We start from the raw sequence: 57935 nt of genomic DNA, 5'->3' as shown, positions 1-57935 counted from the left end.
CCTGCATTTGTCAGTGTTTCTGTGGCAGCAGTGTGGATCTGTTTTTGTTTCCTTAGCTCATTATGAGTTAGTAATGTAGGAGTGGAATGAGACTTTTTTCCTGCCAGTTTGGTGATTTATCTTTATGGCACTTGAAATAATACAGGGGACACTGAGGATGTTTTAGCCAGCCAAAGCACTGTTCTGACCAGTGGAGGAGGAGCTGCTGTCACAGGGATCATCTTCTTTAAAATGTAATAATAAAAATAGTTTTTAATAGTGGATTGTCAGACCATTTGAGTTGAAGGTGTTGGTCCTGTATACAGCACATTTCTGAGCTTCTGTGCAGGCACAGAGTTGTTTGAGCAAAAACAGAAGTGATGTAGACATTTAGGAAAAGAGTAAATACAAAACTTTAAGAAGGAGAAAACTGTAAAATACTGTAAAAATAGTATTAACAAGTATAAATACAGATAACTACACCTGGCATGTTTTTACTGTGTAATTCATAAAGCACTTGAATGTAGCCCAGCGTTCAATGAATTAAGCGTTCAATGCATTGAAGCTGAGGCTTCTAGTCAAATCTATCTATCATCTATCTATCATTTGTAAGTATCTTTGAATTGAAGACAAGGCAAAAAACAATACAATACACACTGGTCATACTAATGGTTAAGATTATTGTATTTATTTGTATATCCATTCTACTGCATAAAAACAATGTACAAATGTTCATTTATTGTTTATCCATGGTGATTAAAGACACTGGTCACAGTCACATCATGCAGGCTGGTTCCCTGTTCATGTAATTTCTGCTATATTTGCTTTCTGGCTCAGTTATTGGTTGTGTCGAACGTTGTTGGTACTGTAACTATTAGTGATTTGTCGAATCAAACTGTATGTCCAGTTATTTTCTGGGATAGATTTAGGACTGGACATCTTGTTTTAATAAACAACGGTTGGACAAAATAACACTAGAATTAGAACGCACAATTATGGTTAAACGTGTATTAACAATTTAAAGCCTCGAAAATAGTGGAAATTCTTATTTTTTTATTTTAGATACTTTAATAATCGCAGAGGGAAATGTTTCTTATGTGATTCTTATAGTAATATTAAAGAGAATACTGACATGTAGAATGCCTTGCTCATGATATAATGTGTGAACATCATACATTACTTACTCCATTATGGTCCTGTTTTCTTTGCATGGGAAATGGGTCAACAGTAAATGTCCATTGTTTGATTGTATTTTGCATTAAATGCTATAGCTGTTCCTTTAGTTTAAGGGCATTATGGATCCACGTGCCATCTGCTGGGGTGGGGGTGGACACACAGCGAACCACAGAACTGTCCCAGATTTTCTTTCTTTCTTCTCTTTTTTCATGTTTTGCATTTTAAGCATGTGGTCTGTGGTTTTAATGTCCTGAAAAACAAGTTTGGTACAAAGGTTCCCTGGTAAACAGCCTTCTGCTGTGACCTGGCTCACAACAAACAACTCCTGCTGTTTTAAATCACTAAGCAGGGGTGCCACATAAGCTGTCTCTGAGGTTTAAATCCACTCATGTGACACTCTGACATGTATGTTTGTGCTGTGCACGTTAATAGTGTGAACACACACACACACACACACACACACACTTAACATACGTTACTGTGTCAGTGTGTCAAATGAGAGGATTAAAACCTCATGTCAGAGACAGCTTGTGTGTAAACCATGCTTGGTGATAATAAAATGAAGCAGCAAAGCTTTGTTATCTGTTGTGAGCGGGCCGGGCCGTGCCGTGCCGTGCCGGGCCGGGCCGTGCCGGGCCGTGCCGTGCCGTGCCGGGCCGGGCCGTGCCGTGCCGTGCCGTGAGATTGATTTAGTCACGATGTGGAGCAAAAAGGAGGTACTGATGAGGAGGAAAGGGGCGGGGCACAGGGCCGTACATGCAAAAGAATAGGATTGCAACTTGATTGACAGCCATGTCGTCCAATCAGCGTTATTTTTATTGCGACAGCTCTGCTGTGGGATCCTGGCATCAGAGGTTTGTAGTACTGGCAAATATGTCGGCCTCTGGGAATGTCTTGGCCAGACATAGTATGGATATGTGAGGAGAGCACACACTTGTTTCAGGATTATATTCAGGTCATCTTTTACCTCCGCGTTGGACAAGGGACTTGCAGGCAGATGATAGCTGTTTAGGTATAAGTGAACCAGGCAGCTGTTACCCTTAGCTAACAGTTAGTTGAGCTAGCTGCCTGTGCTGTCGTCAAGCGGTAGCTAGCTACATCTATCAGTGAATTACCTCGGCACTGAGGGAGCTAGCCTCCACCCGGGCTTTCTCACATTTGAATGACTGTCGTTTGGATAATGATGGATGTAACGTCTGGAGCGTGGTGATTATGACCCCAACAGGAAACAGCACGACCAAAGCAGGCACATCTCATTCACCGTGTGTGGACCTGGAGCCACGGGTGAGGTAAACTGTTAGCCTGCGGCTAGCTGGGCCAGCCAGTGCAGAGCCCAGCTCACAGCTAGCCAGCAGTTACACTATTTATAGCCCGAGCTGAGATAATGTTATGTGTAATACATCGTCTTAGAGCCAGTAGTTCACCATAGTAGTAAACAGGGTGTTTTCCATTGTAGCTGCTGCTGACACGTTATCTCCACCCTACTTTCGTTTCATCATCATGGGCTCGCTACAGCAGAGACAGGCTAATAATAACTACACTGGCATCGGTAGTCATTTTATCCATCATAGATTCAAACTGTGGCCATCACCCCGGGTTTTTAACGCCCTGCATCCGCATCCTGCCTGCATTATAGCCTGCTGCCCAGTGTGGGCTAAATATGACGTTAATACCCGGGATACCCGTGTGTAATATCTGTATTAGCAGCATCTGTCCGGGGACCGCAGGTTTTAGCTCTTAACAGACACCACGCCCATTTTAGACAGTGCTCCCAAAGGTTTGTGAAGGGTTGGTGGAGATATCACGTACATTCGTGTGTCACACTACCCCCACGCTGAATTATCTGTCCTCTTTACACGAGAAGCCTCACCGGGCCGGGTCGTGTTCACTGAACTGTCAAAGCTAGCTTTGCTGGCCCGTTTCACTGAATCCGTTAGGGCTGGCGTGTCGCCTGCCTCAGCTGCATCCTTCAGCCGTCGCCCGGCTCATAGGGGACACATGTCATCTATTCACGCCGTTCAGAAGACGTGACTGGTCTGAAGTGAATTCGATTGGTAAATACTAGTTTTCTGTAGGTGCCGCTGCCATGACTGTACCGGCTACACACACCCAATATGTATATGTAGGTAGGGGCTAGTAAAGCTCTAGGAACCCTCATGTATAAGGTATAAAGTGTGTGTTGAGGTTTTTGTAGCAATTTACTGTTAATGGAAGAGATTGTGCATAAAGGAGTAAAGATGCACAGTGCTGTGAAGTGATGGATGGCTCGATGACTGCCAAATTAGGAAAACACTAATTACAAGAAGGTTAATGGATATGAAGCTCTTAGTAATACAGAGAAAGCTGAAATAAAGTAACCTAATCTTTCTTGTATTTGTTAGGCTATGAGTTATAGGAGGAGCCTTCTTGTTACATGTTACTTAATATTGGCCTTGACATGTCATTACTTGTCTGTGTTCACATTGGATAATACACTATGGTGCTACATTGTGTACCTGGATCTGTTAATTAACAGTAGATATTTAACAAGGCACACACTAATTGCAGCAGCCTTTTTGCAGGATGTTCGGAGTTATTGGTTCTCTTGGAAGCTGCAGTTGATTTGTTCCAAATAGATAAGGGTTCATTGAGCTAATTAGTTTGATTAAATTACAACTTTGACAAACACATACACATTTTTAACTGCAACTCAAGTTAGAGACTGTTGCAATGCCACATGCTTTACTTTACCCATCTGAATCTCCTTCCTTCTTTACAGCATATATTACAGTTCTTTTCCAGATTTTTTGCAAGTCAGGAGTAATCAAGTGTGGGAAAGTCAGAAATCTTCACACACACACATTTTGGTTTTTGGTGTTTAGATGTTAAACGATGATAAGTGAGGTTTTCTTAAACTTGTGGCTGAAGCACTGGGAAAGTTCGAGCCAGTTTTATGATATTGTGTATACTTTTGTACTTCAGGTGTCAGGGCTCTAGAAAAATATCTGAGGTTGCACCAGTTGCTACAGGGAAAAATTCTCTGCGACTGAGAATTCTCCCTGTAGTTCAACAACAGAAACACATCAGGCCCGTATTGTGGTCTAAACCAATCACAGATAGTGTGGGCCGGTTTGAAAAATGCGTCTGCTGCAGTCAGACCGAGACCCGAAATTTATAAGAGGAAGAAGAAGAAGAACAAGGATGTTCCGTGCAAAGAGCTGGATGCTGTGTGCTAAAGCTTGTTCCATACATCACGAGAACAGAGAAATCTGTTGCTTCGACCCAGACTTTTCATACTTCACAAGAAAAGTGTGTGCAGAACTCCTCATACAGCCCCCCCACTGCAGCGTGCACACACACGCACAAGTTTTGGTGCTACCATGCAGGTTTTGCTAGTTGACCTGAAAGCGTGATGATAACGAGCCTGTAATGTTCAGGCAGGTGGGAGTGTACATGCTCGTAGCATTATGATAGCCTGAACAATATGTCTGACTGACCTGTGTGGTTGCATCTATGAAGGCTGATTAACTCTGACTGACAGCAGTCAGCTAGTTTTAAGGACTTGGTTGGAGTACATGGTTAAATGATAAACCTCCATTTAAAAAGTATTGTTATTATCCTGCTATAGCAAAGCATTGTCTGCCAGTGTGATATCTGCATACAGCTGAAAGTGTCTTTCCTCCTGAAACCTGAAAAGGTTCTGTAGAAATAGACGAGACACAGGAGAAACTGAGGAAGAGAATACTGTAGAAATGTGTTGAAGAAAACAAAATATATCTCATTCACAAATATTAAATAAAGGTATATAACTTAAAACAAATTAATTAAATGAACTGGCAAATGAAGAATGCTGTATTAACTTCAAATCTTCATTATGGATTTCTGACATGCAGAGATACTGAGATGTTATGCTCTCACACACACTACTGAAATGCAAATGATACACACATTGTTATGCACTGTTTATGACCACGAAAGCCTTAAAACATCTATAATACAGGGTTCCTACGGGTGCTTGAAATCCTTGGAAATGGTTAAATTTTTAATATTGTGTAATCAAGGTTTGAAAACTGCTTGAATTTTGCACAAAGTGCTTGAAAATGCTTGAAAGTGGAATAGTATTAGTCTTATAACAACCGAAATGAACCCGTTCTGTGGGTCTTTGCGTGGCTGACATCGGCCATGTGTGGCCTCCACTGAAAACACCGCCCTGAGTGTACCCACATGGATGCTTCTGTTTTAATAAGTGTTGGCTAGCAATTACTAATACAATACAAATTAAACTATATATCAAACACGGACTAAATCCCCGAAAAACATCCTTCAAAGTCTGTTGAAAAGAGCTGCTGCAGCTGTCCACAAAAAGACAATCTGCACTCTGCAGTTAGGTGAAAGGCAGGCAAGTAGTTGAAAATTACACAAATCGGTTGAGTACCTGGTTGGTATTATTTGGCTGATGATCTGTTGTTTGCCATATCTGCGATGGACATAAGGAGAAGGCTTACTGATTCAAGAATCGGAAAATAAGTGTTTACTTCTGTATGTAAAATCCACCAGAATGGCCTCTAGTAAATGAAAAATTGACTAGACCCCCACCTCTCCTATAATAATAATATAATAATATAATAATAACAACCAGGAAGACCAGCAGCACCATAACGCCATTTGTTAGGTCTAATCTGATGCTTAAAGCAGGAATATGCTGGACAGCCAAAATTGTAACCCACCAGTCTCACTACAAATCATGTGAGAACGTAGGGGACCCTTTTCAGGACCATGTTTCCTGACAGTGTCGTTGCAAAGCAGTTGTTTATGGCATTATACCATCTTTTAATCCAAATAAAAAAGCCACAAATCATTTTGAGTGTGTAATGTACCATTGCTACTAGGTGCAGGAAATCCTAGAAAAAGGGTCCTTGAAAGTACTTGAATTTTATTTTTGTAAAATTACAATTACTATCAGAACCCTGATAGTAATTGTAAAAAATAAAGCTACTTCGCAGATTTCGCCCAATTGCAGGTTACTTTTAGAACGTAACTCCCACGATTAATGAGGGACCACTGTACTACTGAAATGCTCTCACACGCACTACTGAAGCGCATACATACTTCTGAATATTATCGTATTGCACTGGTGTGGGGGTGGGGAAGTGGTAGAAACACAACTGCAGCCCCAGCAGCCTTTGTAGCTCAGTGGACAGAACATGTTGTATAACCATAACTCCAAAAAAGTTGTGACACTCAGTAAAATGTAAATAAAAACAGAATGCAATGATTTGCAAATGTTAACCCATATTTAATTCCTAATAGAACGTAAAGGACAAATCAAACACAGAGGAACATTTCACCATGTGCAACAATGTGCATCCAAAAATTATGGAAAGATTTCAGAAAACATAAAAAATGGAAAACCTCTGTGGTCACATGAATCAAAATTTAAAATTCTATTTGGAAACCATACATGCCATGTCCTGTATAAAACAGAGGAGAGGGGCCATCCAGCTCGTCATCGGACAGTTCATAAACCTGCATCTCTGATGGTATGGGGCTGAGTTAGTGCCTGTGGCATGGGCAGCTTACCCATCTGAAAAAGGCACCATCAATGCTGAACAGTACATAGAGGTTTTAGAGCCTTGTATATTTTAGCAAGATTTTAGCAAATGTTAAACCACACACTGCATCCAACAGTGCTGAACTGGCCTTTATTCATAGTAAACATTTGGCACATCATTAAGCATAAAATCTGGCATTGAAGGTCCAGGACTTTTAAGAGGAGATGCTACACAATGGTAAACATCACCTTGTACCCACTTTTATGAGGGTGTTGCTGCCATCAAATTGAAATTCAGCTAATATTTTCCATTTATTAGGGCCCGAGCACCGAATGGTGCAAGAGCCCTATTGAAACCCTTAGGATTATTATTTTTTTTCCTTCCCCCCCTTAGATCGCATTTTTGGGGGCCTTAACATGCCCAAAAACTCACCAAACTTGGTAGAAAAATTCATTCGTCCGAAAAATTTTGAAATTTGCTGACGTTTGAAACGCACATAGAAAAATGGCTCTATAGCGCCCCCAACGCGTAGCCCCTCTGGCCGGTTTGACACAGGATTATGAAAATTGGCACACATATGTATCACCTCAAGACGCACAAAAAAGTCTCTTGGACCCCCCCTCCAAACCCAACAGGAAGTCCGCCATTTGAAGGTTTGTGGCCATTTTTGGCGATGTGTGACCCTGCTGCCAAACTTTTCACGCCTCGCATACTTCAACGGATTGAGCTGAAATTCGCCGTGTCCACTCAGGACACCATAGGGAATAGACGCATTCCAAAACTCTTACAAAAGTCTGACGGTGTGGCCGGGGCGTGGCCTCAAAGTTTGACCATTTCTGAGGACACAGAAAGTCTCTATAACTTCTTCGTTTTCTGTCCGATCTGTACGAAATGTCACATGTATGATCAGAGTCTGACCCTAAACACATCTATACAACAATATTGAGGCTTTGACAGAGCGCCACCTACTGGCTACACAAAATGTTGTGTTTTCATAGGTTTTTCTGCCTGCCCCTGTGGCCTGTTTTGAGTAGGGTCACGAAAATTGGCACACATGTGTATCACCCCAAGATGCACAAAAAAGTCTCTTGGACCCCCCCTCCAAACCCAACAGGAAGTCCGCCATTTTGAAATTTCTGTTAATTTTTGGCGATTTGTGACCCTGCTGCAAAAGTTTTCACGCCTCGCATACTTCATCCAAATGAGCTAAAACTCACTGTGTCCACTCAGGACACCATAGGGAATAGACGCATTCCAAAACTCTTACAAAAGTCTGACGGTGTGGCGGGGGCGTGGCCTCAAAGTTGACCATTCGCCATTACAAAGGAACTCACTGTATTTATTGCCCTAATGCGTAGCCCCGCTGGCCAGTTTGACACAGGATCACAATAATTAGCACACATGTGTATCACCCCAAGACGCACAAAAAAGTCTCTTGGACCCCCCCTCCAAACCCAACAGGAAGTCCACCATTTTGACTTTTTTTTTGTAATTTTTACCGTTTTCTGACCCTGCTATAAAACTTTTCGTGCCTCGCATACTTCATGCAATTCAGCTGAAATTCACTGTGTCCACTCAGGACACCATAGGGAATAGACGCATTCCAAAACTCTTTCAAAAGTATTACCGTGTGGCGGGGGAGTGGCCTCAAAGTTGACCATTCGCCATTACAAAGGAACTCGCTGTGTTTTATGCAGTACTACCCATATACTTTATGCAATGTGGACAAAATCTTACAGTTCTGCCATGGAGCCGAGTCTAAACAGATATATATGCTAATAGGATGATACGGTCATAGCGCCACCTACTGGTAGCAGGAAAGTTTGGTTGTAAACATGTGTTTGTTGTATATCTGTGGAAATGAGAGGAGGAGAGCATAGCACAGGAGAGTATAGGAGACGAGAGCATAGGAGAGAAGACTGCGATGACCCCGCGGATCGCAAGGTGCGCGAGGGCCCGCAATGCTGCTTGCAGCTTTAATTGATAACGTTTCTGTTTCAACATCTGATGCGTGCTTTAGGTCCTATCAGGATTACAATATGTGTTTATGAGATTTGTAAATCATTGTATTCTGTTTTTTATTTATGCTTTACACAGCGATGTAACTTTCTTGGAATTGGGGTTGTAAAAAATATATCTATTGTACCATGAGTGTTTTGCATTGTATCATGTATGGATTGTGTGATATTTACACTCTCTCCTTTCCATTATGACTGTAGGTGCAGCATCCTGGCTAACCATCAGACTGGGTTTTGTGAACAAGGATGACCAGTAAAGTTCTGCCTTTCCTGTGTCTCATCTCTTTGCACAGTTTTCCAGAGATCACTGATTGGCACTATTAAGGGGAATGCCTGCCTGCTCATTTTAAGTGCAGTGAAAAACATAAACCTAAAAACATCAAGATAACTGTCCTTTCCCAATTTTCCCCACATAAAAGCCACTATTTTTACACTTTTCGAGACATTTTTAGGGTGGTGCTCTGGGAGGATACGGCCTCTACAGGGATTGTTGGAGGATGGTCTTATCCATGCTCAACCCTGTGGAAGGAAGCTGAAGGAAGTCCCTGGAGCCAAGGTCAAGGGCCATTGTGGGGAACTTTGTGCATATGGATACTCATGGATGTTCTACTGGAGTACTCTACACATATTTTGGAAATTATCACACCATCACTGCCAACTTTTTGTCTTCCAATCACATTTGTGGTGCAGCTGGCAGGTGAGGTGGAAACAGCCACCAGCAGGGTTTAGGGATGCCCCGACACAGGAAGACAAGGCTGCTCCATTGGCCCGCTTACAGACTGTTGTTTCTAATACTAGCCCTGGACTGAAAGTCAGTTTTCTTCTTCTCTACAAGGGGGTAACTTTTTATTTGCAAGATTTTTTTCATACAGCTACAGCTGCCCTGAAACTTTACACTTGAACATTGAACATTTTGCTAGTGCAGCCTTTGTGACATGTGAAGAAAGCTACAGAAGGAGACCGAAAGCCAAGTCAGAATACCATACACAGCACTTTTCTTTTTGCCTCAGTTTATTTCTTGCTATTGCTTCGTACAGGCCCATCTCTTACCAAAACAGGTCTACCTCTCCCATTTCTTGTACCTCATCATCTCATTTGAAGACCAATCAGACTGGACTTGTTTACATTCACTCAGTTTTCTGTTCATTAGGATTCTATTGGATATTTAACAGCACCACCTAAGGGCTTAGATGGCTTCAACAGCAGGGTGTGCTTTTTATAATTAAAAACCAGCCATGATTTACATTTGCACCAAGTCATTTGCACCAGGACCTTTATTATTCCTTTGTTCACCTTCATATACAACAAGCTGATTGTGCTAATGTAGAAAGGGACCCTCATAAATGATGACTTTGTCTTGGCTTTTATTTATGATTGATTGACAGGTTGGGTTGACTAGAGTGGAACTACTGGGGTACATGCCTGAAACTGTGTAACACTTAGTTCCTCTTTATAATCAGTGGCTTATTTGTTGACCTCGGCTACTCACCTGTTTTTTTGGCTGGCAGCAAAACAAGGCTTTTACAGCAGAGAGACTTATAAGCTTCATTTAATCTCTCACCCACAGTAGATCAGGGTTAACCTAAGAACCCATGAAAAACGAGCCTTCACTCTGCCACATATAGAAGAAGTCCTCCATCCCGTATTCACCTTTCCTTTTTTGTCAGTCTTCACGCTCAATACAGTGCATTTGACTCTGAATGACACATTCCTTGTCCTAGCAGTTTGTGAAGAAATAGACACAACGCCCTACAAAGGACGTGATGCCAGGTAGCAGTAGTAAGAGTGGAGGGCGGGGTCCATCCTCGTCCCCCCTTCCTCATGCCGTGGTGCCACCAAGCAGACCGCTGCGGCCCTCCCGCTATGTCCCTGTGTCTGCGGCCACTTTCTTTCTTGTTGGGTCGACTACGCTTTTCTTCTGCTTCACGTAAGTATCAAGAGGGCATTGTCTCTCATACACACAAAGCATGCTTATGAGCTATGAAGAAGTGAATCTGATGAACTACTCAACCAGTCAGCGTTGGGCTACTGTCTTTGGCTGTTTTGCTGGTGTTGGTGTTTGATTATCTGCAACTAGCTAGTAAACATAATAACAGAAGGAACATATTAATATTGTTACAGCTTGATCTATGGCCAAGAAAAAATGTGTGAAAACAGGCTCATGAGCGCTCGTCCACATAAATTCAGGGTCGTCCTCGAAGTAAATGTTCCTAATTGCTGTCAGACTCAGGAAACCAGGAAAAAAGCACAAAGATGTTAAACATACACATGTCTAGCTAAATGTATGCTTCCATTTTTTAGTCTAACCCAGGGCCATGGGGAATCATCCAAGATCAGATTAACCAATGCTCAGATATATTATATAGATAATAGTAATAAACAATAGCCTGGAAGAAGGAGCAGCATGTGTCTGTACAGTGTGGATGCAGAACCTTAACTGACTGAAAGCCATTGTGTTACAGAATGTTTGTGTGTTTAGGGTGTGAGAAGAAAATGTTGCTGAAATGTGAGAAAGTTGGCTTGATGTGTGTGTGTTAGTGTGTGTATGTGATCAATCTAATCAGTGTGTGGTGTGGTCATTATGGTGGGCGGGCAGCTTTGCGCTTCAGATTAGTGAGGAGAAAATAGGCCAACATCTGTCACTGACAAAAGCCCATCATCCAGTCTCTCACTCTTTCTGTTAACGTTTCTCCAGTCACTGTGAAGCCCCTTTAATTTCCTCACTAGTAAATGAATACACAGGCTGTCAAGAATGATGGAACTGGGAGAATAAACCCACTTATAATCCTACACTATCACTGGTGCTGGTCTACAGACTAGTTGTTAATGATATTGATATTTTAAACTAACCCTAAATCTAGACACATGAGAAATGGTCAAAACTAAAAGAAAAACAAGTCATCAAGAATACTTCAGCAGTGAGTTTAGACTTTAGAGACTAGAATCTTGGTGTTTGATGATGAATGATGTTCCAGGTGTCCATGGCTGTCGGAGCGTTTCTCTGTAGCTGTACCAATCTACAATGGAGTCATCTTCCTGTTTGTATTGGCTAACTTCTGTATGGCCACATTCATGGACCCTGGAATCTTCCCAAGGGGTGAGTATATGGAATGTTATTGTATTAGAGATATAGGCCTATGTTGTGTCTGTTGCTACAAAGTGTAAACTACAGAGTTAACCATACATTTGTTGTGATCAGAGCTTACAGCAGTCACATTAATACAGCAGTGGTACGGAGGACGCATGCTCCAGGCCCCAACAAGACACAGTAAACTCACGTGTTTGGCCGTTTGTGTATTATCCATACAGCTGAAGAGGATGAAGATAAGGAGGATGATTTTCGTGCTCCCCTATACAAGACAGTAGAGATAAGGGGGATCCAGGTCAGGATGAAGTGGTGTTCGACCTGCCGCTTCTACAGGCCACCACGGTGCTCCCACTGCTCTGTTTGTGATAACTGTGTGGAGGTAAGTTCAGACATAGACCATCATTTAGTATATTGTTATTTAGATGTCCATCCACACTCTAAGAATCCCTTCAGAGATTGTGCAGATTTACCTGCAAATAAAATGGAAACAGGTAAAAGCATGTGAAACCCAAACTGGACAGAGGAGCCGTGCTTACAGCAGAGTTATTATGGTACAATCCAAGAGACAGACATGAGAAGGCAGAGTGCAGCAGATCCACACTTCTTCCTCCTGGTGTAATTGAGGAGTAAGAAAAGCGATGGTCTTCAGTCTAAAATGAAGTTGGAGGTTGCTGTGCTGCTCATACAGGCGATGGCCGTATGCACATGTTTTGAAAAAACTAGCCTAATGAATTATTTTCAGGAGGTAGGGGGAACCCCATAAACAGCTGTCCTGAGTGGCAGTTTTTAATGTCCTTGAGCAATCTGAATTATGTATATGCAGTCTGAAGGGAGGGATCGACACTTCAATGAGTCAGCAGATCCAAATCATATAAATAACAAATAACTAAAAAAGTAACAATTCTCAAAAGTCTCTCTAACGGTTTTTCACCTTAAGACCACCTTTAAACATCTTTAAGATGTTTTGTAATTCTGAGCATTTTCTCAGAATTTCACCACTTAGCAAACTGGTGTGAGGTTACTGAAAACCAATCTACCCCCTGAGCCACAGCCACCCTGTAAGAAAGTCTGAATTCATTCTGAGTGCATTGTAGTAGTAAAGTGTATAGTGAGGTCCCCACTGCTTCTTACCTCTGTTTTATAATCCTCATGATGTAGGACTTCGACCACCACTGTCCATGGGTGAACAACTGCATCGGCAGGAGAAACTACCGCTACTTCTTCCTCTTCCTGCTGTCTCTGACTGCTCACATCATGGCTGTGTTCGGCTTTGGCCTGCTCTTCATCCTGTACCATAGGCAGAACATTGACCGCCTGCATGCCATTGTCACGTATCCTTAAATATTATCATGGCTTAGACCGTATAGTACTGATGTGTTAGACAATTTCATTCAATATTTGTCAAAGGTAACAGATAACATTAGTTTTGATTAACACAGTTTTTCTCCTAGAATAGATGTGTAGCAGCGGGCGTAAGTTATGTGTGATTTTTGTATTTGCTTGTGTAATGTTCTGAGGACTTTCCCTATGGCCGTGAACTATTTATAAAACATGATGTAATATATTCCTTGACCCCTTGTGCTCCCAGGCTGGCTGTTATGTGTGTTGCAGGCCTGTTTTTTATCCCTGTTGCTGGCCTCACCGGCTTCCATATTGTGCTTGTGGCCAGAGGCAGAACAACCAATGAACAGGTAGAAAAATACTGGATGTATTTCGGTGTGTGTGCATTAGTGATGGTAGTCAACCCTAAAAATCATTGCTACATATTTTATCTTTTGATTATACAGTATTCTTTTTATGTTTAGTTCCAGATATGTAGAGGCAGTGCCCGTGTTATCACCATAAAAACAAAGTATGGCCTCTTTGAATCCGATGATTAGGTCTCTGGATATAAGAGAAAAACAGATGTTTTTTTAATTGAATGTGTATCCTTGACACATAAAACTGTAGAGTGTACAGAGTGTGTCTTCTTTGTACTTCACTGACTATGTATCTGTCCCTTCTCCAGGTTACAGGGAAGTTCAGAGGGGGTGTAAACCCGTTCACAAATGGCTGTTGGAAGAATGTCTCCCATGTGCTCTGCAGCTCACAGGCACCCAGGTGTGTTTTCATGAAGCCTTTTTAAGGATTCTTTCTTTGATTCCCTTCAGTCAACTGTCTATTTAACCATTATTTAGGATGGCATTCTTTACATTTCTCAGTGCTCACTCAGGATTTGGTTTAGTTTTTTTCATTTGCAGTTTAGCCTGTAGTAGCTGTGGCTCTTACATGTCCCAACAGTAAAATATCGGCTATAGCTAATTAATGTGAAGTATATAACAGTTACATTGAAATATTATGTTCTGTCTACAATAAGATGACTGTTTCCCATGAACTGATGCTGGATGACTGATTAATCAAAGTGACTAAAATCACTTTGTAATGTTACTCATGGAGTGAGGAGTACCAGCTTTATACCTGTACACTGTCAGTCTCTTCTGCACTCTGTAGGTGTGTCAAAACCAATTATCCATAAATGCTCCAACTCCTTTCCTTTCAGAGGGGCAGATCTGTCTTGATCTGTGGCTCCTCAAAAGAACGGTTATGTTTGCTGCTCATGGATGCAACCAGTATCTGACTAGCTTGAGTGTAGTTGATATTTTAGCACTTCTTTAGCAATCAGTAGTGCACATTACTTATTGTATTACTGCAATGGAAACACAGTTTATAGTAGTAGTGTGTTTATTTTGTGAATGCTTTCTGTAGGTATCTGGGCAGGAAGAAGTGTGTGCAGAGTGTGTGTGTGCAGCCCCCTTTTCTGCGGCCACAGCTTACAGAGGCTCAGCTGGCAGCAAAAATCCTGGACAATGGCATACAGGGTGACCTGCACCGGGTAAGAACATCCACATCTGGAAACAGTACAAGTAGTGATCGCTGTGGCTCTTATTGTCTTATACAGTGCATGTACTATTCTTTGTTAATGGCTACTGGCCAAGCTTTCTACTGTAGGTGTGCTGAGGAGAATAGCTTTTAACATTTTACTACTCTAAGACATGACTATACTCAAACAGGGTTGCCTTGTAACCCTGGTTACCTAACTTTTTGTATTTCTGCACAAAACCAGCCAAACATGAACAGATTTTCCTGAAGGTAGATAAAGAGAACCAAATTAATGAGAGTGAACCAGAGAGGTGTCAGTGAGTTGTCTATTTTACTCTAACAGTGATCTATCAACATTTTATCTTCACAACACACATTTCCGAAGCCCTCAGAGAACCAGCTGTTGTTGCTCATTAGGCTAGCAATGGTTACAAAACCATCTTTAAAGAGCTGGTTGCTTAACCAACAAAATAATTTAAGACACAAGCCATATGATAGGCCACAAGGTCACAAATGACCTGGGACAGGGTAACTTCTAGGCAGAACCTCCAGCTGTGGAGCCTCTAGTGGCATACCAGCATATGGCCCCACCAATGGTCTCTTCTCAGGAAGCATGAGGGAGCCTTCGACCTCTGCTTACCACGAAAACTCCAGCCCACCCATCCAAGGACGCTATTCGGCAGGACAGCCAACGAACCAATTCCTAAGTACAAGTAGCTGCAGTAGTCTAGGCGAGAAGTAATAAAAGCATGGATTACTTTTTCTGGGTCAGCCTGCCTCAGATACGGTGTCACTTTGGCTATTAGTCTAAGCTGAAAGAAGCTATACCTAACCACAGCGCTCACCTGTTTGTCCAATTTAAAAGCATCAACAATCACTCCAGGATTCCTAGCATGGGATCCTATGTGAGGTGCTAGTAGACCAAGGGAGCTGGCAAGAACCTAAACTCTGGCCCTTTCAAAGCACCCTGGTTTTTTGATAACAGAGTGTCAGCAACACTCTCTCCTTGCAGGGATTATGCCAGTAACCCTACGAGAAAAGAAACTGCTTTTCCTCCAATATGTATCCCATCTCTGGAACATGGTGTTGGTAGGGAGGTGGTTGGGGCCTGTTTTGCTGCATCTAAGCCAGAACAACTTGCCATTCTTATCGGAACAATGAATTCTAAATTACACCAGCAAACTTTAAAAGGAAGTGTCAAGACATGTCTGCGTGAGCTGACAACAGCAGAAAGTGGGTCATGCAGCAACAACCTCAAGCACACAAGTCAGTCTACAAAGAATGGATAAAGAATGGCCCAGCTGAAAGAGATTCTTTGACTTTCTGTTTCTTCTTTTCAGTCCAAGTCTAGTTTGGAGATGATGGAGAGCCAGTCATGTGATGCTGAGCCTCCCCCTCCTCCAAAACCGGAGCTCCGTTTCCCTGGAATCAACAGAGTAAACACAGAGGGTATGACATAACTTCTGCTGGCGCTCTAACATTCAGACAATGGTTCTGTGCATGAGACATGATGATTACATGTAAGGCTGATTTCTTCCTGCAGAGTGCAGTCTGCTGAATAAAGCCCCTCCCACACCCACCATGTACAAATACAGGCCCACCTACAGCCCTGGCAAGAATCACACAGCACTCACACATGCCTATGCCAACCAGGTAATGCACTCAAACATGCTGCTCATATACAAGAAGTCAAGGACAGTAACATAACAGCAAAGTACAGTTGTTCAGTCAGTCTCTTTGACAGAATAGTTGTGTATAGCTAGATGTGAATTTGTGCTTTTTGACCAGAGACGTTTTTCTTCCATTTGTCTTTGCTTGTGCATCTTTCATCAGTTTGATTTCAAACTAATGCATCTCCATTTTTGTTTTTCCTTTTGATTTCCTGTCGGCCATCTTGGCTTGGTTTCTCAGTGGCTTTCTGTTGATCAGTATCAGTAAGTGATTCTGAAAGCATTTTTCTTTCTTGTCTTCACTTTTAGTTTGGTTTCTTATCCCTCTGTGTTTGTTTTGAGCATTGGTGGAATGTTATGGTTTACAGAAAAATAGGAGGAGGGTTTGTTTCTTGATTAAATCTGGATGGATTACAGATAACTTCGTTGTGGTCCATGTTTAATTCCTCCTAAAGTTAAAAAGCTCCAAGAACTTTACCTAATATTGATTTTGATACCTTCAAATATCAGCAAATAGTACCAGTAACAGCAAATGTTAGTGGTTAAAGTGCACTTTCCAACATGTGTTCCATTCCTTGTTTAACTCACTATGTTCTTTGAAGTTGTCTACATAGTGCAATCTGTCATAGTATCTAGTGGTTGTCAGTGGTGTAAATGTCAATAACAGCTAGCAGAATAACAGCAAAATGAGCTCAGATCAGCGACTCCCTGACAGTAATGCCTGCATTTACAGGCAGGGTCAGATTTTCATTTTTGGTTATCAGTATGAAAACAACTGTTTTCCAGTTCCATTTCCATATTAGTTTCTTTCTGATTACACATGCAGCAGTTCACCTGTGGTCCAGATACAGTATAAACAACTCAGTTGTCATCATCCTTGGATAATTTCCTGTTCCTTTATATATTAAATTCATTTAAAAAATAGTAGTTTAGTAATAATTATAATCTGTTCTAGGTATTGTAGGTATTTGTTGTGTTAATAATATTTTTCTTTTAACAATAATAATGCTCAAGCACAGCAACGTCACTGTAATGTGGTCAGTATTCATCCCCCACCAAGGTGTGAAAACCCTACTTGAATATTAATAACATCTAGACACAGCAAAAAGCAGGGATGTTTTACCAGGATGTCAACACTAGAGGGAGCCTTAGTGCAACAATTAGTTTACCTATATTGCTCTGTTCTTATAGCTCAGCTTCTTGATTTTTTCCCTTCCTCTCTCTTTCACTTCCCTCCTCTTTCTCTTCCTCCTCCAGTTGAGCCGAGGGGAGAGTGTTGGCAGTGCCAGGGACTCCTCCTCCTCCACCTCATCCCTCCTCCAAGCCAGCCAGCAGCCTGGTTTCCGCTCGCAGCCCAGCCTGGACCACAGGGATGCTTCATCTGACAGAGTGGGGGAGGGAGGAGGTGGGGAGAGGAGGGAGGGAGGAAGAGAGGTGGGAGGTGGGGGAATTCCTGGTTACTCACTTGGTGGGCGCTCATACCCTTCCTTCTCAGACACCACTGTCCTGTCAGGAGTGGCATCACGATCCTCCAGCTCCACACATACCTCAGCAGGTGCCACCCATGTCTCTGAGGCGACCACCACAGCCAGCTTCAAAAGTTTGGCCAATCAGACACCCCCGCCTCATCAAACTTCTCGCAATGGAAGCCTCTCCTATGACAACTTATTGGCAGGAGGTGATGATTTTGACAAAGGGGTGGTGGTGGCTTCAAAAGCCCCTGAAATTTCCACTGGGAGGCCCTGCACGCCAGCAACAGGTGGCTACAGCTCACCTTTCCTGTCATCACAACAGAGAGATGCTGAGAGACACTCTGAGTCGCCCCATCATCTCCACCACTCATCCCACCACCACCACCACCCCTTCCTCCATCGCTCCTCCTCCTCAACATCCTCCTCCCCACCACCCCCGGAGAGAGAGCGCCTCCTGGGCGAAACTCACCCCGGACCTCATGCGCCCTCTGCCAATCAAACCTCTGGTGGCTCCTCCTCCTCAGCTCCTCCTCCCTCACACCATCATCATCACCATCACCACCACCACCACCACTCCCATCTTCACCACCATCACTCCTCCTCCTCCTCAACTTCCCGTCCTCCGCGCTTTGCTGGCCCTCATGCACCACCCCACCACGCCTACCCATACCGCACCCGCTCCACTGACACCCCTCTGGGCTCCACCTCCACAACCCATCCTCTCCGGGCTCCACACCCTCCACCACTTGGGAAGTCACTCTCTTACTCAAGTGCTGCCGCTGCCGAAATGCAGTACCGGCTCGTCCGAAAGGCGTCCGCATCAGCTGGAGCAAATGCAGCAGGGGTAGGAGGAGGAGGTGGAGGGATGGGTGGAGGAGGAGGAATACAAGCACCAAAGTGAGTATGAATTTAACTTTTTGTCAGGACAATTGGTTTGCTGGTAACACTGAAAAAACACCTGCCTGCCTGAAAACCTGACCACCTGATTGACTGCTCCTCCTGCTCCTCCTCTTCCCTTCTCTCTTCCTCCTGCCAGATTTCCTGTGAGTTCCTCCTTCTTCTCCCTTTGCTTGTCTTTAATATTGTTTGTGAGGTTTCATGCCGTGTTGTATGTGATGGTCCTGTCTGCTTGGTGTCTGCTTTATGAGTGTTTTTGCAACATTACAAGAATCAAGAATCTTTATTGTCATTATGCAAGGCACAACGACATTTTGTTCAGCAGCTCTTGGCTTAAGACACATGGAATGAAAAAAGGAATGCTCAAAATATATCGAAATAAAAAAATAACAGTGCAAATCAACTTTTTAAAGTGACCAGTATGAATATATTGCAGCCTATTCATGTTTTAAAGTGCAGTCTGAGTGTCTGTCTGCAGAGGTTTGATGCTCAGTCTTGGGTGGGTATGTGGGAAACGGGGTAATGGATTTCACAGCTCTTTGTTTCGGTCTGTTGGTATGAGTTTTGATGCTCCTGTACATCTTTCCAAAGGGAAGAGGTACAAACAGTTTGTGTCCTGGGTGGATGTGTACATGTCTACTAGTGCCATTAATCCTACAGATAGACATGACTCTATACACTCTTAACTGTAAAGGTTTCATGTCATGTTATCAATACCAAACGGCTATCAGGAGCTGTTCTCCTCCATGGCTGATCTAGCTGTTAAACTGGCTTGGTAGATATTTACAAATTACTTATCAGTCAATGTTAGCGTGTGTAGGGCATCAGTTTACCCTATCACAAAGGGCCTAAGCTATCGTTGCTGCTCCGATGTTGTATGTTGTTTCACACAAGTTCTCCAGCAGAGCATTTTTCTGAACAACTCCACAAGGAGTCATTAGGTGTCAATTCAGCATTAGATCAGTGGGAGGTTGTGGTGTGAACGCATGTGCACACCAGTACTAATAAGAACAGTGTCCAAGGTGTAGTGGGAGGACAGATGTTTTCCCAAGTTAAGGTCTGTGTCACTTTTCTCAGGCAAACATAGAAGTGAACTCCAATGTGTAAAGATCAGCACCATCTATGATGTCCAGGCCCTAACTGACTGACCTGTCTGTTTTTTTGTTTTTCTGAAATCAGGGATGAAGTGATCCAGATGAAACCTCTGAGTCGGACCAATGGCAGCCAGCCCTTTCCCTCCTCCTGCTCCGCCCCTTCTTCTCCCTCTCACCCAGTCAGCATATCCACCCGGCCCAGTGTGGCCTATCCCAGTGGAGCATTGACGCCAAGTCCTGCCCACAAGCAACAGGGCAGCGGGGTGAAGAAGGTGACGGGCGTTGGGGGCACCACCTATGAGATTTCTGTGTGAAGGGCAGCAAATCTTCAGTGCCAGGACCAATGAGAGACAGCACAGATGCTGCTGTCTCCTGCTGCCTCTGAGGGAGGGGTTTTCATTTTACCAGCCTACTGCTGACAAAGACATCTGTGGTAACCGGACCTGACGTCTTACTGGCACTTAGTCTGTCGAGCTAAACTGTGCTGGACTCTCCTGCCTGTACCCTAATGATATGTATGATAACGGGATGACTGGAACTGGTGTATAAAAGACTTAGGCATTAGCAAGGTCAGGTCTGGGTGTATCCCGAGCCATTACTACTGCCAGGGTTAGGGGCTGGATTCCCACTGGGGCCACCACAATCTCTGGAAAAGGGATTAGGACTGTTTGTGTACAAAGGTTTATATGGACGGAAGCTGCATTTAAAATGTCACATTGTCATGTTTCAGCCTCACTTTGAGATCATGGATCAGTCCATGACAATGACGGTAATAACACATAATCTGCGGAGCAGAATTCATTCCAAGGTAAGGGCTTCCCATTCACACCATTTCAGTGGAAACTGTGTGAGGTCCGTCTGACTGAAGTCATATCAAGCAGAGTTTTTAATCCAGGCCCAGGTATTAGTCAGACCCTTCTTTAATTACAACCACCACTTGGAGCACGTTGTTGCTTTAGACCAAGATCCACGGGTGTGTTTGTGTGAGGCAGGAACCTGGAACCTGCTGTTGCTCCCCTTATGTGTAAATGCACAACGTGGTCCGGGCGGGGCTCCATCATCAGGCAGTTAGCTGTTCTGGACTCGTGACAATCTGCCAGTGGCCAAAAACAGGACCCACCTGTGAACTTTTTCCAGCGATGTTGCTGCATGAATTTTGACAGACGGTAGAAAAATGCTGACTGCATTTTTCATGGATTCATTTCTTGATTTATTCATAGCTGTGAATATGATTCCATGTTTGTACAGGATGATGTGATTTTAAATGTGGATATCTTTTTTTTAAGTGGCGTTCATACTGAACTGCAGCATGCCCCACTACAAGCCACTATAGGCCACTGTGTCATCCGTGTGAACAGGAAGTGAGGAAACTAAAATGATTTGGAAACCAGGTTTTGGCCTTTTGTTGTTAATGGGCTCAAAAAACCAGGCAGACTTTTCTAGAAAATGAATTCCATTAGCAAATGCCTTCATGTGATGTTTTTTTAATTTCATTTATTTAATTTGACATGGGTTTTTTATGAATTTATGAAATATAGCTATTGAAATGAAGAGTTTTTAATATTGCTTTGAAAGATGGGTTGTGTTTACTATTGTGCAAAAAAAGATTAAAGTAGCCCTGATGATTGGTTTCTATTGTTCCTGTTAAAAAGGTTGCCCTGTCCTACATGTAGTCTAGTCTCTCAGACGGACTGCGTATTCATGTATAGACCTACAGCTGAGCACCTCAGTGCTGTTTCCAAACTGGCTGTAGGGCTGAGTCTCACTCCGACCTGTCAGATGCAGGAAATAACTGCAATGAGCTATAAAACTGTATTTATCTAAATTCTACAATACATTGCAAAAAAAGAGCTTTGAAGGGGAAAAAGAGAATCATTACTTCAGTGGTGCTTGAAACCCTTTAGAATGAAGTCCTAACAATAGACAACAGGGAGTCCAATCAAACAAATCAAACATTACTTAAAAACCACACACTTATTTATTCAGGTATGTGACCCAACATTACATATCTTTCCAGAACTATCACTTCCTAATGAGGAATGTTGTCCCCTTCAACTGCAGGTCTCCAATGTTGACTGGTCTTAATCAGTGGAAATAGTGTGATCATGTACAGTGAACAATAGGCGACATGTTCTCTGAAAGAAAGGCACAGACTGAGGTAGTTGATGAAAGCAGCGAGGTGGGCCTGTGTGGTCTGCACACTCTTCTTCACATGATGGTGAGGACAGGTGTGGAAAACAATTACAGATGTGTGGTGTACAGCTAGGTGTGTATGAGTATGTTTTTTAAAGGATTGATTTATTGCCATGTAATAAATGCTTTTACTACATGTGTATCAGTTTAGAAGGCCCTTTCACCCAAACTACACTGATAATAATTTAGCTCAGTGATTCAGGCTCAGCTCACTAAACGGTCACTGTTCAGGACCACACGGAATTTTCGGTATAAATCGGTACCAGAATGTTTTTTTATGAACATTTTGGATGGGTACCAGCATTAGCAAAGTCTAATTCACAAACTTTAATATATTTTTCTATCCTACAAATTGTTGTATTTGTACACAGTAAAATTAACCACGGCCTTTCTAAACATATCTATCCTATTGAAATTAAAATGCATTTGCCATTAGGATAATAATGCACTTTGATGCTTGTATGGAGAGTTTCAACAAGTGTCAATACTCCTGTCCTTTACTCTGTAACATGAATACAGACACTGATCTTTCATCATGTGCACATTGTTTAATTGCATTAACAACAAAACCAGGTCCTCCACTTACATACATGTGCAGAAGTACACACAAATCAGCAAGAAGGAAATGTAACATGACAATGAAAAAAATCTATTAAAAACAGCACAGTATAAACAAGGCAAAATGCAAATGGTTAGAACAAAAGGAATCAGGAATAAACAGTGTTTTAAAAAACACAAAATTAGTAATTATATGAAGGTAGCTCATTAAAACAAAGGTGTATGAAAGTCTAATTTCCTGGAAGCATGCTCTCAGTTCATCATCATACTAAACAGAGGTTACAGGCTCGGTTCAGTGTTCTTCAGGACACAGCTCATCTTATCCGACTGGCTGCTATGGCTACAGGCGAAAAAGCAGAGCTGCGGTGACTTGATGTCAGTTAGATGGTGTGTTAATGTGACAACTGTTCACACTGCAACAAACATTCATCATGAGAAAGGAGTCCACAGCACCAGGGCTACAATACAAGCTAATGTTAGCATGCTTAATCACAACCTAACCAGCTGGACTGACTGACTGCTGCTGGCCAATGGGTCAGCCATCTGCACTCCACAGGTGTCTCAAATGGATTCACATACTGCAGGAAGTGAGTTAGGTGTGTAATGAGACTGTCCTGCATGTAACAGCTTTTATGCAGAGCTCAGACCATACAGTTTCTGCACTGCACCATCACAGCATTCCACTGCAGAATGGTTGAACGTCTTTACCCAAAAACAAACCTAAACTAGCTGTGCTCACTACACAGGCGTTGTCTCCGGAAACTCCGGCATTTTTGCAGAGCATTGTGGTTAAGAGCTACTAAAAGAATGCCGTCTCCCATACCATGACATTGACAGCTACTTTTATGATGCTCCATCTGAACTAGATATATATTAGGCGCCACACTAAATTATGTTAAGTAATTAGTTAAGTACTTGGCATGTGCAGCAATGAGATCTTAAAAGTTTGAAGATTAAATAATGTCACATGTTGAACATGTATAAGGGTCTGTGATCCCTGTGATGATTTTAACGGCAGGTGGAATGGGCTTCAGCAGCCATGACCCCCTTGGATAAATGAGACAGAATAAATGCAGTGAAAAGTTCTCTGAGGAAAAGACTCCTGTCTTAACTGGTCACATTCTAGTTGCTGGGATATGGGAAAGGGCTGAACAGAGGCATAACATGGAATGTTTCTGAAAACAGGTTAAAACAAGTTAATCATAAATGACATGAAGGTGGGAATGTTGGAAGCATTACATGTTAAACAGGAATAGACACCAAAGAAAGGACAGTATCATGATCACTGATAGAACGCTGCAGCAAAGCTGGAGTCTGTCCATGCCTTATTCAGTCTGACGTGTGATCAACACTGACACAGCTCACGTCCACCGCCTGCTTTGTGCGTACCACTTGATTATAACTTAGTTCACAGGATTATGTACAGTTAATATAATGATTTAAAAAAATCTACTCTAAATTTATATATTATGATAAAAATCTAATTCCAAAGAAAACAGCAGCCTGACATTCACTGCTCCCCCACTGTTGATTAGTAAGACCTCTGAACGAGCAGCTTCAGGCTGTGGAAGTGTGCTGTGTAGAGTCTACACAACACACCTTCAGGCCCGATGCACTAGACCAGGTCAGTCATCAGCACCCCCATTCAAAAGCTGGCAGACTGTCTCCTCCACTAAAGTGTGTTTCTTCTATCTTTAAGGGCAAGTCAGGTGAGTGCACTGAGTTCTGACTCATCGCAGTGCTGTGGCACTGTCACTCTGGTGGCAGCCCAGGCACACAACATGAAGCCTGGACGGTGTTTATGCCACACCACTGAATATTCTTTTGGTGGTTTTGGAGCTGAACACTTTATAGGAGTGTGACAATGAGGTGGAAGAGGACTTGGCTGACCTGGACCTACAAGTTCCATCCACAAGTCCCAGCTGTTACCAACAGTCTTATTTGTTCTTCTTGGACTCAGACTCCTCCCCCTGGGAATCCGCTCCTTGCTGCTCTGTTTCCTCCTCCTCAGGGACCGGGGGGAACTGGGACTGGCTGATCTTGTCTCCTTTGGTCTTGCTGAGCTTCTTGGATTTCTGGTAGAGTTCATTTAGGTTGAACTCTCGGATGATGTTCTCCTGGTGTCGAAAGAGAGATGATGCATTAATGGAAGTTTATTTCTATTGAGCTGCTGCACAGGAAACATTGATGGTCGCACTGCAGCTGTTTGTTTCCATCTAATGCATGTTTGAACATGTTTTCTATAATGCTTGCTGATTTGTTTTTGTCACTGGACTAAATTTCAGTTTGGTTTATTTTGTCCAGTACATTGTGCACTGACCTACCACAGCAATTCAGTACTTCCTACATTAAACGGAGAGTCATCCCTCCTGGGTGACATTTGTTCTGTTCAACTTTTACTGTGACCACCAGACATGGCAGTGAGGGCAGGGTTTTGGACCTGGAGGTGCTGGGGTTGGAATGGTGACACCAGATACAGCTGCTGAGTATTAAAAAAGGTGCCAGCAACAAAAACTGGCACGGTTACATCCACTGAAGGGGAGTGTGCAGGACTTCATGATGCTACAGCTTCAGTCAGAGCTCCATTGGTATGATATATGTGGCTCACCATGCAAAGCTGCACCAAGAATTAAGTTAAAAATCTGCTTGATGTGTGGTATCTGACCTCAGTGAAGCTCCAGGACACAGCTCTGCCCTTCTTGTCTACCTGGGGGCGCCGCATCACCTCCTTTCCTCCCTGAAACAAGACCAAGGATGGAAGCTGCTTGGACAGTGGAGACGCTGACACCTTGTACCTGCAAAGCAGAAGAAGTTCAACCCATAAAACCTCCCAGTCCATGTGACCACATAAAGGTCAATATTTAGGTCTCTGGGACAAAAGAGATATAAACATGTCTTACTTCTTAGAAACCTCTCCATAACGTCCTATGTCAATTTTGCCGAACTTGAGGCCAGCACAGTTATACCTGTGGTACAAGAACACAATCTCTGAGCTCATGGCTTACACACTGAGCTACTGCTACTTTTTCCTAGTGGTAGGTTGGAGCGTTACTTGAGGGAGAGGTCAGCGTAGACAGAAGCAAAGGACTGGCACTCTGGAGACCAGTTGGCAAAGAATTCAACAATCCACGTCACACGGCTGTCCCTCTCCAGCTCATCCTGGACACGGACACACAAACGCACACACATACTGTTACGCTTGATTCTTGATTAAAATGTACAGAAACACATGGGTTGAAAAACGTACACTACTTATTTTACAGTTACTCACATCAATGGTCTTGTCACTGAAGTATTTGATGTACTCTGGTCCCATGTAAAGAGGAGGCTTACAGGTCATTAAAAACACTGAAACACAGCAAAAAACACAACATGTGTGTACAAAGATGAGCCATCGCACACAACATTTTTTAATTCAAGTCATTTAGAAAAAACATTTCACATTTCAACCAAGGCTGTTCAGTGGAGGAGGAGGAGATGTTGCTACTATTTGGGATTTCTCGGTTTGGCTTGTTTTCCTAAATATCTCCTCTTCAAGTGTTCACCTTAGCTGCTGCTTCTGCCACTGGGCAGCAGAGAAATGTCTTCAAACCCTGTGTGTGTGATATGAGCTGTGCCTGCAGTGGGACAGCCGTGTGAGGCCCAATCAAAAATATCCTTATGGAGGGACAGGTAGAGCCTCTGATATCTGCCCTTCTCTGTGTTTCTGAAGTGGATTGTGTCATTCCACCAAGTTGCCGTACGGCCTTCCAGCAAGCGTGGCTTGAACTGAAGAGATGGACAATAAAGGTATACTGAAACACATGTGTGTGTGATTACAGGAGTTAACAGGAGTTAACATTTGAAGAGAGCCCAAAAATCTGCAACTATAAATTTCTGAAATGTTTGGATGGTCATGGGGTTTCAACGGAGACTGGTGAAATGACATGATGCCCTGTGCAGATAACTAGTGTGCATCTTATTTAACAAACATCTGTTTCTAACAATATCGATGAAATTTCGTCTTTTCACGATAAGTGACTAAATATTTCCTACATTACTATGTCCTTAGTCTCATAAATGTGTGTTCCGATACTACACCTGTCTTTCAGCAAAGCACACATTGAACTATTCTAACAGAAAACTAAAAAAACAAAAGAACAATCTCTGGTAGAAACTGCTGTTAATTCTGTGCAGCACAGTAACAGCTGACAAAGGTTGGACTGACCTATGCAGAGCGTCAGATAGAGCAGTCCCATCCTGATGTCCAGTCTGAAGAACAGGATCACATTGGCCACTTTGCTGAACAAGATGATGTTCCCCACGTGTTGCTCCACAGTTACTGAAGACAAATAATAACCAGGAGTTATTTTAAGGCTCCATGTTCTCAGTGCAGGATCACAGGTGTTTGCAAACTGAAGTCAGTATAGTCAGAATCCATAAATGGACAATTTGGAAGAGGTAAATACAAAAATATACAAATGCTCACTTGCTCGTCGGTTCTTCATCATAACAATGGCACTGAGGAACATGAGGATCTCCACCTCTCTCTGAGAACACAAACCACATCAACCACCATCAGCATGTTCTGACCATTCATTCAATAAGTGTGGTCACTGCAGTGGAACCACAGGTTACATGGTGGCAGGTCAAATGTGTGTTAACATTAGACTGTGTGTGTCATGGAGGCAACAGAAGCTGCACACACTGTTTTTACATGTTGTGCATCCTGAGCTCTGTCACAGCATCGGCTCATCGATAAACATTCTGAGTCTGAGGTCTGTCTTCTGTGAGCTTCACCTCAGCAGATGCTCTTTGTGTGAATAACAAAGGTTTGAGTGCTTGTTAGGCCAGAGTATCTCTGCCCTCGTCTCTACTCTGTATTGATAAAAACATGAACAGTGTGGTGGTAGACACAGCACGTCGTGTCTGTTCTTGTAACTTGGATCACACTTGATGTAGAGAACGCCTTCATCCCACAGGGTCCGTGGAGCGTTCCTTGAAGCTGTGCACCGATCAACAAACGAATGTGTTCTAAAAGCCCTGACTCACGCTGCTGCAGCCTGCTGTCTGTTAGCTGTGGCTAGCTGCACATTCATTCACAGCTGCATCTGCCACCGAGCTGAACGACACACTTCAGTACTGTGACCTCTGCTTAGCGGCTAATGTCCTCTGACCGCCAGCTGAACGGCCGCCGCTAAACACTGGAAGCCTTCAGGCTGTGACCTCTCTACTGACCCAGTCGAAGTCGCAGGAGTTGCCGTCTTCTCGTTGTGTCGCCAGATGGTCGCAGATGCCGGGCGTTTTGCGGACAGCTAGAAATGCTACAGACATGAAGAGAGACGCCACATAGTAGGGCTTCAGCAGCCACTTGTACACCTGCGGCAGGTGGTACAGGAAGGCGAGTAACGGCGTCAACAAAGCCATCTTTGATTTACCACCGGACCACAGCACAGGCTCATACACTAGAAAAGGCCGAGACGGCCAGTGATGCAGCTGCTAGCTTGATATCGACGGCTCCACTAGCTCTGTCTGATAAATGGAGGCTCAGCGCCACAGACCGGCGACGGATTATGACGTGTCGAAGGGCGGGGCCTATCTGTCGGCTGTAAAACGCGTCACCCACACGGTCAGTGTATGGTCAGTGTCCTTTGTGTCAAACTTACAAAGTGCACACAAGACTGCTCAGCTCCCTTAAATCAGGCCTGGTGGTACAGCACTCAGGGTGCAGAGAATGTTTCCACTGGTGAATAATCTTTCTCTGTAGAACGTTGAACTCCAAATGGTTTGAATGGTTAAAGTCTTTCAGGTTGATGCTGCTCTAACACCATGGTCTGTGTCTTTCTCTCTTTTCCTTGTGTGAACACACAGCTGGATGCTCCAGAGCAGCAAACTGTCAGACTGATTTATCTGTACAGTATACAGAGGTATTCAGCCTTTGGACTTTGAACCTATCCTCTGTCTCTTGTGTTGGAGTTTTCACAGAGTTCTGGTTCTAGTGGGAGTTTTGCTTTTAAAGAATGCTTATGTTTAATGGAGTCAGAGGTCCTGCAGCAATCAGCCAGTGGCTGCATGAAAACCAGTCACTGCAGTTAATGAGCCTGTTGTTGCTCACACCGTTTCATTTGGTCTGTGCACTGTACTTTCATTCTGTCCCATTTGGAAACTTTGTTACTCATCACTTAAGAGTGAAGCCTCTGGAGAATTGAAGCTGTATCAGCTTTTATTTGTTTCCTGGAGTCAGTAAGTCTCAGTGAGCATCTGATGATCAGATGCTCACTGAGACCCGCGGCGTCAGTGATGTCGGCCATGCAGGGTGTAAATGTGTTTTTAGCCATGCAGGCAGCATGGGTGGATTCCATGAGAGCATCCCAGAGGTAAAGTGTATCTTCCAGAGGTTTTCAGGCTGACGCCAGATGAACTGTAATCAAGTCGGTGAACACATTTGATTTCTAGGCCATTATCAGATCAAATACATTTGTCTGGGTTTTTATTTCTGAACTAGAAGCCACAACCCTGGCTGCTAGCCCACCAGTACTGTGCTGAACTTCCTAACTGTGCTCCGCTGTCCACGTTCCTTCATCAACCAGGCTTCTAATTACGAGTCGAGCAAACAAGCTCTCCTCAGCAGCGACCGAAACCAGGGCTTCCTCTCCACCTTCATAAGGCCTAGACTCTATGGCTGCTGCAGACGTGGAAGACAGCCTGGTCCCCCTTCGACAGCGCTTCTCAGCGTGCTTGCCATGAGACGTCCTGGCCCATTAGCCTGTGTCAGTTCCTTCCCTTGCTTCTCTTCCTGATGCATGCTTATGCTAAGTACAGCGGTGCTGTATGTCCTGTCAGTACTGCAGCTGTCAGTGTGTTCATGCATTTCAGCTTTTCGGTTCTTGAATCAGTTATTACATCATACTCATCCAAATACAGATTTGTTCATGCTTGACATTAGCATCAAAACCCACACTGTCCAGTTTGACCTAACCTCTCATTAAATGTGTCTCCGTCTTTGCCCTGCAGTTATGGGGTTTAAATATTGAGGACTGACTCTCTGGCCTTGGTTTCCCCATTTTCCCTTCTTCATTCTGGTTCTCGGCTGTCTGCGGTCTACTGTATATATCAAATGTGGGCTTGTGAAAACTGTGTTCTTCTGTGTTGTGTATCTATTGGGATTTGACATGAATCTGATCTGATTATGTTAAGTTGCATCTGTTTACAGCTCTGACAGTGAAACACACTGCAGCCTCACACATCTTTGATCATCCATGATGCAAATAACACAGGAAAAGCTTTAGGCGATAGGTGACAGATGCTAAGAATGAGGCAAAATGATAATATAAATATGAATAAATCTTGTTTTTAAATCACGAGACTGTAATAACTTAAAGAATCAAAAAACACATGTTTTCATTGCAACAACAAAAACAATTGATCTACTGCTAACCGCTCACTGCTGATGTCAAAGAATCCCAGCACCTTGTTTAGTTTCATTTTATTCGTCGATCTGTTTCAAGTTAGCTCATGTCCAGTCACTAACAAGGTCCTTTTCCAACCGTTCCTTGACGGATAATCAGCGCTGCAGGTCACATGATATAAACATGATGGGGCAGTTGGCTGCAGGGAGAAAGAGACAGGAAACGGCCCTGGAAGCTGCCAGCTCCTCTCATGGTTTAACTGATCAGTGGTGTTAGCTGTATTACACTTGTGTTGAACATCATTTTTCCACATCCCTGGTCTGATCAATGTGTCGTGTGTGTGTGTGAGCAGCTTTAGGAAAGACTTCCTGTGGTGTGTCACAGCCCTGTCCTGATGTCCATCTGCCTTCTGCTGTGATGACTGCTGACACACACACATATCCCCATGTGCCCAGATCAGCACATTTAAGAGAATACAAATCACAAATAACATTTAGTATGTTAAATATTAGTCTGCTCTGTTGTCCATCCTTAAATGATTCCAAATACAGTGACATTGTACGTATGGATATAGGCCTAAAAACGTTTAGTTCTCTGCCACCAAGTCACCATAAATTCAGACACAAGCTGAGACATTAAACTGACTTCAAGTGATAAAAATGACCATATAACCATATATACATATCTTAACCATATAAAAAACAAGCGATATGAAACATTTACATTTTCTATACATTTGGGGATATGGTCATTTATGATAAACATCAGATACAGTATTATTCCATTCTATATAATATGTCTTAGGTTTTATTAACATGAACAGTTAACACAATGAAATCTGTAATGTGATGAGCGCCCCTCATGTTCCCCTGCAGCTCCGTGTTGACCCTGCAGGAGGTGCTGTGCCTCCAGAAAGTGTCCTCGGAGTCTGATGCTTTCAGTAAAAACACAGTTGCCTCTTTTCACCTGGCAGATGGCTCCGCTTCAGTTCAGCTGTGATTTACCCTGGGTCTATATGTGCTGTGCAGACTGGAGCAGGTGCACACATACTCTAAAACCATTCAATGATCAAACCCTCCAGCTTTAAGAGCGCTGTTCTTTAACGTTAAACAGCTACATTCTGTGTGTTAAATGACACATGGGACGTATTAAATGAATTAAAATGACCTTTGCCCAACACACACACACGTACACACTTTCAGTTGTATAAACATCAGCCTTTAATGGTGATGGGCTGTTTAATTCATCACCCTTCTCTCTCTGGAGATGACCTCAGGTACCTCCTGAAGCCATTTCATATTTCGGTCTGCGACTGCATATTTTTACACTGGAAAGTGTAGTTTCTCAAAAACAGACAAAACTGTAAATCCTGTGTGTTTAAAAACAGAAGAAGTAACAAATAAATGAAAACACAATCAAAGAAGGTGAATAATGTGTCTTCTGGTCCCTGAGTTTTGTGACATTACTGTTTCCTGTTTTATTTTGATACTCAGCTCTGGTTTCAGGTGTCCTGACTTCCCCTGCTCTCCTGTGTCTCCACCTCTTGTGTATAACCTGCTCCATCCTGTTGTATTTCTCATTTGATCCTGCCCCCACCTCCAGCTCCAGAACACCACGTTTGGCTGATAAGTTCATTCACAAATGACATGAGATGACATGGCTACAGCAGCTGCACCTCCATCGAGCTGTTTTTAAGTGTCATTTCATATGATCCTCTGTGAGACCCTGTGAAAGAATATCACTCACGTAAGAAACAAACCTTTTCCTCTCTGTGTATTTCCTGTTTACATGGCTAAAAAGAAAGAGAGAGAAAAACTGTGATGACACAACTGAAGCGTTGTAACCCTTTCAGTAAGGCTGAGACTCACACCCAGTCTTTGCTTGCTGTGCTTTCAGCAGCATCACATGAGTGTGTTCACTCAGGGGTCACATACAGTCATTATTTTAATCAAAAGCTGTTCCCATTGAATTATATATATATATATATATATATATATTTTTATTTGTCTGCAGACTGTTTTCAGGCTATAAAATCCCAAAGAAAATGGCATCTGTGCTATGATCTGTGCATCAGTGCAGGAGGATTCCTGCACTGCTTTTCTTCAATGACGCAATTATTTAGGCAAACTACTGATCACGGTCAAATAATTAGGTAGGCATTACATACATTACATTGAAATCTTCAAAAGGGAGGCCACTGCTCATGTAAGAACAATGAAAATGTGTGTGTCACAATAACAATAAAAAAAAATGTCTCTGTGACCACTTTCATGTAAACAGAGAAATGTCAGAATCAATGACCTTGCATCTTTTCAAAACAAATGTGGGCCCCACCACAACAAAAGCAGTGAATAAAATAATAAATAATAAAATAAATAAATCAATAAAAATATAGCATGTTATACAGCATGTGATTGTGTCCAGTCTGGAACAGTGTAGAGGTTTACCCACCTCTTGGTCTTCACTGACGGATATAGCAGCGAGCACACTCCCCAGCTCTGGAGAAAAGAGTTGATGGTGGCGGCAGGTCTGAGCCGTAAAGTTTTTTAACAGCGTTTTGGCAGTGGAAAAGACAAACTAAAGCAGTGAGCGTCAGCTGAGGTAGCTAAACATTTGCTATACAGAACATTCATAGTGCTAATGAATGCTAATGAATGCCACACACATGTGGAATCAGTGCCATTACAGAATCTCTGGTGCAGATTATTGACATATTTGGTGGTCTATTCCTTAAATCTCCTCAAGTCAAGTACACAACGAGCTATTTCCTGCTCATGACCTTCACAATAAAATATTGACCCCATGCATTGTACCTCCATATTGATTAACATATTTTAATTCATTTAAATACAACTATTTTCGTTTTATTTGCCTTTTAATGCTGTTTTTACTTTTATGGCTTTGAAGCACGTTTTGATTTTATCTGTGAAATGTGCTGTAAAAATAAACTTTACTTACTTAAACTTCTCTTAAAACCATTTTTGGCTCCACTCACTCACCACCAGAGTCCGATTCTGCCAAGAGCTTCAGATCCGCCTCAGGACACTTTGGACAGAGTCTTGCAGAGTTCTCTTTTTATTTTATATACTTATGCAGATGATACAGAGTCAGCATTCAATTTGTCAATATTTGCCAACAGGAAATTACTCATGCATGGGTTACAAGTGTAGAGAAACATAATGACACAGATAAGTAGCTGCCTGCTGTGCTAGCTGGAGGAATGTGCTAGTTATTTAGAATGTTTTGTAGCAGTACACTGATATCTCGACGTCCTTGCAGGCTCAGCCCTCATAATGATCACCTTTGCCATGAAAGAAACTAATCAGCACAATCATGTGGGACAGGAGGTTTTGGTTGTGGAGTTCTGAGGCAGTCTCTGCAGTGAGTCACTGCTGGGTTAGCCACATTCGCCTGTTGGCAAACAAACAACATAATCTGATCAGGCAACATTACAGTGCTTCCTCTGAAAGTGCTGTCCACAGCTATATTTAGTTAAGATCACACAGACATGCAGAGGATTTCTTTACATTAGGGTGACTGCAGCATCTGGAGACAGCTCGAAGTGAAAACCTGCCCTCTTTCCTCCACCTGCCGCTTCACTTTCACACACAGCAATGCTCATCCATTAGCATTCAGACACACACAGCATTAGCATTCAAACACACACATACACACAATTTGATCATTGTGTAGTTCTCAGCCACTAAAAGAGAGCACTGTTCCAATTCCAGGCACGTTGTGCTGTGTGGCAGCTGAATGGTTGGAATTGTTGAAGAGAGCTGCAGGAGAGGGATAATGAAGCAATTTGATCTGTGTGTATCTTTGTGCGTGTGAGAATATAAACGTTAAGATGTTAAAACAGGTCTTTTTGCCTTTTCATCAGGAGGAAGCATGAGCTCTGTTTAACTCACACAGACTGCCAGTGCTGTGGAAGAGTGTGTATGAGAAAGAGAGGGAAAGTGTGTGTAGCCACGCATGAGTGAGTGGACGTGTTTGTGACTTGCATGTGATTACAGTTTGCGTGTGCACGACTGTGTGTTATTCTTGTATCTCTGTTGAGGTGTAATGGCTCATTGTGCAACATGGTGATACATGTGTGAAGCTTGCTCTCTCTTTCTCAGCCAATGTGGAGCATGCAATTGTTCAGAAATGATTTTTAATAATATACAATATTCTGGTAAAAACCTAACAGGTGAGTGTGTGTATGGTGGATCATGTGTGAGAGGACATCTCTTTGGCTTGCACAGCCACTGTCTCATTGAAGTGCAAGTGCATGTCCCGCTCTACAGCTCAGACTGCATTAAATACACCCTTTCCATCCCCCACAGACACACACACACATCCTCTCTCCTCTGGGAGTCGTGTCAGGAATAGCTCTGCAGCTACGTGTTGTTCTCAGACTCTGAGGACCGCCTGCCTCTCGCTGCGATGATGAGGATGATGATGATGTAACACTAGTCATCAGCTCAGTTGCTTTAATTTGTCCCTCTTTGTTTTGTCAATGGGTGTGTGTACCGCCACACCATGCAAAATACACACTTACTGTGCCAGTAGGGAGGAAACAGTTACAGTAGTGTGTGACGTCTTGTGTTTTTCCTGCCCAACTCTGACCTACTTGGACCCATTAGGCATTGTGAACTAATTTATAAACAAGCCCTAATGGAAGGTGTGTTTGTCAGGGGTGTCCATTAAGACAATTCTAAAGGGTTCACACACTTTCAGACTAAGCACCACCATAAGGTTACTGGGGGAAGAGGTTGAAACCTTCTGCTCTGACTGCGTTTGATCCTTCTGATGCTGAGCTCGTCTAAACCCTCTGGAAGATTTTTTTTTCTTTAGCAACAGGATCCCTCTGAGAGAAGCCAAGCTGTCGCTTCACATGGTGTCGGGTCTCGGCCATGCTGGACCCAAATGGGAACAGCAGTGTTGGTTTATGCTGCTTTTCTCAATAGCGAAGGGACAATGGGGGTGGGACAGGTGAGAAGCCTTGTCTGCCCTGGATACACCGAGGCAAGACAGACTGAGCATTGAAGGGATGAGGATCCATCAGAAAGCAGCCACAGCTAATGTGGGAGTGTCAGGTTTAGTGTCTGGAGACAAGGCTCCAGGTAACAGTAGACAGGGTGCTTTGTGGGACATGCAGCATGCTTTATGCATCAGAACAAACTGCTGCAGTGAGCTGCACATCACACTGGACTAAAAGAACCTCACTGTCCTGAGATATCAAGCCAACTTCTGACTGACCTTATTCTGACAAGTGAACTCTTCTAAACTATATTCAACTCTCACAGACCAAAGGAACTGCATCTGTGAGCAGATCATATAGTTCATTTAGATTATGAGTATGAGCAAGATTTAATCAACAGATCTGGCAAGAAAATACTTGCTATGCCACCAAGTATCCAAACTCAGAAGAAACACAGTATGCAGTGTTGTTGTTGTGTAAACTGTAAAATAAAGTTTTATAGACATTGTTTTCACAAGTTAAAGTAGCCGTTCTGTTTTATTTGGGAGTACAAATGAGATGCCTTTTGCAGGTATGTGCTTTTCTGTGCTGTTTATCTCAAATAGATCACAGTTACAACACCAGCCTTTGCAATGTACTGTTTTACTGTGCCCAGCAGGTGTCGCTCTATACCCTTATTGGTCCAGATATTTGTAATGCTGTTAATATTCATTTAGAAGCTCAGCATGTTAGTAATGTTTACACTGAGCAGAACAAATGTTCTGTTTGTGCTGTTTTAACTTTCAGAAAGAAAAACGAAGAGGCCAAAAACCAACTCTGTCATTTTTCTGTCCTCTGTAGAATCTGTAAAGATTCAGGTCAATATGCATCGATGCCTTAACCACATCAGTCTTGGTTTTTTCTTGCTTGACAAGACAAATGTGTCAGAAGGATCCCTGTAGGATGATCACTCATTCTCACCAACCTTATTGATGTGTCTCTCTGGATGTGACAGGATCTTTTGTTGTTTTGACTCTGTTTGTGACAAAAATGACATAATGTTGTAAATAAAGAATTGGGATTTGTTTGGGATCTACACACTCAGAGGTTACTACGGGGGTAGGGGAGGGGTCGGAGCAGGGGGAAACTGGGAAAACGGAAGCCAGCAGAGAGGTGGTGAGGACTTGTTGCGCTGCCTTTTCCTGTAATTGTCCCTGATTGTTTAAAGACAGAAGCTTCTGACAGAACAAATGAAGGTGGGAGCAGCTGGTCACCTGCTCTCAGGGTGCCAATGGCAGGAAAAACAGCATAAACACTGACTTTGTTAGAGGCCGCTCTGCAGCATGGTTCACTTCCCGGAGGATAACACTGATGGGAAAAGCTTCTTTCCAGATGCTATTTTTGTTTCAAACAAACCATTCATCTGTACAATAATGAGGTCACCCTCTCCATTCTCCATTCTAAACAGGCATCCCACACAGAGTTCACTTCATTCATGGTTAGCTGCAGTGTTGCGTGTGTTCACAGATGTGTGAGCTATCATGGAATGATATGAATGAAAGTTGGTAAATTGATTAGTGACAGCTCTCCACCCTGGGAATCATGAATGTGATGTAAAGGAACAAGGCAATATATACAAAAACAATGTATGTTTGCATGGAGTGTCTATAGGGGGAGGTGTGTGTGTGTGTGTGTGATTTCACAGCTCTGGGGGAGCTGTGTCTGCTTGTATCAGTCTTGATTTTTCTATATCTATGAGCCTGTTGCGCAGGTGGGTCAGGTCTGCAGCAATATGCCTGGTCTTCGTCTAGATCTGATCAGCACATAGTGAGTTCAGATCTGGGAGAAGACTTCCTACAATCCCCTGAGCCATACTCACCACCCGGGCTTTTCTGTCCTGAGCAGTGCGGCTCCCATACCATACTGTCACACTGAGGCAGAGGAAGCTTTCTACTGTGGTTCTGTAGAAGAAGAGCAGCTGAGAGGAGAGTCCAGCCCTTTTCAGCCTCCTCAGGAGGAAGACTTTGTTGTGTTTTCTTCACCTGGTGAAAAGGGTTCAGGACCAGGTCAGGTCAGATGTGATGTGGATGCCTAGGAACATGCTGTTCTACATTTAAGACCCTTGACTTGTCTTCTAGGCTCCATACCATCATCACTTTAACAATTCAAGGTTAGTTTTTGCAAAAGTGATCAACGTGCACATAGTGTACACCCAGTGCACACTGTTGTTGAGTCATAGACATAGCACTACTTATTTTATTTCTTGGCAAACATTGTTGCATGTTGTCATCTTTCCCAAAGACATGATTCAGTATTGACATGTACAGCATGGTAGGTGTAGTGCCATCTACTGGCAAAAGGAAGTCTGCCTTATAAGATAAACATTAATTATGTGAACTTTGCCATTGGCCAGGTTGTGTTGTAACTGTGATCTATTTGAGTCTAGGCCTAAAGATCTGCATACATCTTCCATGTGCAATGGTGTGAGGAGACTTTTGCTGTGTATAGCTTTAATTTCCATTCTGTGTGTTTTACTGTGAGAAAGCTCCTGGTCCTGGTGCGACTGCAGTTTGACAGGTCAGGGTCCCTGTCTGGATGCTTCACTGTCAGCAGCAGATGAATGAGCCGTATGTTTGGAAACTATCTGTTGGTGTGGTGTGAGGTCATGTGGTTCCTCTGCCAAGTCAGCAGTCAGACAGTTGATTCTGCCTCGTCCTCACACCATGAGCTTGGCAGTGAGATCAGAGTTTACATAACCGAATCATCACTTATCTCCTCTCTGAAGTAAGATGACACTGCGGCTTGTTGGCAGCCCTGCTGTGACAATACAGAGCTGTATGCACTGACAACCCTCCACTTCTTAATCTGAAGCTGTACACACTAATCATCCCCATCCCTCCATTCACCGCCCTCCTCTCTGAGGTACTATCTATCTTTTACTGCCATTATTAAATCAGTGCTGTTTGGAAAGACAACACCCTGCTGCTGAACCCAGTGTTTCTTATTCTCACTTTTGACTGTTATCTTAACTATTGTATCTGTACTGTTTTAAGCATTAAGAGATTAGTATGGTCAGTGACTTCATGTGACCAGATGTCCACTTCTTCCTTGCAACATAAAAGCACAACGGGTGTAAGGCGCTCTGACGCAGATTATGGACAGCTAGCATTACCAGTGTGTCAGCATCAGCTGAATGCAATTGCATGCTTGCTTGTTCAGTCTACAGTGCCTCCATGGTGATGATAGAGATGTGTAGCAAGTAAGAAAGAAGTGCCTGCTTTATACAATGAGTCAGCCCAAAATTAAACATTTTAGTAACATCAAATTTGACAAACTGTGTTAGCTGTCTTCATTGCTAAAGCAGATCCAGCCCAGCCAGGAACTGGACAACTGTCAGACCCTGCATGTTGTGTATGCCAATACTCAGCAATAATCATAGCACTAACTACTGGCAGCAGGAAGACACTGGTGTTTTTGCTCATGTGTATTGATGACCTCTATATTAGAAGTGGCGAGGAGGATTTTAGGACCTTGATGATGGAAGGCGTGTTTGATGGCGAAACTTATGAAAGCTTTTGATGACAGATGTAACAAAATGAATTTTTCACCAAACCAGCAAAGTGTAGATGTGATTATTTTCTAAAACATAATGCATTCTGTAAATAAGCTCGGACAGAAATGTGGTATATCGCATACTCACATAACTGCTTAAACGTCTGTCTGTGACTCTTGGTAGGAGCTAAATGAGAAATGATTTTATATGATATAACAGTAAATGCTCTCTCCCCTCTCTCTCACACAGCCTTTCTCCAATTAGAGCAGTGAGTCACAGGGTTGCACAATAGCTGAGCTGCATAATCACATAACACCAGCTTATCTGTCTCGCTAAGGGCACCCAGCGTACTCTGACTGTGTGTGTGTGTGTGTGTGTGGGAGATAAGTAGTCTGAGTACTGATCTGTTAGGTGAAATGAACACAGGCTGTAGGGGACCAACACAGCAGGTAGACAATCGAGTAATATCTCCAAATACTTCTGTATAGCAGTCAGATTTTACAGCATCAAAATATATACTGCAGGAACATGTGCAGCATTCACCACTCAGTGCTCTCAGAGCTCAGTGCACTTCGTGTCTATTTGAAAGCCAAACAGTGCTTTGTTCTTCAGTGTGTCAGTATAGCTTCAGTCTTTATTCTTTATTCTAAGTCATAATAGGTTGTGGGAGTATAATGAAACAGAAGCATTCAGAATATGGGTTTATGTTTCAAAGCAGATAGGTGTAGCTAGTCCACACTGACTCACTGGATTTGAAGTAGTGCAGAATTTTACATGAGCATCAAGTTTCTGGGTTTCTGAGCTCGATGACCCCCCTGGTCCTCCATAGGTCTGGGGGATATATTATTGAAATGTGTCATTTCTCTGTGAGGATGACTTATTCAGTAGATAGTTTAGTATACTTACCAGTTGAGAAGAAACTGCTGAGTGGTGTTTTACATAAATTGCTATAATCCCGCTGGCAGCTTGTGGGGCAGTTTGCTGTTTAAATAAAACATGTGATTTTACATTGGTACAGGATAGCTGTGTATGTGTGCCAGATAAACAGATTGTTTCAGACTTCCCACAGGTGAAGCACACACATACACACACAAACGAGTGCAGTGTGTGTTGGATGCCAAATCAAACCCTCAATCAGAGCTGCAGGCTGCAAAACAGGTCAGTGAGAGGACACTGTTGTTATTCCCAGCAAAGTGAGTGAGGCAGTTTTAAGAGAGTCTTTATGATGTTTGACTTCACTGTAAAGGAGAGGGGGACAGGTCACATGTGAGGTATGCTGACATGGTAACATGCATTGTATCTCAGAGCTCCTCTGTGGTTGATATGACCCTACTAGCCCTGCTTAGCACCAGAGTCTCCGGGTGATTGGTGTGACTGTGCATATAGCCTACTGTAAGCTCATCTGGAGGACATGACAGGATTATGGGAATAAAGCACAGCCTCTTGTATTTGATCATCATGTTGATCATATGGGCTTTTTCTGTCTTCACATAAAAACATCATACTTATGTCATGGAATAAAGTCCATGAGTATGATGCGTTCTAGCCCACATGACCAATACAAGCTTCACCTCCCTCAAATGAGTGCAGACAGACAGACACAGTGCAGCGGGGCTGTTTCTAAAGCCTGGTGATGGAAAACAGCAAGAGCCTCTCAGCTGTAGCAAAAACAAAAATGACTTTTTTAAGAGAGAAGTCTGAACTCTGAAAAGGAGAAGGGCTCGATATTCATGTGCTAGACATCATAAAACTGTTTCCTGCGGCTCAAGGACTCTGGGAGGGACTGGGGTTGTATTTTATGAGCTGGTCTATCTGGTGCTTATAATAACATGGCGAGACATGGACTGACTTCTTTCTTTTTTAAATGTGTGGAGGAACCAGAAGGCTATAAACAGTGAGTCAGCATTTAGATACATTTTAGGATTAAAAACATTTGCATGGCAAGTAAACAACATTATTTAAAGAGTTATAAACGGAGACAAATATAAAAATGGCACTTTGGAGTGGTAAAGCAGCTAGACGTCCTGGCCTAGAATTATAATGTCATATTACCACAAGTGAGAAAAAAGGGTTTACATGACAGCTGGTAGAAAAGCAGAGGCCATCCTGCTATAAAGGGATATTTCTCTACAAACTGGCAGCCTGCTTATCCCAGTCACAGATGTTAAGCTAACTGTCTTGGTATCGGGCTATTTTCAAGCTACCAATGCAGAATTTTATTTTTAAAAATATGGTACGCACAATGTATGACGGGCAGCTTTGCAACAAAACGTCTTTTGCTAGTAAGACAGACCAGAATGAGGCAGTTTATGAGACACTTTATCCTCAAATTTTGACTGGATACACCCAACAAGCACCAGCAGAGCCCTGCATGGAATTCCTTTCAGTCCTTCTGTTCTTAACTGACCAATCAGCAGCCATTAGTAGAATGATAGGATTGAATAGACAAACCACCTCTTCTGTAACAACGTATTTTAGCTCTGTTCACTCATATTCCTTGTTCAACTGTATCTGAGTAATGGAGCTAGTTAATTTCACTTTACCTGTCTATTACCTGTGGGTGGTTGGTTACCTCTGTATATAACTAGATTTTAACTGTATAACTGATATGCTCATGAACAGACAGCTTTACATTAAAAGCTGTTCTCATCCCTGAAAGGACTGACACAGGGTGTGTGTTTCTTCACTGCAGGCCTTCAACAGCCTGCTGGATCAGATGAATCCTCAAAAACAACAGTCCTCTGATGTTTTAAAGGATGTTTACTGTCCCTCAGAAATTGTGAGGAAACTCCCTCTAATGTTCAACCAACTGCCTCAGTGACTTTGAACTTGTGGTGAGCACAGTGTTTGATGTCAGCAGCCTGGCAGAGGCCTAAACCTGTGGTTTGGTTGTAGTTCGTCGGGACATTACGTAAGCCATCATTATTTGCAGCTTCTTGCTCCAGGGGCTTCGGTTACATCATGGTTGAACTTTGCCGTGCGGCGCTGATGTTATTTTTGGCAACACGGTGCATTCTGCACCTGAATAGAGAAGGCCTGGAAGTCAGAGAAGAAGAAGGGAGGAGGGTGAGGTGACAGGATCCTCGAGGTTGTTAAATACTCCATGAAAGTTACACACTGCCCTGCTGATGAGTTTAGCAGTTTGTCCCTGTGGATGCTGTCAGAGAGAGTGAAGGAAAAAGTTAAGATGTTCCAGCCTGGATGGGATCACTTTCAGTGCTGCTGTGACTCCTTTTACAGATTAGGATATTCATTTGGATTCTTTGTTAGCCTACGTCTCCTGCCTCTTAAATTATCTGTGGTCTGGAAATGTTTTCCTGACGAGAGGTTTTGGCAGGGATTCAAGCTGGCTCTGCTCTGCTATCATCATTGACAAGTCAGCCCTGTAAGGAGGTCGGTTCCCAGGCATGGGCCTCCTCCCATCTGCTTTTTAAGCTTTCTTTCTTCCAGGGAAATTCCGAGCATTTCCCCTCTGGACGACGCCTGGGCTGCTTCCTCCGCCTGACAGCATGGCTGCAGATGTGGCACATCTGGCTGTAGGAGTGAGTCTTTGTTTTTGGACGCTCTGATCTCTCTCTCTCTCTCTGTCACCATGGAAACTGATGAATGTTTGGCAGGAGGCTGTTGGCATTGAGCCGGGGCGAAAGAGTACAAGCTGTGGAGCTTAGAGAGAGAGAGAGGGTTTTCTGTGTGACTGTCAGAAAAACAGAGATCAAATGTGTGTGTGCCTGAGTGAGGGAGTTAAAGTGTAAACAGACAGAGTGGACATGAAAGGGTGAGGTGATATGGGTGGGGCTTCAGGCTGGCGATGGTCCAGCCTGACCATGATGTCTGAATCAAGGCCTCTGGCAGAACAAAGCTGTGTGCGACACTGCCACTGCTCCCACTTGGCAGTTGCTGCTTTTCCCAGCAGCCCTTGCCTTGGCAGCTGGCCGAACTTTCCTTGCAGGCCTGCAAACAGGATTAGGACAGAAGGGAAAAATAGAGCCTTGTTGTTTTTCTCTTGTCTCCTCTCCTCGCATTCACTGACATCACTGAATCCAGATGCATAACAGCCAAAAGTCATTTTCCCTGGGCTTATTTGATTTGGCCATCCATTTTACATAGACCACTGGCGGGTGCAGTATCATGGGACAACTCAGAGCGTGCTCAAAATGGCGCCTCCGCCAGTCTGTAGTATCAACCAAGGTGTGGTCTGGCCACTTTGTGTTTCTGGAATAAAGCATAAATCAGCAGCACACACCAGTATGTATTGTAGATTTTGGGATGCTTGTGTAACATAAGAGCTGACCTGTGGGGGGAATAGTGTAGTATGTAACATGCATTGTATCTGAATAGTGTAGTAGTGTTTTTTCTTTTTTTTTACAATACTGTTGAAAACAATCCCATATCTTATCATCATGTGCTCTGTATATCCATTATATTTTTTACCGTCACTCCATTGCCTATAAGGGTCAGGCTTTGGCTTTCGGTTTGTGTGATTAACAAAATAATAAATAAATGTAGTCAGTCTAAACACACAACTTGAAAACAGAATGGCTGCTAGTCTGGGTCACCATCTACATGCAGGCCTCCAGTCAATGGTGTCTTAGCAACCACCTCCTAGCTCCTGCTTCAGGCTTTGGTCTGCCGTGTGCTGCCAAATCGTTGAGAGAGAGAAGGAACCCCTTTGTCTTTCCACCGACTAAAATAAGCTGAAGGTTTTCTGCAATACAGTTAAAACGAGTACATGAGTGCTGTAGTCCAGACACAATGAATGTACACATGAGAAATGAACGACAAAGAACAGCCCCATATTTCAATGAAACAGCGGGGTCAGGGAGCACGTAGGAAACAGGAAAAGGGAATACTGAGCCTGAAGAGAAGCAGCCTTCTGCTGGATCAGCTCCCATCTGTCTCTCCTGGTGGTCCCTTGCATGCTGGACTACTGTTTCCAGTAGACAGCTTCAGATCACTTATTGTTGGACAAAGATAGAGTTATCAGTCAAAACGTACCTGTGTGTTCCTCATGCTGCTGACAGTACATACTGCGGACCTTTTCTGCTTCTGCTCCCAGGTCACAAAAATAACTTCCATATATTGTGCAGCACTTTTTTTGTCATTGTTAGTACTTTTTAATGACCACTGAGCAAAGATGCGGCTGCGTTTCCTGACAGGAGGATTCACTACACAGAGGGACTCACCAGGCTGCACTGTGACTCTGTGACGAGGCTCACAGCATGTAAATTAGATGGAGATGTGTTTGTTGAAATGGTAAACAGTCTGTTGTTGATCCTGAGCCAACAGCCGCACAGCTGGAAAAGAAGAAAAAGAAAGCAGCAGCAGTGTTTCAGTAAACAGGAAGCAGCTCATTACTGACACTGAAGCCATGTGGGTATGTAAGTAGATTACATGCTGCAACGTCTGACCAAATCTGAAAGTGACAACACATTGTATCTATTACAAAAATAAGACTTAAACCAGAGGAGAGCATTTTGAGAAACATCAATGGAACAACACTCAGGCAGTGATAAACCATGCCAAACACTAACAGGAGCCTTGAAAACTGCACCTGTGGATTGACCTTGCAGATTTCAGAAGAGCAGTAGTAGTAGAAATGTTTACAGTACTGATTTTGCAACCACTGAATAACTGAAATTGGACAATAATTATCAGATCACCACCCTCGAACAGAGGTAACTTCAGCACATTTTCATATGGGTGAATTGTGGTTGGGGGTCAAAATCGTTTAAGAACTTCTTGACTCTACCAGCAGAAAGCTTCAGGCTTCCACAGTGAAGGGAGTCTCTTAATAATTGAGCAAACAGCTTCAAAGTGATGACTGATGTGTTAAAGTAGGTTTAAATTTTAAAGAGTGTTTCGCAAGTTAAGCTTTGCTGCACACAGAGCTCAGTCTGTAATGATGTGGAACAGATGATGTAGTTAGGGCAGAAAACAAACGTCAACTCTCTAAATAATCAGGAACTCTCTCAAACTCAGCTATAAACCAAACAGCCTTAACAGTCCCACTCGGACCTACACTAAACCATGAGCAATGACAAGACATTTCATATATGCTGATGATGTTTAGGTTTTTGGCATCAATGAGCTTGTCTGCTTGAACAGCATAAGTGCATTTTCTTCAATTTCTCATGTGTTTGATGTAGATTATTATTCATCACAGCACAGCCAATAAACACAAATGTACACAAAGGACAACCCCTTTCTTGTTTTGTATGTTAATATTTGTTTCCGTGGAAATATGCCCAAACAAGAAACTGCAGAAAGAGCAAATGAGGACTTCAAAAGTGTCCAGTTACTCCTAAAAGATAGTTTTGGTCATAGATGTCTCATCAGCTAAACTGTGCCTGCAAACAGTTAATCAGTCATCGACTTCTAATCTTCAGTTTGACCTCAGTGTCACCTCCCACCTCTGGCTTTCTCTGGGCTTATTTCCCATAGTACAGACTTCCTACCCCATGTGAAACTGCTAAGCTGAATAAACTGACGAGGTCAACCCCTGTAGCCACAAGGCCAAGTCTGCAAATCTCCCATCTGAGTGGCCCATGGGGAGGTTATTTAAAGACCTCGCTGATCAGGCACAACACACTCCACTCACAGAGCTTCATTAGCTTTAAACTATCTCATATCCAAGTTATGTTCAATCTGAAACCTGATCAGCCCGACATAACAGGAATGTTTTGTTTAAATTTAACCAAGGGCCCGTTTTAGAAAGGAGGTTCAACAAACTCTCAGTTTAGCTGTGAACTCTGAGTTTGCAGTTTCAGACAAGCTGATCTGAGACAGTTAGGGCCCAAGGGCCAATAAACTTTAAACTACAGTGGTACAAATGTACAAAAATGGAAGAATGCCCTGCCTGACTCCGCTCACTGGTGCCAGTGTTGTGCATTTCTAATAACAACAAATGTCAAAGAAAATGGTGAGGTGGGGTCTGAGGCATCTGTGGCATAATAAAAAGACAGCTTAACTATGCAAATTATAATTAATAATAATGAATTCACTGACAACCAATCGGAATGTCTCTACATTCCCTGGCTCTCAGGGAACATACTCGGATACTTCAGTTCCTATCAAAATGTGAGGGCACATGGCGTTGTATCATCCTACTCTTTTTGCTTTTAGAAATCTTTTCTCAGGTTGTAGGACAATTATCATTGTAACAGTAACACTAAACACAGAATTCTGAACAGTGATATAAAGCAACATTAACTGCACTGTGTTAATGTCCATTGCTGTGTTAACCCTTTGATCCACCTGACCTTCTTTAATCAAACTTACCTCCATATAAGGATGCTGCCACATGACCAATGCAGTATAGCTATGGTTTGCAGTTGGTTGATGTAGGAATGATTTTTATAACCCAGAAATGTTTTTAGGGTCTTGGCACTTCTAGCACCTTGCCCCTTTGTCAGGAGTGGTAGAGAGGACTCAGGCAGAGGATTCAAACCAGGTGTGTTTTACTGTAACCAAAAACCCAAAAATAAACCCAGACCAAGGAAATCCAACTAAGAAACACTCCAAACAAGGAAATTACAAGAACCCAGGGAAAACAGAAGACAACAAGACCATCTGGCATGGACAAAGGGAAACACAGGACTTAAATAGACAAAGTAACAAGACACAGGTGAAACACATTAAGGTGGGGCAAACAATCACACAAGGCGGGAACACTGGGGAAGTAAACACATGGACAAGCAGAGACAAGGCTTTCAAAGTAAAACAGAAAACAAGACAGAACCAAAGGAAACATAATACAGACAGCCAAAACAGGACAATACAGGGAACACCAGAACAACCCCCAAAGTAACAAGGAAACCAGGAGTTAAATTACAAAACATGAAAATGACCCAAATACTAAATCATGACAGTACATGCAGTAACCCCAGCTCAAGGGACGGCTCCCAGACATAAAAAAAACCCAGCACAAAAAGAGTCTAAATTGAGGGTGGTGGGGCCCCGGAGGAGGGGGCAAAAGTTTTAGACCTGCTGCCCTTAGTGTATTCCACAATGCATTATGAAAAGCAGCATACAGGTGATGGTCACTACATGCAACATGTACCATCATGCATCCCACAAAGAGTTCATTTAGCTGTCGATGCAGCAAGTATTATGCAACAGCAATGATGCAACTGACGCTACAAAGAACATGATGCAAGTAGTGTCTGAAATGTATTCTTCATCTTCCAGATGAGTTTACTATATTGTTCTGATACAATGGGGCAGTGGTTCTCACTGGACACTCTGCCGGGAGGGTGTTGGCACAGAACAGGAGGGGAAAAAATCACAAACATGTCAAAATGCAAGCAGTTGGACAAATAAAACACACAAATAAATAAACCACACAGTTTCATTGAAATCTACCAATTGAAACAGTGTAGTATTTTGAACCTGTGACACAATGTCAGTGCTACTTTATATGACCCACTGACTATTTTAAACAAAAGCTTGATGGGTTCCATCAGCAACAGTCAACCATTACAATGCACACCACTGGCTCTAAACACATCTGCAGTGGCCGTGCAAGACGTGCAGAATAATGATAGCATGATTGTCCAGTGACACAGTTGCTAGGAGAATTTCAGACATGCCTAATGATATCAGAGAGCAACTGATAGAGTTCATAAAAAAGAGTCGGTGGCACCAGGAGGAGGAAGGGGGGCCGATTAAACCAGCTGTAATGGAGAGCACTGCAGTGTGGTAGCTCAAAATGGAAAAATAACATGAACCATGTGTATTTAAGTGCTGAATGAATGATGTGGGAACGGCCGTAGATACTGTCAGTTCATGTTTGCGTTTCCATTTGGGAAGCTAGATCATGAGGGGTTTCCCCCTCCCCTCTGTGCTATGGGATGCAGGGACCGGATGATGAGTCAGCTGACTGGGGGCCATGGTAGTGGTGAGGGGAGATTAAGGATAACATGTGCATACCCATCATAACATTCTGATCAGGACACCTTTACCAAATGAGTTTTAAATGGATAAAAGCCATTAACTCTAATGTCATTGTTTACTGCTGTAGCCATCATTTTAGAAGTGCTTGGTAACTTATCCACACACGTTTGCTGGCCCCCTGACCTGACCCCTGTGAGCTGCTGGCTCTTTCTGATGCAAAACAGTCAAATCTTTGCAAAACAATAATGACATTCAGAGCATACAATCCTTAATAAGAGATGCTAGCTGGCCAACTAGCCATTTAACTTTAGTAGCAACCGCACGTATATGCTAGACAGAGCCATTTATTGATAATCAGTTATAATCAATATTCTCCTGACACCAGCTCAAATATGTCAAATATGCTCAAGTAGCTCCTTCCAGCATGTGAAATTATAAAGATGAAAGTGGTTTAAAACAGGACTACCCTACTCAATGAGTAGTTGCTTCCTGTATATGTCATATTACAGCCCCATCATTTAGCAGACTGGAATGGGTGTCATGGTTTATTGAGGCCAAAGGAACAAGCGGACGTGATCTGTTGCAATGCTTTTGCCCCATAAACATGTCATCGGGTCATAGTCAGCACAGATTGCAACCATAATGGTTTACAACCTTCATTGTGTTGTTGATGTAACCATGACCACAAAGTTCTTTTGACCGCATTTATTTGAACCCAAACCCTAATATTACAATACACCTAACCACATAATATATGTGCTTATCTGTAGCACATACCCTGCAGTAAAATTTTAAATCATCTCAGTGACTGTACTCAAGGATTTCACCATTTCCCTGAGCAGCTTCTTCAGAACTGAAGAAACATCTTCAAAACAGAATCCTTGAGTCCCTAGATTTAAACTCTTGGAAATGACTTTGACCTGGATGAATGAGAGCACCCAGACATTGGGATGATTTGTGAAGGCACCTGAACAGAGTAGAGAAAGAGATTTAGAAAAGAGATTACAATTTAACTTTGTATTCACAGCAAGTGCCACTTGATTTGACTAATATCTCCTCTTTGACTGCCATTCAGGATGCAAGCAGCCAGCTTCTCCTGCATATTTGCCTGCAGCAGATGAGGCCATGCAGGAAAAACAGGATGCATTGTTCATCACATCTTCCTTTACCTTTTCACTTCCTCTTCCCAAAGAGCCGGGTCACAAGCGATGACAATGAGGGGATGACATGTCTGTTTCAGGTCCTCACTTTGAGTCCAACATTTGTTTTATTAACAAATAACAGGTGAATTAAGATCAAATCAGTGACAATGGACACATTTAGTCATACCTATAAATGTGTTACTAATAGTTAATGTGTCAGCCTACTAGCAAGTTATTGTGCTTATTACTACTTAATATTTTATTATATGGGTAAATTAAGTATTATTTCTATACTTTTATTAGTTTTTTCCTGTTATATGTATTACTTTATACATCGTAATAAAATGCACTGCTCATAAGAAAACACTTACCGTTGGAGGATAGAAATCACGGTTAAAGTCAAAACTTGCTCAGCATAGTGTGTCGGGGGAAGCAGCTCAGCAGAATGGAGGGCAGGTTGGCTACAGTTCGCCTAGTAACAGCAGGTGAATTCTATGATTGGCTGCCCTTTGAATGACGTCAGGCATGCGTAGCAGTGGGACTGGAATGCAACAGAGGGCCATGCAGCCATGCTGTAGTCAGGCTAAGCTCTCAGGGAACACTTGCTGCTGTTATACTACAGAGTTTAACTTTATAAAGGCAGGACAGAACACATCTATTTAATATTGTTTCATGTCTTTCATGTCTAACCTCTCCTTTCTAAGAGGACGACCCGGAAGGACCGGGTTGCCCGACAAAGTCCCTGATCAGGGTTAGGTATTTCTGAAAGCTGTCTGGTTCCCCCGAAGCAAAGGTGGAGGGGGGAGAACGAGCTCTCACTCTGGCTCATTCTATGAATTCCAATTGATCGTAGGCCGCCTTGCTGATATCTTCTAATAAACCAGGCCAGGCTTTATCTGTAAGTCACATCAATAACACCACTCCTCCTCCGTTACACGATGAGATACAACACAAAACTGAGATACAACAAAAAACTGAGATACAACACAAAACTGAGATACAACACAAGCTTTTTGTCGTTCTTATTATTTTCTGTAAATGGCTTGGACGCTATGAAATACGTTGGAGTGTTACTCTTTGTGTACACACACGTATACACATATCTTTGCGTGTAAGCCGCCTGGATAAAGACACAGAGCATGCGCCCGAGGGGTAGTCGAAGAATCCAGTAAATAGAGCCCCGGAGCACGAGCCGAGTGTCGCTTTTGACGTCACAGCCCTACGTTGAGAGTTCGAGTGAGTTGTGTGCGCGAGCTCAGACGGAGGCGCGTCGCAGTAACGAACACAGCGGCGATGAGCTCCGGTCAGAGTGCGGCTGCTGCCGTCTGAGGGAAATACCACCGAGGCTTCCTTCTGGCTGCGTTATCAACTTGACGGACATTTTGGGGAGAGTTTTGCCTTTGCTCCAGGGCTACAACATGTCCTCCGCGGCAGTCGCTGCCTCTAGAAGGCAGTCCTGCTATTTGTGTGATTTGCCCCGCATGCCATGGGCGATGATCTGGGATTTTACGGAGCCCGTTTGTCGTGGATGTGTCAACTACGAGGGTGCGGACCGGATTGAATTTGTTATCGAGACTGCTCGGCAGCTAAAGAGAGCACACGGGTTTCAGGAGGGCCGTTCTCCGGGCCCGGGGAAGCCCCAGCACGCCGGGAAAGAAATCAACCATTCGGTTGGAGACCTAAGCTCCCGTCCGCCACAGCCGTTGGACCGCTACCCGCTGTCTGACCGCCCGCCCCGGCTGGGACCGGAGTACCAGGCGGGCAGGCAGGCAAACGGCCTGCCCGTGCCGAACGGATTTCCGAAACCCGACGATCCCCCAGAGCTGAACCGCCAAAGCCCAAACCCACGCAGGACTAGCACGGTTCCTCCTAATCTGGTGCCTTTAGTCAACGGCGGCTTGCCGGCCGTACATCCGCTTAACTGCCGCCCGGCGCAGATGGGTCTGCCCGGTGCTCTGGTCGCGCCTGGCTCCGGAGAGCACGGTAAACGTCCAGAGGAGCTGAAAGATAAACACAGGCCGGACAGCCTGTCGGACATGTCGGACAGTCACAAGGAGTGGATAGGTAAAGGCAAAACAGTCAGAGACCTGATGGCGCTGCACACCTTCGACAGCAGGTTTAAGAAGGACCAGGCTCTGCAGCGTGTCATGGCATATGAAACAAGCGCCACTTCCTCAAAAACAGGTGAGCTGTTTACGTTGTATGCACGCGCTATGAAAACAGGAACTTTAGAGCTCTGACATGTGTGTCAGCGATTTGTACGCGTTCAGAATAACCTGCTACTGCTGCCCTTCTGTGACGGACCCATTCACCGCTGCACATGTCGGCAGAGAACAGCAGCAAACACACGTTCCCTGTGTGTTGGTAAATTTCCTGTGTTTCATTCTTCACAGCAGTGGGATGAGTGTGTGCTTATTAACCCTTCCTTTTCCTCTGCCACAGACAGGGGGAAGCACCCTCGCCCTGGAAAAAGGAAGGCCTCCCCAGAGCCAGACGGCGAGGGCAGCGCCTCTAAGATGAATGGCGAGGGCCAGCCCTGGCTCTCCTCACCATCTGAGGGTTTGAAGATCACATCAGCTGCCCTGCCAGGTTTCTCAGCGGGTCCCCCCTCCACCATTTCCCCACACTCCCGCACCACGCCTCCTGAAGCCGCCACAGCTCAGAATGGCCAGTCTCCCATGGCGGCACTCATCCTTGCCACAGATAATGCAGGCAGCACGGGCTCCCCTAAAGACGGCAACCAGGTACACTCCACCACAGGTGTACGGCGGAACAGTGGCAGCCCTTTGTCGCCTTCCTCCCAGAGGAGGTTGGCCCCAAGGGATGGGCATGTGAGCGCCAACCCGTCTGTTCAAAACGGGCCCAGCGTCATGGATCCCCATGCACCACCACCTCCCCAGAGCATTCCAGACTCTTCTGTGCCCCCTGGCAGTGTGCCGCTGTGCTGTACCCTCTGCCATGAGCGGTTGGAGGATACTCACTTTGTCCAGTGCCCATCAGTTCCCTCTCACAAATTCTGCTTCCCCTGCTCCCGGGAGAGCATCAAACAGCAAGGTGCCACTGGTGAGGTGTACTGTCCTAGTGGGGAACGGTGCCCACTGGTCGGCTCGAATGTGCCCTGGGCCTTCATGCAAGGAGAAATAGCCACCATTTTGGCTGGAGACATAAAGGTCAAAAAGGAGAGGGATCCTTAAAGAGTTCCTCAGCTCCTTTTTCAGCAGCAGGACAAACTGCACACACAACCAGACATAAACCACCCAGCACGTCCCAGAGACACGGACAGTCCTGTACATAGTGGACACGAGGGAAGTGTATTCTTCATAAACATGGTTGTATAATTTTTTGATTTTTTAGTGCATTGTCTTTCTATATTTTGAAGCTACCCAGTCTCATTCCAAAATGTTACATAGTCACATAACTGAATCCATTGTTTTGTGCACAATGACATGAATTGTTCTTTTTTGTGACAGCAGGCATGTACATTACACCCAGCTGGAATTGTGCTTTCTGGTTAAATATTGATATGACTTCATGGTGCCATAGGGTGGACGGGAACTCTGGGTTCACTCATGTACAATCCCTCCTACCTCCACACAGACTTTTGCAGCTTTATACAGTGAAATGGCTGAATTGGGTATATGTGCATGAAAAAAGTGACAGTTTCACAAAATAACTGGAAGATTCATGTCATGTCAACAAAACAATAGATTACATTATTTGACTATTTCACATAATAGGATGAGATGGTCTTGTTTGAAGACAAAAGGTATGTACTCCTTATAATGGACACCTTCCCAACAACCCTGTTTTTTTCAATCTCGGTGTACATTAGGTCTGGAAACAGTCCTGTCTTACATAGAATGTGACTAATCTAAGCACTTGGCAAAAAAAAAAAAAGAAAAATGCTTCCAGCTGTACATGTATGCACTTGTTTAAAAAAACTTGCCAAATACAGTTTCAGACTTTGTAATAATACTCTAGTGTCTTTGTGATTTAATTATTTTTCCTAATCAGCAAGCAAGGTATGAGTCAGTCATGGCCAGATTGTGAGTCAGTCATGATGCAATACAACTATGTCCCAGTGGGCAGTGGGTGGAAAGACAAATTCCAGAGGAGAGCTGAGCGGGCTTGTGTAGAAGTGTGTTTCATAAACACTGTATATAGTAAAACGTGGGCAGGCCTCACAGAGGGCTCCTGTGGAGAGATGGGGAGGGCCTAAATATAGTTGTCAGAGAAACTGCAGTGTGTGTTGATTAGAAGTGATACCAGCGACATGCTTTTTGTGGGGAAAAAAGTCTGGTGCTGTGTCGTGCAACTGTACGTTTTAAGTCTTACCGATAGGCCTGGATCTTCTTGCCTTTCTCTGTGCTGCTGACGAGCCCTCCTGCATAGCACAGAGTCAGAATAAGTCCTGGCAGCAGATCGGTACTGTTGCTAACTAAACCTATGCTTTGATTCCAGTGAAAACATACTGGATACGTGAGGTCATGAGCAGCAGCTCAGCGTTCCGCTGGGACTGTTGTGACGGGAGCAGGACATGCAGCCATGTCACTGGTTTTTCCACATAACTTGCTGTCAGGATGACAGGCGCCTTGAGGTTCTGTTTTGGCCCAAGGGAAACAAATCTAGCAGACCTTCCTGCTCCACGACAAAGCTGCTTCACTACTCAAAATGGCTCCTGTCAGAAAGGATTTGCATGAGCTCTAAATCTTGCTTACTGTGTCATTTCCCTCCTCATGCTCGTGTTGGTCCAATACTTTGTGCCTCTATTTGTGGGAATTCTCCCTTTGTAACATTCAGTAAGAAAAATAACGAGGAGGGCCCCTGCCTCTGGTGCTGGTGGAGGGGGTGTACAAATGCCTTGCACAGGGGTCACGTGCTTCCTAGTGGAATTCCTGAGTCATGCCCCCCCCTTCTGTCTCCTCCCCTTTCTCTGCTGCAACAACACGCCTTCCACTGTTCAAGGCCGCTCACACAGCCAGCGGATGAATGGGGGCCTGTGGATGTTTATGCTGGGGCCCATTACTTTTAGCCGCCATTCAGAGGGAAGAAAAGTTAACTCTTTCCAGGCTCTCTGGCTGCTCTTCCTCCACAGGCACATTCAGGGTTCATGTCTCCCACTCACACGGTAAAAATAAAACAACTCTTTTTTGATAGAGGCTACCTTTTTTTTTTAAAGCAAAGGTAGCCTAGTTTTAAAAAAAACAACCTTTTTTATGAAGGCATCACTTTTTAAAAACACAATTATTATTTCTATTACAAATATAGTAATAAAGAATTATATAGTGTAGTTGGAGGTGCAAACTGTTCCACGGTTCTTGATGTGCTAGGCTTCTAATGAGATTAAAGCTATCGGGGTCAGAAGACTAGGGGCAGCAGTGATTTGATTATGTAATAGTGCATTTTCATTGATGAAATTCCCTTTACATTCCTTTGTAATCAGTTGTAGATGTTTGAACTTCCCTAAACCTTTGAGACATACAGACATCCTGCTTAGTGTTAATCTGCTGAGTTTTGTCATTAGTGTGTGAGTGTGGAGTCACTGTTAAGATATAGTTCATGCTGGGAAACATCAACTTATTCTAAATACAGTCTGTGTGAATGAGGTCTGCCCACATCAGCATCATATGTTTTATATTAGGAAACTTTCAAAGACAATGGTCACAGTGGACAGATTCCCATAGAAGAAACACACACACTTCTATGAGCAGTCATAATGACCACGAATTCTAAATGCACTAAAGCTCAGAAAGTTTTTCCACATTTATGAAACAGACGTCCTCCTGCTGGCTACAGGTGCAAGTCTGTGTTATGTTCAATTGAGCTTATGCAGCACAGCATTCATAACCAGCATGTTGGGGATGTTAAGTACAATGTAACTTAACCACTGCTGCTTGTACACTGATTTCTGCTTTCACCTTTAACATGCTACCCAGGGAAGCTGGCTCCACAATCAGTGTTATTTGTGACAAATCCTCACACCAATTGTAACCATTTCCCTAAAATTATACTGGCCATAAATTAATGACTCACTATTTGCAAAGTTGCAAAATGACGTCTTGATTTTACGATAACAATAAGGAAACAACACACATGAAAACACATGAGGGTGGAGACAAAGGTGAAACACACGAGGGTAATCAGGTAAGGGAGGAGAGGTGGAGAGGTACAATGGAAGAAGAAGACAAGCTACAAAAATAGGAGCATGGAAGGGAGCTACCACAATAAAACAGGAACCATCACTAAAACCCAAGAACACACAAATACAACCAAAACAAGTAGAATACAAGTAGAGACCATGGGACCCAGAAGCAGCAGGGATAATGACACTTTGCTTTGTACATCACATGCTTTATTTCTCTGAGTGGTTGTATGTCTAACTAAATGTTCTCTGAACTAGTTGATTCTGCGTCTGCACTGGAAGTCCATCTGGACTCCACAGCACAGAGCAGACTAATTTGTATAGAACAGAGTTCAAGGAGGCTAAGCCCTAAAAGAATAAGGTAGCTGTTGAAAGGTTATGTAGAAGAATGCCTTCTGCTCAGAAGTTTCACTTTCATATTCCTCTGAACAAGGAACAAAAGAAAAAACATTGACCAGTTAAAACTTCTTGACACAAAAATGTCTGCAACCCTTCCTCTGCTGATCCTTTTGATGTCTGCCAGCCAATCAGATGGCCGATCCAAAACAGATCCAGACCTCCGCCCTCTCCTGTCTCTCTCAGGCTGGTTCATCTTTGGCGTGAGGTCGGCCTCAAATTCCAGCCGAGCCAGCTCATTTCTTTTCATTTGTCACCGAAACTCAACACCCAGAGGGCCCGAAGAGCCAGCGGCCCGAGATTAATGGGTTTACTCAAATTACGTGGCACACTCAGAGAGAAACAGGGTTTCTGCCCCTCCTGTTCGTCCCACTCCCTCTCAGTTCCCTCTGTTTGTTCAGCTGTCCTTCTCCTAAAGCTCAACACCACCCCACCCCCATACCTCCTCGTCTTTCCTGACTCTGAAGTGCAGGATGGGGCTGGAGGAAACGCGTCTTGAACTCATTGGCCAGAGAACAGCAAACACACAGAGAGCAGGAACAACAAACCTCAGCTGTTCACACCTCGGTGAACGCTGCCAGCAACAACAGCTCTGAGGAAAAGACTAAAAACATTCTGGCTGCAGCTTTACTGTAACAGTTAACAAAGAATGATTCATTTAGAGATGTATGCTGATCAACCATGTTCATTCCAGTGACGTTCACAGCTTATAAGGTGGTCAGCGTTACCTGGTGCTTTCAAACTGGATCATGAGTGAATACATGATCTGTTGTTTGATATTCAAGCACTCGTGGTCAGTCCAAGATGCAACGTGAAAGGAGAAAAATGCCTGGAACTCATGGTAAACTCATATGTGTCCTGCAAATGGTGGTTGCTAGTGAACCTAGTCCAAAACTAGTGAAAAAATCCCTGTTGCTTTTTGTTGAGGGAACCAATCCCATGCTAACCAGTGCAGAAAGCATGTAGTTCTGGAAGGAGCTCTTCACTAGGTCCAGAGCAGGTTGGTCCAAAAGCACAAAGGGAGACCATGATGACATGCCCCATTACAGTACAGCCTCTGAGTGCAGCTTCACACAATAACACAGCCAAATTGAATCAGTCAGCTGATGAAACAATACACTGCTTCAGAACAGCATGGAATTTATCTAATTGTCAAATATTTAAAACAATGGAAAAAAGGTTGTATTAAATTTGTGGTGCAACTGATGATTAAAGAGCTACAGCTACGTTTTCTTTTCATCTAACAGTCTGCTCTTCTTTCTGTCAGCCATGCAGCAAAATGTTAGCAACAAGTGCTCACAGCCCTCCCATGCTGTTCTGTGCTGCTGACTTGAGTTTATGTTTACCATGTGCTCCAGGGTCATTGTGTCCAAATGAGAGGCTTGTACAGACTGGGGCCTCTCTTCATCTGGAGTGTGTCCAAATCTAAATGCTGTTCAAAAGGTCAGTCTGCCCCTGCATGAAAAACGACCCTGGCTCATGGCAGAACATGCTGCCGTCACACAATGGTTGGCTTGGCCCCCACCACGTCAGCACTTTCGCAAATCTGCCCTGGGGCTTTAAAAAAACTCCACACACATCCCAAATACACACATACCCAGACTGAACGCTTGCTTTGTCAAAATACTGTGTACTGTACATACGTTAAAACTTACATACGTTAAAATATACCCACAAAACAAGTCTCTCTTTGTGCTATATTTTTTTTATTTTTTTAGTCGAAATCCCCAAAAATGATAATGAATCCTACATAGGGTCTCTAAAATTAGCTAAACATTACTGAGTCAACAGCGCTAGATAAATGCAGAACAGGCGAATTCCTCGATGGCGAGGCTTAGCTTGTTTGGTGATGTCATTGTAGGTTAAATAGTATCTAAGCAGATAAGACCATTTATTGTCTGTGGCTACTATATGCTGACTATCTGCATATTACTTCATCAGGTAAACAGAAATTCAGCACATTGATCTAGCTATGTAACACAGCTAGAGTAAAACCAGCTTTCCTTTTCACCAAGTAGTGATGTAACGTTACTAAGATCATTGTTGTTTATCAGCCTGTCAAGGCAGAGGCAGCCAGCTATCTGTAACTACTTTTATATTACTACATACTTATAAGTCTAAGTTTGTCATCACTGTGAAGAGCCTATGTTTGTTTCTTAGTTGTGAAAAGATCATTGTCACTGTACATTTAAAACAATGACGTTTATTTTCATCGTTTGGTCTATTAAAACAAATGAGGTGTAAATAATACAATTACTTTCTTAAACTTTCTTAAAGCTCTTACTCAAACTTACCCTGCCTGGATCAGCTGTTGGATACTGTTGATTTAAAATGTACTGACTCCACTTACAGTTGAAGCTCAAACATGGTTTATTACATTGTTGCTGGAGTAATGGTTTTGACTTGGATTCACATCATAAATAAAGTCATTCTCTTCCTGAGTGCAGCAGTACATATGGGGATGAAGGGGAACATGTGAAAGGTGTGTGTGGTACATGTAGGGGTTGCAGAGGGACGGCAGTGGGTCAAACCTAGCAGCTGCACTCTCTATAATTAGATGGCGAGGCGGGCACAGACTCCAGTCCCATTAATCAGCGAACTCCCAGCAGCACCAAGAAAGGAACTCAGTGCTCTGTTGACTCTATTTGGAAAAGGGGGTTTACAGAGTGAAGGCCCAAATATAGCAGCCGGTGCTGAGATTTGCTGCCCGGTTGCCTGGATATCCCTGCTGGAAAGTAAACAAAGGGGACGCTGGATTTGCCACGTCAATGATCTGGCAGGAAGTAAAGGCCACAAAGAGGGGGTGGGGGGGCAATCCCTTTATCAAGTCTGGTATTTTATAACATGAGAGCAGCAGGTTGCAGGTTTGCTGGCTGGAGCAGCAGTTTTACAGTAGAATGAGGGTTTCGTAGCAGCGTGCACCTTATCTGGACAACAGTTTT

At 43.4% G+C, this 57935-nt stretch overlaps 3 protein-coding genes and 1 long non-coding RNA gene across 7 annotated transcripts; 2 read left to right on the top strand and 2 right to left on the bottom strand.

The window, feature by feature from the left end:
- Positions 1-1913: 1913 nt before the first annotated feature.
- zdhhc5a (zDHHC palmitoyltransferase 5a) lies at positions 1914-21412 on the top strand. Of its 4 annotated transcripts, none has more exons than XM_028418035.1 (12): positions 1914-2009; positions 8906-10631; positions 11680-11801; positions 12014-12171; positions 12951-13123; positions 13381-13483; positions 13801-13892; positions 14538-14664; positions 15992-16100; positions 16195-16304; positions 17579-18690; positions 19870-21412. In XM_028418035.1, the coding sequence occupies exons 2-12, from the start codon at positions 10468-10470 to the stop codon at positions 20096-20098; spliced, it is 2499 nt and encodes an 832-aa protein (XP_028273836.1). In that variant the 5' UTR covers positions 1914-2009; positions 8906-10467; the 3' UTR covers positions 20099-21412. The 4 variants fall into 4 exon arrangements, with proteins under 4 accessions (XP_028273836.1, XP_028273819.1, XP_028273811.1 ...); XM_028418018.1 differs by having other exon boundaries at positions 1989-2439; XM_028418010.1 differs by having other exon boundaries at positions 1989-2444.
- A 2002-nt stretch (positions 21413-23414) lies between these two features.
- tmx2b (thioredoxin-related transmembrane protein 2b) lies at positions 23415-28086 on the bottom strand. Its single transcript, XM_028418046.1, has 8 exons — positions 27753-28086; positions 27004-27064; positions 26743-26856; positions 25807-25883; positions 25588-25694; positions 25436-25501; positions 25201-25330; positions 23415-24652 (listed from the first exon to the last, which is right to left on the bottom strand). The coding sequence occupies exons 1-8, from the start codon at positions 27939-27941 to the stop codon at positions 24473-24475; spliced, it is 924 nt and encodes a 307-aa protein (XP_028273847.1). The 5' UTR covers positions 27942-28086; the 3' UTR covers positions 23415-24472.
- Positions 28087-47827: 19741 nt separating this feature from the next.
- Positions 47828-48888, bottom strand: LOC114442755 (uncharacterized). Its single transcript, XR_003671375.1, has 3 exons — positions 48827-48888; positions 48483-48560; positions 47828-48280 (listed from the first exon to the last, which is right to left on the bottom strand). It is a non-coding gene; the product is annotated as an uncharacterized LOC114442755 (long non-coding RNA).
- Positions 48889-49628: 740 nt separating this feature from the next.
- irf2bp2b (interferon regulatory factor 2 binding protein 2b) lies at positions 49629-52430 on the top strand. Its single transcript, XM_028416557.1, has 2 exons — positions 49629-50639; positions 50898-52430. Exons 1-2 carry the CDS (start codon positions 49874-49876, stop codon positions 51647-51649), a joined length of 1518 nt encoding a protein of 505 aa, XP_028272358.1. The 5' UTR covers positions 49629-49873; the 3' UTR covers positions 51650-52430.
- Positions 52431-57935: the final 5505 nt, after the last annotated feature.

This window comes from Parambassis ranga, chromosome 1 (genome assembly GCF_900634625.1).
Source record: "Parambassis ranga chromosome 1, fParRan2.1, whole genome shotgun sequence".
In the NCBI taxonomy this organism is placed as follows: Eukaryota; Metazoa; Chordata; class Actinopteri; family Ambassidae; genus Parambassis; species Parambassis ranga.
This window is presented reverse-complemented; position numbering and strand designations above follow the sequence as displayed.

What these genes read in the sequence shown, in the direction of transcription:
- zdhhc5a (XM_028418035.1), top strand. Translation starts at nt 10,468, where the DNA reads ATGCCAGGTAGCAGTAGTAAGAGTGGAGGGCGGGGTCCATCCTCGTCC. An exon ending in CCCTGGAATCTTCCCAAGGG is followed by an intron (nt 11,802 to 12,013) that starts GTGAGTATATGG and finishes TTATCCATACAG; the next exon opens with CTGAAGAGGATGAAGATAAG. An exon ending in TGCAGCTCACAGGCACCCAG is followed by an intron (nt 13,893 to 14,537) that starts GTGTGTTTTCAT and finishes TGCTTTCTGTAG; the next exon opens with GTATCTGGGCAGGAAGAAGT.
- tmx2b (XM_028418046.1), bottom strand. Translation starts at nt 27,941, where the DNA reads ATGGCTTTGTTGACGCCGTTACTCGCCTTCCTGTACCACCTGCCGCAG. An exon ending in TATGGAGAGGTTTCTAAGAA is followed by an intron (nt 25,331 to 25,435) that starts GTAAGACATGTT and finishes TCTGCTTTGCAG; the next exon opens with GTACAAGGTGTCAGCGTCTC. An exon ending in TGTCCTGGAGCTTCACTGAG is followed by an intron (nt 24,653 to 25,200) that starts GTCAGATACCAC and finishes TTTCGACACCAG; the next exon opens with GAGAACATCATCCGAGAGTT.
- irf2bp2b (XM_028416557.1), top strand. Translation starts at nt 49,874, where the DNA reads ATGTCCTCCGCGGCAGTCGCTGCCTCTAGAAGGCAGTCCTGCTATTTG. An exon ending in CGCCACTTCCTCAAAAACAG is followed by an intron (nt 50,640 to 50,897) that starts GTGAGCTGTTTA and finishes CCTCTGCCACAG; the next exon opens with ACAGGGGGAAGCACCCTCGC.